The following is a 72089-nucleotide window of genomic DNA, read 5'->3' as shown; positions in this document are numbered from 1 at the left end:
CTCCTCTCTTCTCTCTCTCTTTCTCAACTAGTTGTAGACAGTGGTAAGGAATCTAGGAACCATGTTACAGAGGGAACATGTAGAGGAATTTGAGTTTCTAGCTTGGATAGGACTTTCCTTGTCCAAGTAACTAACAGGAAATACAACCAAAGTGCTAACAGGAAACTAGATCAATGAGCTCAGGTTACAAATAGATAGATTGCCGACAACTATAAAAATTTTTCTTGATAATTGGAATTTGTTCAAAACATACCAATACGCCTAAGAAACTTGTCCCTGGAGGAATTCAAGCAGAGCCTATATGCCTTCCTCTTACAGTTGTTATGGGCGATGCATTTATTACCCCTCTGTATCTAGGTTCGGTTGCAGAGGACAGAATTCACTCTGGCTACTTTAAGCAGAAAAGAATTTACTATGTGTTGTTAGGTGGCTAGTAGAAATACCTGGAGGGCAGGCTCAAGGCTGAGATTTTAGGAGCAACTCGAAGAACAACAGAGCAGAACTCACCCTCTGAGGGAGCCTCTGCCATGCCAGAAAGAAAGCTGAGGAAACAGGAAGCTGCCATCACATCTCCTGGCTCCAGGACCACACTGCCTCTAACCTGATAAGCACGTCCAGAATGGAAGCATCTGCCTCTCTATGTCCACTCTGTCTTCCAAGTCTCATGAGGGTGTGTGCTGCTTGGTGGAAGATAGGACATTTGCAGAGCCCAAGATAAAGGAAGGCTGGGAAATGTAGGCTCTGGGTGCAAGAGAAGCTCTGTAGTATTTGGAAGTTCTCTCTTGGTTCTCTGAATCGTTAAAATCCCCCCAAATGTGGTCATTCCCAATTTTAAGTTCCTACTTCTTCCCACAAATGCTCCAACTTTTGCATGTGATCTAGTGAGGCTATGAGCTCAACCTGTGTTGTAAGCCCACATCAGAATCTGGAGCTGACTTTGATTATATCAACTCTTGGCAACAAGCGATAAGAGATTCTCTCAGGGCAGAAGAAACTCACTAGTTCTCTGACTGAGGCTTGAAATGAAATATTAGAAGTTCAAGGTGTTATTTTTGTTTGTTTTTAAATACTATTGGAAGAAGAAAGCCCATCCCCATAGTCCTTCTATTGCTATCCCAGTAGCCACGGTTCTAGTAGGCACTTTCTTCCGGATGAGCCTGGAATTTAGGTAACTTAAGTAACTTTTGTCTCTCCCTGTTATGTCTGGTTTCAGTGCCCATGTTTCCAAACTATACATCCCTTAAAATTACAAATCAAGAGAAGATTGCCTTCCTAACTTTTAATAACTTTCCATAATACTTAACTAAAGTTAAGGAGTTTCTGTTCCTTGCAACCACCGATCTCTGATTAGAGATCATAATATAGCAAATAGCCATTGAATATAAGAAGGATAGCGGTTGAGTGAAGGGTAAAGTTAGAAAAGAGTGTTTTCATGAAATCAGGAAACATGAGTTCTAATCCTAGCTCTGACTCTATCTCCTTGTGTAATTAAACAACTCACTTTACCTCTTGGTGACTACACTTTCTTATCTTTAGAATGAGAATAATATCATCTGTCCCACCTGATTTCCTAAAGAGTTATATGAGATATTGGATGGGAAAAGATTTTTTAAATCTACTGAAATAAAATTACAGGCCAAAGCACACATCAAGAGCCCTAGTTGGTCCTGTGCTTGAATTTAATAACCAGGGAAGGCTGGTCCAAGAAAGCAACTTTTGAGTTGGTAGATGCAACTGGTGGAGAGGATAAAGCAAAGCAGAGAGAGCAGGATTCATCCTGCTCATCCTGTTCACCTGCCCTATCCTCTGAGAAATACATTCAAATGATGCTTCAGTTACCCTGAAATGATCAGTCATTGGGAAGCCAAAGACAGAATGATCCTAGGATAATAAGCCAGTGGTTTCCAGATGTGAATACCAGATCAGTGCATCAACGTCATCTAAGAACTTGTTAAAAATGCAATTCTTGGGCTTCACTCTAGATCTACTATATTAGTTACCTGTTGCTTTGTACAAATTACCCCAAATTTTGGTGGCTTAAAACAGCAAATATCTATTATCTCACGGTTTCTATGGGTCAGGAATCTGGGCGTGGCTTAGCCAGGTGCCTTTGCCTCAGGGTCTCTCACAGGCAGTCAAAATGCTGACCAGGCCTGCAGTCATCCCACAGCTCGACATAGGGAGGATGTGTTTCCAAGTTCACTCACATGGCTAGTGGCTGGCCTCTTGTCCTCATTGGCTGTTAGAGATGTCAGTTTCTTGCCACCTGAGTCCTCTCCACTGGGCAGTTCACAACAGGTAGAGCATCATGGAAACCACAGTCTCTTAATCACAGAAGTGATATTAGACCACTTTTGCTGTATTCTGTTCATTAGAAGTGAGTCTTAAGCCCAGTCCACACTCAAGGGGAAGGGATCGCACAAAGGTATGAACACCAGGAGGGGGAATCTTTAGGCAGGTATCTCAGAGGTTACCCACCAGACCCACTGAATCAGCAAGTCTGAGGTGGGGTCCAGACATCTGTTATAACAGCTCTGCTGGTGATTCAGACACACACTGAAGTTGAAGATCACTGGTCTAGGCTAGAAACAGGTCTCTGCTCAGCGGGATCTTCCTAAAGAGCCTCACTTCTCACTTCCTCCCCAGCCTCACTCCAAGCAGAACTGCAACCCACTCCTTTCAGTTCCACACGCATGATTAGGACTCACAATCGGAGCTGGAGAGAGAAACACCAGTGAAATAATTCCTACTGTCAAGGACCTTACTAAGCCTGGCCACATAGAGTTCAGAGAGCTTGCATCTGCTTTTACATTTACCAACAGGTACCATTTGCTGGGTATATTCCAGGCATCTGCTGCTATGCTAAGTATTTTACAAATAGTATCTGTTTAATCCTCACAAGAACCCAGTGAGATATGTATCATTATCCCCATTTAGTAAAGGAGGATTTTGAGGCTCAGGCCGTTGAGTGACTTGCCCAGAATCACACACAGTAAGTAGCCAAGTTGAGAAGCAAACCCAGGCCTCCTGACTGCAAATTGAATGAGCACCTAAAATCCTAACATCTCTGTCTGTTTCTCCCAGTGACATGTCTCTCTTGAATATCCTGACACCCCACATAATCAAGTCTCAAAGCACCACGGCTCTGCTGCCTACAGATCTCATAAATCCTGCTTGCCCCACCAAGAGGAGGAGTTGAGGGAATCAAATGAGAAACTCCAGCTCCCAAAGCCCTATTTCTCTTCCGAAGCTTTCCAGGTCACAAGGGTTCTTTAGGGTCATTCCTTCCATACTTGTGTGAAGAAAGAAATGGATCATAGCCTGGGAGCAAAGTTTCTCTCCTTGTTTGTCAGAAAACTTAAAGTGGTCATCGCTATAGTTGACTGTGTATATTTAAAATGTACAATGTGACGACTTGATACACATATACATTGTAAAATACTTCCCACAGTCAGGTTAATTCACACATCCATCACCTTGCATAATTTACCTTTGGATATGTGTGTGTATGGGTGTGTGTTGTGAGAACACTTAAGATCTACTCTCTTCGTAAATTTCAAGTATACGATACAGTACATTAACTACAGTCACCATGTTGTATGTTAGATCCTCAGAAATTACTCATCTTCTAACTGTAAGTTTATACCCCTTGACCACCATCTCCCCTTCCTCACCCCTAGCCCCTGGCAACCACCATTCTCCTCTCTGTTTCTGAGTTCGACTTTGTTTTTAGATTCCACGTGTTAGTGATATCGTGCAGTATTTGTCTTTCTCTCTCACCTGGGAGTTTTTGAAACATCTCAGTGGTGGGCCCCACCTCAGAGTTTCTGCTGTAATTGATCTGGTGCGAGATGCAAGCAGCAGTGCTATTTCAAAGCTTCCCCAGAAATCCTCCTGTGCCCAATTTGAGCATCGCTGCTCCAGTATTTCAGACGCTCTTTAGAGCTGCCAACAAAGGGAACAGGATTTCTTGCCTCCTACTTCTAAAGCCCATCACCCATAAGGACAGGAGCAGAAAGCAGGAGAGCACGGGCTCCGAGTCTCTCCCCTGCTCGCTGTTTCTTCTCCAGCAGAAATCAAACCAAGCACACTGTGGAGGCTCCAGATAGCTCAGAACAAACAGTCACTACATATGGACTGCGTGGCCTGCGCTAGTTTTTAAAATTGTTACGTTTTTAAGCACTTATCTATGCGCCTGAGACAAATGATAAAAATACGTGGTCTCTGTTCTCTAAGAGCAGGAATGTGCAGTGAAATCATAATGTAACAAACAAAATAAACAAATAAAAATTAAGCCAGACACATGAAAAGATGCTCAACATCGCTAAATTATTAGAGAAACGCAAATCAAAACTACAACAAGGTATCACCTCACACTGGTCAGAAGGGCCATCATTAAAAAATCTACAAATAACAAATGCTAGAGAGGGTGTGGGAATGTAAATAGGTGCAGCCACTATGGAAAACAGTATTAGAGGTTCCTCAGAAAACTAAAAATAGAGTTGCCATGTGATCCAGCAATCCCACTCCTGGGCATATATTCGGACAAAACTATAATACAAAAAGACACATGCACCCCTATGTTCACAGCAGCACTATTCACAATAGCTCAGACATGGAAACAACCTAAATGTCCATCAACAGAAGAATGGATAAAGGATATGTGGTATATATATACAATGGAATGCTACTCAGCCATAAAAAAGAATGAAATAGTGCCATTTGCAGCAACATGGATGGACATAGAGACTATCATACTAAGGGAAGTAAGTCAAAAGGAGAAAGACAAATACCATATGATATCACTTATATGTGGAATCTAAAAAATGACACAAATGAACTTATCTCGGAAACAGAAACAGACTCACAGACATAGAGAACAGACTTGTGGTTGCCAAGGGGGAGGAGGTAGGGGAGGGGTGGATTGGGAGTTTGGGATTAGCAGATGAAAAGTATTATATAGAGGATGGATAAACAACAAGGTCTTATTGTATAGCACAAAACACTAGAATCAATATCCTGTGGTAAATCATAATGGAAAAGAATACGGAAAAGAATGTATATATATGTATAACTGAATCACTTTGCTGTACAGCAAAAATTAACACAACATTGCAAATCAACTATATGTCAATAAAATAAATATTTTTAAAAATTAATCCATAACATAGTGTGATTTTTACTCACAGATGGGAGCACCTGTTCATTTATTCATCAAATATTCAATGTGGGCACCTTGTGTGCCAGACACCAGGTCTAAAATGGCAAATGTGGGTGAACAAAGAAAGTTATCTCTACTTTCATCAACCTTGCCGTCTATAGGGAAGATGGACATTAACAGAGCAGCATGCAAATAACTCTAAGCCGAATGTGTGTGCTCATTTCAAGGGTGGAAACAAGCAGACCGCTTCTCTGAAAGAATTAACAAGGGCAAGGAGGGGTTGAAACCTACCTTAAGAGATCCGAGAAGATAGACCTAAAGAATAGCCGGGAAAGACCACGTCAGGCTACGAATGTGCCTGTGGGCCAGAGGTGCAGAGAGAATAAGATGGGGGTGTCCCAGAGCTGGGAAAGAGGTTGGTGTGTTACAAAACACAGGGGAAGGAGGGCATGGTGGCTGTGAGTGAGGTGGGTGGAGGTGGGAGAGGGAGTAGGTAGACGAGTCCAGGAAATGGTCACACATGTAGGGTCTTTTGAACGGAGGCTTGAAATACATGTTGATCAAAACAGATGTGGTGGAAATCAAAGAGGTTTGCTAATGAGAAGCTCCCCGGGCAGGACCAAGTTTGGTGGGAACTGAAGTTTATGAAAAGAATGCAGGATGGGGAACATAAACTTGCCAGGGGCCCTGGAAGAGCCTTGGAAGGGCAGGGGCAAATAAGAGACGTGAGGCTTAAGCTTGGCTGGTTTTGTGGTAAATCTGTCCACAACCTTGATCCAATTCTGCTTGTCCTGTTGCCTGAAGTCGAAAGGGGGTGTGGGGTGCAGCACGGTGCAGGGGGAGCCTGCCGTGCAGCTCCCTAATTAAGACTTACACCCCTTTCTAACCATATGCATTCCCATTCAAGCCAGCATCCCAAAGAAAGCACTAATATCAGGATTCGTTTGCCCATTGAACAAATATGCATGTATTTGCTAGGTTAAGTCTAAAATGTATTAGTTTTCATTGAAAATTATAGAGTACTTAATAGGCTATGAGCATGACCCAAAGAGACATATGTATTTCACATCTAGTGTGTACCAGGTACTATACTAGACTCCAGGGCTACAGCTGTGAATTAGATAGATACACTTGTTCACCTCATGGATTGAGCATCTTAAATTTGCCTTAGCAATTTTCGAGTACGAGAAGGTTTTAGGTACCCTTAGTAAGTCTAGGCCAGTGACCTGGTCACCACAATTAATGACCTCCCAGAGAGGATGAAGTCCTATAAAAGTAGAACAATCTTGGGCTTCCCTGTTGACACAGTGGTTGAGAGTCCGCCTGCTGATGCAGGGGACACGGGTTCGTGCCCCGGTCCGGGAAGATCCCACATGCTGCGGAGCAGCTGGGCCCGTGAGCCATGGCCGCTGAGCCTGCGCATCCGGAGCCTGTGCTCCGCAATGGGAGAGGCTACAACAGTGAGAAGCCCGCGTACCGCCAAAAAAAAAAAAGTAGAACAATCTTGAAGACTGCTCAAGAATCCTATAAAAGCAGAACAGTCTCAAAGACTGTTCAGCAATCTCATAGAAAGACTGCCTTGTGAGAGAAATGGTGTGATCTCTAGCATTCTGCTACTTGCTGCATTTTGCAGATAATATATATACACATATTATATAGTTTATTATATATTATAGTTTATTATGTAGTATGTATTATGCATATATATATATTGCTCCTCTGTGTAAGACATCTTAGTACTTAGCAACTATTTAGATTTTGAAGGCAGATAAAGCCTGGTGAGAAAAGAGGGGCAGAATTTCTGCACGTGGGTTTCCAGGTGTGTGATGTTTGCCTTTTCCAGCAGAAGACTAAGAGCAGGATTCGGCTGTGGCATTGAAGGCTGGATTCCCATGGGGTGATCCTGAGTAAGCCACTGCCCTGAAGTAACTCAGGCAATAATGACTCTGAGAGAAAAGGGAAAATATTGGGTCAACACTCATTTTTTTAAAAAATGCTTTTAGAGAGAGACACATCCTCAACTAGTATTATTATCTACTGTGCAAAAATAGTGCTTAGGCTAAATCGAGTTCAAGTTGAAGTTTCAACAGATTGACTTTGGATGTCTCTGACGTGGATGTGGGGTGGAGAGGTTATAGGTTTAAATACCTCCGGCACAGAATTTAGAACATTCAAAATCATCTGCTATTTTCTCTCTTTCCTCCATTTCCTTCCTTCCCAGAGTACAACAGTATCTCAAATAACATCTGTTCAATGACCTCCAAACAGTGCCTGGATCAGAATAACATACTGTAGTTTCACCCACAGTAGTCCTAATCACCACTGTCCCAGTTGGCTGAATTACATTCAACACACTCAAAATTCCTGTTGCTTCCTTCCGGTGTGAATTAACTTTATGGTGCATACTTGTCTAGTACAAGGTAAAAGCCTTTAATAAAATGTCTGGCATGGTCTCTTTTGGAGATCACTCAGACAGGTTTCGGTGTATGAGTCTAGGTGACTGGGGGTCTTGTACCCTTACATGTCACCTCCTTTCTATCAGATACAAGAGAAATGTAAGGTAATTCGGAGTATATTGGGAGCATAAAGAATACAGAAAACCACACCTTAGAGACATCATCAAAATGCAGAAGGAAGCAGTTTTGCTGGGGTTTGGCTTTTTTATTTCTGAACTTTGCACATAAAATAATCCCTTTGAGCCTTGCAGAATAGGGTCTTAGAAGTACTTTTTTTTCTCTTGAATATTTATTGAGCACCAAGTAAGTGTGGGGCATGACTGCAGGAGACACACAGAGACATAAAATGCAAGCTCTGCTCTTCAGAATAGACAGTCTGCTCAGGAGGCACAAGATAGAAAAGACTGAAAAAAAAAAAAAAAAAAAAGAAGAGGCCCAGCTGAACAGAAAGAGAAGCACAGACAATTTGGGCTCCAGGAAGTCAAATGCCAGCATAGAACCCATGAGATTTGGGGCAGATGGGGGATTGAGAATATTGATGAGAAGGAGGAGCAAGCATTTAGGTTAAAGTGCAGGACAGATTTAACTTACAAGAAGATGGATCTTAGGCAGGCAGGGTGGTCAGAGTGAAACACATGTGGTTTGTCTCAGGGTTCAGACAACGATGGCTCAAGGGCCGCATCCAGCCTGCCATGTGTTTGTAACGCCTGCAAGCTCAGAATGGTTTCTACATTTTTTCATGGTTGAAAACCATCAAAAAATATTTTGTGACACGTGAAAATTATAGGACGTTCAAACTTCTGAGCAGACCAAGTTTGACGGGAGCACAGCCATGCCTACTTGTTTAAAATTGTCCCTGGCAGCTTTCTCACTACAGCACCAGAATTAAGTGGTCACCACAGAGAGTTACAACTGGCAAAGCCTAAAATATTTATTATCTGGTTCTTTATGGAGAAAATTGCCACCCCTTGTTTCTCTGACGAGCAATCCCTTGAACAGACCAAAAGGCAGGGGAACTATCGGGGCCCAGATCCTGGTGAGTCTTATTAGGCTTTGGAGTGTCAACGTCACTCTCTTTTTTTTTTTTTCTTTAAATAAATTTTATTTATTTTATTTTTGGCTGTGTTGGGTCTTCGTTGCTACGTGCGGGCTTTTCTCTGGTTGTGGTGAGCAGGGGCTACTCTTCATTGCGGTGTGCTGGCTTCTCATTGCTCTGGCTTCTCTTGTGGAGCACGGGCTCTAGGTTCATGAGCTTCAGTAGTTGTGGCATGCAGGCTCAGTAGTTATGGCTCACGGGCTCTAGAGTGCAGGCTCGGTAGTTGTGGTGCATGGGCTTAGTTGCTCCACGGCATGTGGGATCTTCCGGGACCAGGGCTCGAACCCATGTCCCCTGCACTGGCAGAAGGATTCTTAACCACTGAGCCACCAGGGAAGCCCTTCATTCTCTTAATAGGGACTCATTGAAGGTTCTTGAGCAAGAACAGAGAATGGGGAGAGGTGTGAAGATCAAGACAGGGAAACAATTGTGAGTACTTAGTGGAGGTGTGACCAATACAGACATGACCTGGTTCCCTTCTCTGTTCTCCTAAGGACATTTTCACATTCTCCTTCCTCTTAACCCTCCCCCACTTTCACTTTCAGCTGATGACCTTATCTACATTTCACTGAGAAATATTAAAAAGGAAGATGGAGCAAACAAACAACAACTCCCTCAACCTCCCCCGTGGAGTCCATTGACCCAGAGTTTTGTCCCCCTTCTGCTACACTGAAAAGATACCTGACCTGCAGTGCCTCCCTGAGGCTTTCAGAATAAGGTGCAAACCCAGACCTTGTAAGCAAGCAGGAACCTATGGGGCCTTCCTGGGACAGAGCCCTCCACCTGCCTCTTATTTGTAGAAAAAATTTAGCCTCCTAGGCCTTCCCCAATTTCCAAAAAATAAATCAGAGAAATTTAATCAGAGAAGTGAGAACATGCAGAAATAAAGGAGAACAGTCCAGCAAGAGAAAATAATAATAGTTTAGCCATTAAACAAAGTCAAGGACCTTTAGTTCCTCCTCAAGGACCATAGATAATATTCTGAGCCGTGTTCTTTGAGTTGTTTTGCAGATACTGAAACCCCCACCAGGTGGAAGAAGTTAACTGTATGCTGCCCACAAGCATGTAGACCCCAGATGGAAGGAGCCAGAGGTTGACGATCTTGACTCCCAATTATCTCACCACCAATCAATCAGAAGAATGTCCATGAGTTGGTCATGCACCCCACAACCTCCCTCCCTTACCCTATCTTTAAAAACCTTTCCCTGAAAGCCATAGGGGAATTTGGGTCTTTTGAACACTAGCTACCTGGACTCCTTGCTTGGTGCCTGCAATAAAGGCTGCACTTTCCTTCACCACAACTCAGTATCAGTAGATTGGCTCTACTGTATGCAGGCGAGGGGACCCAAGTTTGGTCTGGGAACAACATCAGGCCCTGCTCCTCTATCTATTCCCAAGTCTCATTGGATTGAATAAGCATGGCTCACAGGATGCACTCCCAAGATGACTTTAGGAAGTGTCATGGACTGAATGGTACCCCCCCCCAAAAAAAAAACAAAGAGCTCAGCAGCCTAGTTCCAGGAATATGTGAATGCTATTTAGAAAAAGGGTCTTGCAGATGTAATTAAGTCTCTTGAGATGAAGAGATCAACCTGGATTATCCGGGGGCCTAAGTCCAATGATAAGTATGTTTATAAGAGACTCAGGGGACACGAGACAGAAGAGGAGAAGATGTGAAGACAGAGGCAGAGATCAGAGTATGCAGCTACAAGCCTAGGAACTCCAAGGAATTCCAACGGTGCCAGAAGCTGGCGACCTTCCCCCAGAGCCTCCAGAGGGAGAGAAGATATGCCGACCTCTTGATTTCAGACTCTGGCCTCCAGACCCATGAAAGAAGAAACTCCTGTTGTTTTATTACCCAGTCTGTGGTAGTTGGTTATGGCAGAAAACTAACAGGGGGCTATTTTTTTTATCCTGCCCCAATGACTTTTTGGTTCCTAATTAAAAGATTCAGAACCCTAATACTAATTTAAATCACGGAATTGCTTCAGAATTTACTAATTCCAAGTAATAATCAATCATTTCCACTCAGAGGTAAGGCAGCTGACCACTCTGATCTTCACCATCCCCACCCCCTCCCCCACCAGGCCCAGGGCCTGCTCCAGGCAGGAAGTCCGCTGTCCCGGAGGAGGCGGAGTTGGCCTCACCATCCCCATTTTCCTCACTTAACAGCTGCTGTTATAACCCTTCTGGGGTTGGAACAGGAGAGCAGAAAACTTCTTACTTGGCCAACACCATCATACACTGACTGTGCACTGTCCAGTCTGGGATGATGTTTGAGGATGACTCTTGTTCCCCAGGGGACTTTTCTGGGCTCAGCATCTCCTCCTCTTCACCCCAACCCTGGAAACCTGTCACCTGCAGGTGCCTTGCTGAAGTGACACAGTCTTCTCTGGATTACTGCTTATTCTTTCTCCAGTTGCTGGGACTCACCAAAGACCAACCAGATCACACAGCAGAGGCCTCCCTACCCACGACAGTGTCAAAATTAAAGTTCTCGCATAGTGAATCATCATTAACTCAGCAGCTGAGATGTTTTCCTTTCCAGATCAGAATCCTAATGAGCTAAAAAGTTATTCAAAGATAGAACGCATTTATTGGAGTAAAAGCCAGGAATGCTGACCTCCACACTGTCAGATCAAATTTCTCTCGAATTACAGCATACCTAACCAGGCTTTTGATCTTGAGCAATTCCAGATCTGACAGAGCTGATAACAGATGCCCAGCCTGATAGGGCTTTGATGGAATTCCTGGTAAAGAAAATGATAAGGAACCACAGTTCCTTTTCCAGGCTGCAGAGACCACCTTGAACCATCCATCTCAACTGTCGGTAGTCAGCGCATGAGTGAGAAGAGTCAAGCTCTGTGCCACAGAAGCCAAAAACAAGGTTCTAACTGGTGCCCGGCCCTCCAACTTTCCTCTGTCTCATGGCCATAGATCTTACTCTAACCATGCCCCCTGCCAGGGCAAGCCTATCCCTCTTGTTTGTAAAATTCAGGGGGTGGGCAGTGGATCACAGTGGTAATTGTTTGAATAACTGTTTTCTGTACCTTCAATATCCCTGAAAAAGCTATCTATTCCAAGCACCTCCCATCACCTCTAAACTGCTTGGTGATGACGAGCTCCCATGCCCTCCTTACAACACTCAAGTGAAAAAGGGGTGACTGATTCTTACTCCTGGGCTGACAGTACCCTGCTCTTCCTCTCAGAAAGAGCCTATCCCTCACCACAGCTTCCTGAAGGGGGTGTGAAGCGTTCAAGAAGAAACCTGTTAAGTCTAAGGAAGAAAAAATAGCAATCTTACACCAACTCTTTCAGAAAATTGAGGAAAAAGGAAAACTTCCCAATTACTGTATAAAGCCGGTATTATCCTGATACCAAACCTGGCAAAGACATTACAAGGAAATAAAGGTTTGACAAATATCCTTAACAAAATACCAGCAAAATATTCCAGCAACATGTGGCAAGGGTAAGATCATAACCAAGCGGCATTTGTGAACAGAAATACAAGTTAATGTTTAAAAATCAAACATTTAAATTGACCAAATAAAGGGGGAAAAAATCATATAGACATTTCAATAGATTCAGAAGAATCAGTGGACAAAATTCATCACCTATTCACAATTAAAAAACAAACAACAAAATCATTCAGCTAACTTAGAATAAAGGGAAATTTTCCCCTATGTGATAAAGGAAGGACATCTATGAACATCCTTGAGCTAGCATCATCTTTAATGGTAAAACACAAGAAAAATCCTCAAGATTGAAAACTAGGCAAAGGTATCTGTTCTCACACCTATTCAACACTGTAGCTGAGTAAGTACAATACAGCAAGGAAAAGAGAAAAAGGGCATGAAGACTGGAACAGAAGTAAATCTCTATTCATAGTTAACATAAATTTTATATTAAAAAATCTAAGAAATCTATTTTTAAAAAATACTAGGTCTAATAAATTCCTTTGGCAGGGTCTTAGGGTAGAGGGTCAATGTACAAAACTCAATTTATGCTTACACATTTTCGCAAGAAAAAACTTGGAATATGAAAGACTCAATACTGTTAACCAGCAACCATTTTCAAAATACGCTATAAAACTTAATCTCAATCATCATCCTATAGAAATGAACAAGTTTATTCTAAAATTTATACGGTGTTACAGAAGGCCTAGTAGAGAGTCTAGAAATAGACCTATATGTTTATAGGCCAATTGATCTTCTACACAGGCATGAAAGTAAGTTAATAGGAAAAAAAAAGAAAAAAAGGATTTTTCAACAATATTGATAGACCCACTTGAATATCCATAAGGAAAAAAATTCAGTCTTGACTCTACCTCCCCCACACCATGAACAAAAATTGATTCGAGGTTGATATATGAACTAAATGTATAACCTGATACAATAAAGCTTTTATAGGAAAACAGAATATCATCATGAATTTGAGGTAGACAAACATGTCTTAGGATCAGAATGTAGTAAACAGAAAAGAAAAACAGGTATGTTGCTCATTATCAAAATTAAAAATTTTTCATCAAGACACCAATAAGAAAACGAGTGAGCAAGACAGAGAGTGTGAGAAAATATTCATAAACTATCTATCGGAAAAAGGTCTTGTATCTAGAATATATAAAGAATTGTCAGAACTCAGAAACAAAAACCCAAAGAAATAGAAGGTAGACAGAAGACTTGAAAAGACACTTCACAAGGGAAGAAATACCAAAAACATAAACACATTGAAAAATGTTCAACATCATTTTTCTCCAGGGAAATGTTAATTAATACCCCTCACACCCCTTACTAGAATGGCTAAAATTTAAAAGATAAAAAACACCAAATGTTGATGAGAACACCAGACTCTCATATTTTGCTGGGGAGAAATTTTCATCCAGCAATTGCACTCCTAGTATCTAAGAAAAAACAGTTTATGTTCACAAAAGACTTGCACATAAAAGATCATAGCACCGTAATCTACCACAGCCAAAAGCTGGAAACCACTCAAAAGGGCCAACAACCAGAGAATCGGTAAACACATTGTGCTATGTCCACACAACAGACTAGATAGAACTCAGCAATAAAAAGAAATGAACTACCGATGCAAGCACTGACTTGTTTGAACATCACAGAAATCATGCTGAGTGGAAGAAGCCAAACATAAAAGACTACATACTGTCTCATTACCTTCACATAAATTTCTAAAACAGACAAAAACTCGTCTAAGATGAATAAAAATACAGGTTACCTATTGGGGGGATAAGACGGAACTTCCTGAGATGAAGGAAATGTTCTATATCCTCAAGAGGGTGTGGTTACATACCTTCCTCCATTTGTCAGATATGCACAGTTAAGACATGCATTTCAGCGTATGTAAATTTTACCTCGACAAAATAGCTATCACAACAAAAACACTGGGGGGAATGGATGGAGGTACAGATCATACAATGATAGCAAAATGTGGATAATTATCAAAGCTGGGTGATGGGTACATGGGAGTTTATTATAATATCATAACCATTTTGTAAATGTTTGAAAGTTTCTGTAATAAAAGCTTTTAAAATGCACTGGGGTCGTGAGCTGAACTTTCACCTTTCATTTGTAGAAATGAAATCAGAAAAATCAGAACTGAATACCCTGCTCAGATATGTTTGAGCTGCTCAGACCAGAGGCGGCAGCGGTTGCAGGAAGGGAGAGAAGTGAGATGAGAGAGTGGCTTCTCAAGACGCTGGGACGGGTGGAGAGGGAAGGTGGGGGAGGGAAGATGAAAGGGGATGGGAAAGGGAAGATGGCAAGTGGGAGAAAGAATCAAGAGGGTGCTGAGCTTCCTAGTTAGGACCTGAGGCATGAGGAGGGAGGGGTTGTCTTGGGATGGGCATTTAGGGGACAGAACTGGGGGCTGAGCCAGGCCTGGAGCAGCCTGGAATCAGGGGTGGACCCTCAAAAGGATGTTAGGGTCACTGCCCCTCATCTGGATTGTGTCCCTGTCACAAAGCCTGTTAGACAAAAGAAGGATATGTTTGCCCTGGAGGAACCTTGGGTTGGAGGTGCCAACCAGAGAGACCGGAAGTGCCTTCCTCCTCAGCCATCATGTCACCTGGGTCGCCCTGAGCACAAGCAGGAGGCAAGTTCAAGACTTTATGGAGTGACACCAAGCCCTGGCTGAGTCCACTGTCACACACGCATCATGTATATTCTACCCAGGTACCCTGTGGGATGGGGGGTCATGATCCCCACTTTCAAGACAAGGAAACAGCTACGAGCAGGAACTAAAGTCTACTTGACCCAAAGCCAATCACGACGTGGCCCTTGGCCCAGGCAGAATCCTTGGGCTGTGAAATACATCTCCCGACACCTGCTCTTTGTGTCTCAGCAGCCTGTGCATGGTTATGGGAGCTCCCAAGACACCTGTTTCCCAGCCCCCCAAGACCTCCTCCAGCCCCTCCCAGGGTCACTGTCCCCAGGCACCTCCTCAAAACGAGCTCTTCCTGGCTCCCTGCCTTTGCCTGGGTGTGAGTCCTCCTTTTTGCATGGCTGGTACCTCCCCAGCCCCTCAGGTACCTACTCATCTCCCTTCCCCAGGAAGGGCTCCCCAAACAGCCTTCTTGAGGTGCTCCTCCTAATATTTTTTGAAGCTCTTGTTTCTTCCAGGGCAGTTACACAATGTGAGAATATTTTGTCTCTCCACTGGAATTGTTTCCTGTTAACAAGCTCCCTTTTAAACAAAAGGATGGATAATAGGTCTCCTGCTTTCTTGCAGTGAATGGCTTAAACCTCAAACAAAGAAATGGAGGCTCTGGGTGGGGAAGGGCAGAGCCCTCCGCAGAACCACAGAAAAATAAAGCGTCGTTGAAGACCTTCCATTTCCCAATTAGGCAAAAACTGAAACATGGATGAGCTCCTGCCTAAATCCTAGTGATGGTGATGATGATGATAATGGTGGCACTGACAACAATTAGTTTGCCTTATCACTTGCCAAGGACTTAATATATTTATCTCGAATCTTCAAAACTATCCTACAAGATGGGGACGATTCTATGTATACATGAGAAAAATGTAACTCAAAGAGATGTAAAATCACTCTGATAAAAGCCCAACTGAAATGTTTACACCCATTCTCTCAAAAGTTTTAGTTACAATGTCCCCTACAGAGCCCACTGAAACACACATATATGCACACGCATGTGCACACACGCTCGTGCACACACACACACTTGTGCACAAACACACACACACACCCTCCATTTCTCCCACTCCCCCCAGCCCCACGGTGGAATAATAAAAAGCCTCCAAAACCATTTTCAAATCAAGTGGTAGATTTATTGGCTGTCTCTGTTATTCAGTGAGGTTAAAACGTCTCAGCGTAGGACACTCTAAACCTCGCTTTGGCTTCCCGTTGTGCTGCAAGACCAGCAACAGGAGCGCGGGTGGACAGTCAGTGGATGACAGAAGCAAACGGCCGCCGGCTCACATTGCTACAGTGATTCGTCCATAGGTTTAGGGAACATTTCGTTTGTTTTTCTTTCATAGCATCTTCCTCTTTTCAAACTCCTTCAGGAACAGGAGAGAGGGAGAAGAGAGAGGGGATTAAAGATTAAAAATCCAAATTACATTCACGGTCAAAATGATTCTTAAAACGTCTTGTTTTTAGGATCCAATGAGCAACCAAAAATTATAGAAGTAAAATACCAGGATGAGGTTACTGAACACAAAATGACAGTTTTCAAATGAGCGCGTGTCAGTCTGAATTTCACTAAGCTAGATGCGGAGCTTCAACTTTGTCTCCTAAACGCGGGGGCTGCGAGGCTTTGAATTACTCTTGTTTTCTATGGCAGTGTTATCATTAGGAGCTGACAGACCTGACTGTGCTTATCCAAACCTTTAACGCTACACGTGACACACACCAGCCCTTTTAATAAAACAATGGATTTGTTTAGTTTTTCAGAGAATAAAACTGAACACAGATTCAGTTCAGATTTAAACCAAACGTCAAGAACCTCAGAAATATATGAAAAGGAAACAATACTGAAAACCACATTTCTCTAGATTGTAACCATTAGAATGCAGCAAAATGTGTAGGTGCCTGCTGCCACCTACTGGAGTAAAATGGTAACACATGTCTCTGATGTGAATTCAAACATTTATTTGCTTTTTCTCTTCCTTCCCCTCTTTTAAACAAAATTCTTCACACACTCCCTAACCACCCAGATTTCTTTTAAACACTATGGCACACTGTGTCACATTCCACAAGACACGATCATGCAGGGAGTCAATAAAACAAGGAGTTAATTTTATTATCCCTAAGACAATGCCAAAGAAGATTATGCCAAAACATTGTTCCCTCCTGGGAAGACAATCGGGGCCTGTTTTCAGCATGTGCAAAAAGTTTTGTTTTTTGTGGGGTTTTTTTGTAAAGTCCATAATCATCAAAAAAGTAAAGAGAGAGAGAGAGAGAGAGAGAGCCTTAAATGATCACTCAAAGAGATAGGCCAAAAATCACTGCAAAGAGATTATGGAAGACACCAACTAAAATCTGAAAACCCCCAGCCTCTTTAGATCTCCCTCCATCCTGACTCCCAGTTTTCATTTCTTCTTAGTCGGTCTTTAACCTCTCTCCTTGGGAAAAAAACCTATGGAGTTAGCATAGCTACATCCCAAAGGCCCTCGATGGAAAAAAACAAAACACAAGGCAATTCTCTGCACAACCCCCAAAATGGAATTCAGGACACTTACGGACTCTGAAACACTTTTTTGTATATCATACCTTACTACCCACAAAAGAGCAAATCTAGATGTTTGAAGAATAAAGTTTTTGAATCAGAACACTATTCCTTGTCATGCCCGATTAGAACATTAGGACCAAAAGGTGGAGTTGCTAGAGACTGTTAAGCTGCACACCGGAAAGAAAGAAACAGGAGAGACCCAGAAGAAAACACCATGGTTTCCAGGCACCCTGTGTGGCCTCCCACTTTAAGGCCAGTAACTTCCGAGCACTCAGGCCACTGTTCCAGCTCACCTTGTATATGGTGGTTCCCAGCTGTGCAGGGGACATGCTGACCACAACTCCCGCACTCTGCAGGGCTGCGATCTTCTCTTTAGCTCCACCTTTTCCTCCAGCAATAATTGCCCCCGCGTGACCCATTCTTCTGCCGGGAGGAGCAGTTAAACCAGCAATGAAGGACACCACAGGCTTGGCCTTGGGACCCTGGAAAATGGGATTTTAGACACTCTGATGAAGAAGTTGATCGAAACTGGACCTCCGACTCATGACTCTGCCAGAAAATGGCAAATGGCTGGGGCCCTTCACTCATCTTCAATAAGAAAACAACACGGGCTTCCCCGGTGGCGCAGTGGTTGAGAGTCCGCCTGCCGATGCAGGGGACGCGGGTTTGTGCCTCGGTCCGGGAAGATCCCACATGCCGTGGAGCGGCTGGGCCCATGAGCCATGGCCGCTGAGCCTGCGCGTCCAGAGCCTGTGCTCCGCAACGGGAGAGGCCACAGCAGTGAGAGGCCCGTGTACAGAAAATAATAAATAAATAAAATAAAAAAAGAAAACAACACAAATATTGAGCTATGACTGAAACCACTGCATTCTCCTTTGAGATGACTTGACTCTTCCTACAAACTCAAAAAAACAATCCTGAAGCAAAACTGTTACCTGTTAAGATATTAAACTTCAAATTCACCCCCACAAGCTGTTTTACAAATACATATGTCACTCTTTCGTTTGAAAAACAAAAAAGCACACTTGAAAATACATAAGTTATGTGATTTGTGATAACGAATTAAGACACAGATCAGGTTGTTTTAGTTCAACATAACTCTGTCTTAATGCTTTTGCATTAAATCTACTGCAAATATGTTAGTTTGGCTGAAGTACAAGAGAAAATCTGGCCTCACACACATATGTACTTGGAAAAGGGAGAAGTATTTTAATATCTGTCAGATAACAGGATATTCCTTGGCACTACACAAACCTCTTCAAATGGTAACCTGAAACCACAGTCCTTTGTTACCTCAAAATTCATTCATCATTCTGGATCTTTTGCCTACAATGATTTTGTAACATCCATTGGTCAGAAGGAAAATACAGATTCACTGAGTTATGTAGCTCTTCCAAGTGCTAATACACTTCCTCATTCAACATCATCAAATCACTCTTCAGTATCACCGCCAATCTCCTTAGAAAAGTCTTTAGTAGGGTGAAGTTCATGGTGGCAGAAACAAGTTTTCCAAAAATATACATTTGCAAGTTCAAACTTTATCACTGTCAACGAATACGAGGAGTTGTTTTCCTTGACACAGCAGGATTGCTTTGTTCATTTTTGAGAAAAGATCCGCCAAATAAATACCAAGGTCTGAACCACTAAACACCACTCCTGCAAATAATTACTGTCATCGTGATGATAATAATAGTAGTTGTAGCAGGAGGCGACATTACTGAGTGTTCGCTCTGCGTCAGTTACTGTGCTAAGTGCTGAATATGTCACCTGAAATGTTCAAGCTAGAATCTCGTACACAGTAGGCCCTCAATAAAACTTAGTTCCATGAGACCAACCAGGAATAGGAATACATGTGCCAAATGAAACAAAATGTAAAGCTTAGTTTTTCCCACTAAATTCTAAGCTACTCAAGGTATTCATGTATTCTATATACATTTTTAAATTACGGTGTACAGTTGGCCCTCCATACCCACAGGGTCTGCATCAGAGAATAGAAAATGTATGTGGGAAAAAGATTCCAGAAAGTTCCAAAAAGTAAAACTTAAACCTACCATGCTAGCAACTATTAACAAAGCATTTACACTCTATTAGGTATTATAAGTAATCTAGAGACAAAGTATATGAGAGGATGTACGTAGGTTACATGCAAACACTATGCCATTTTATATAAGGCACTTGAGCATGCATGGATTTCTGCAGGGGTACTGGAACCAAACCCATGCAGATACCAAGGGATGACTGTAATGTCATATAACCTAAACTTTTTTTTGTAAAAAGAAGTCAGTTTTTACCTAAATTTTAAACTTCACAACCTTTCTGAGCTCAAGAGACTCTAATAACATTTTACTCCAATCTAACAATTTACTTTATTCTTTCACTATTTGCCATTTACTGGTTCCTAACATGCCAGAGGACTGCGCTGGGCACCAAGTACACCAGCTCCTTGCTCTCCATAATACAGTCTAGAGTGACAGTCAGGTGTTAACTAAGCACGCCTTGCAGAAGGAACAAGCAAAGGCAAGTGAGGATGAAAACCACCGGCACATCAGATGGTACACGGATCTGAAAAGGAGGGTCAGGGTGGTGTGTGAGGGGCTGGAATACCATGCTAAGTCTGCCCTTTGTCCTACATGGATGGCAATAAGCAGGCTGGCGGGGGGGTGGGGGTGGGGGGTGGGGAGGTGGAGGGAAAGTGGAGCAGAGATATCAGGAAAAAAATTACCGAAGTGGTCCAGGTGAGATAAGATGAGAGCCTGCACCAGAGCAGAGGGACTAATTACAGATGACAATGCTCTCAATCTCCACAAACTGCTAAGATCTCAGAGACAGATCTCGGTAACTGAGTGGAAGCAAGAGCTGAGGGAGAAATAAAAGACGGTTCTGGGGTTTCCCTGGTGGCGCAGTGGTTAAGAATCCGCCTGCCAATGCAGGGGACACGGGTTCGAGCCCTGGTCCAGGAAGATCCCACATGCCGCGGAGCAACTAAGCCCGTGCACCACAACTACCGAGCCTGCACTCTAGAGCCCGCGAGCCACAACTACTGAGGCCGTGTGCCGCAACTATTTAGCCTGCGCTCTAGAGCCCGTGCTCCCAACAAGAGAAGCCACCGCAATGAGAAGCCTGCGCACCGCAACGAAGAGTAGCCCCCGCTCGCCACAACCAGAGAAAAGCCCGCGTGCAGCAACGAAGACCCAACCAGCCAAAAATAAAATAAAATAAATAAATTTATTAAAAAAAAAAAAAAACACGATGGTTCTGAGGTTTCTGCCTTGGGAACTGCATGAAGTGTGATGCTGATTATACGCAACGACCATTCGCACTTAGGGAACAGGCACTATCTGGGGAAGAATAAAGATGAGAACAGCCAGGAGGATGAATGGAGGCCCTGGTGACTAGCGCGAGAGCAACGCCAGGGTGGACAGCAGATCCGACAGCAGCAGCGAACAGCTGCTTACTAAGAGTGCTTACCACGTGTCCAGGGCAGCTCTCCTCTATGTTACTGAGCCATAACATAGAGTCCTACAAGGATGCTGGGAGCAAGACACTACTGTATCCCTATTTTGCCAATGAGGAAACTGAGGCACAGTGAAGTTAAGGAACATGCCCAAGGTCACACAGTTTCTAAGTGGCAGACAGAAGCCAAACGGCTGAGGATCAGGGAGTGAATAAAAAGGAAAAAAGAAAAAGTAAGAGATCCAGAGAGTAACGGGAACTTTTAAAATTACCACAGAAGAAAATCAAGTAGACTCAAAATAGCCCTTGAAAATTCCTTCAATTACATATGCATCACTCTGTATACACTACCCTGCAGGTGATATTATCGGTTCTTTAACTCTCCGTTACTCATTATTTTTCAGCGGCATTTAATTTTGATGCATTCACTCTCAATCTCTTTTACAAGCGTAGACACAAGTTATCTCCCGCCCTCCTGCGCGGCCTCCTGAAGATGCATCTTCACTCATTCGTCAGTGTCAGGGACATCCTGGAAACCATGTGAATGCTCTCCCCAGGTCTTTGCCGCAGTGGTCCAGTGCACACGTTCACTGACTGGGGGCTGGCAGGCACCAGGCTGCTTCCGTCGTTACTGTGCCCTCTCTCTTTCTCTTCCCACCACCCTCCTTCACCCCAGGCACAGAGCTTAATTCCCTTAAGTTACGTAAAATTATGATACAACGCCACACTATTCTTTTTCATTCGAAGGGAGAGGCAACAAGGAAAGCCTTCATAGGACATAGTTAATAAAGCTTTTCTACTTGACCTTTGAAGCGAAGTGCTACTCTACAAGGATAGACTGAAGCTAGAGGGAGGCAAGCTCCTGGAAAAGGGTATAAAGGACAGGTTCTTTAGAAGGTCAGCCTTGACAGAGAAAGAACACACATCCCCTGAGATGAGGAGAAAAGACACCAATGACAGATGAAAATGGAAATACGCAGGTCAAATGACAGCTTTCAGGCTGATGGCCTGGAAGTTCTCCCTTCAGCAGGAGGCCAAGTGACCTACAATGAAGTGTGAGGAGATGCCTGGGGGGAGGATTCATTCGAGAAGCAGAGAACAGGCCCCAGGGGAAACGGGGAGGAGAATCCACCCAGAAAGGGTCCCAAGTTCCCTGAGTGGCCAGTACTCCAGGTGCAGCTCAACAAGGTTTAACTTTATCTTTCACGTTTGCTTAAAAAATTTATCTTTGAAAAAAAACAAAATAACTTCTAAAACAAACCGGTGATATTATTCAAGGGCAAAGAGCTATATATATTTTTTTCCAAACCCAAACTTACTGAATTATGCTGCCTCAAAAATTCTGCAGCATTTTCTTCTGCATTACCACCAATTTCGCCAATCAATATGATACCTTCTGTGGCTGGATCGTTCAGAAAGATTTCAAGGCAGTCAGTAAAATCTGTTCCATTGAAAGGATCACCTCCAATACCTGGAAAAGTCAAAGAATATCACCAGCTGAAAACTGGATGAATCATAAAATTCAGGTCAGGAAATGCTGTTTTACCTGGTTTCTTATTTTGCCCACCCCCTTCTTACCAATATTTTTAAATGTGTCATCACTCTTGCATTTAACATTTAAAAATCACAAATGCTACATTTATTTCTGCTTATAATATCACATGAATGCTAAATGGTGGTGGTGGGTTCCTGTTAGTCACAAAAACAGCCCTCTTTTTGTTTAACTCCTTATCAAGACTCCTCCCTCCCACAAAATTATTCCTAGATAGTTCTTTAAAAATGAGCATTCTATATAGTTTCCCTAATTAGGAGAACTTTACTTCTGAAAACACATTAGCTTTTTCAGGGACATGAATTACTGTTTTCTATGTTATAACTTTTAACTTTGTTGGCTTCTGGTGAGTAGTTCATTATCAGTACCTTGTATATAATAGACGATAAATTCTGAAATTAAAAACAATCTGGATTAGCTAATCTGGCGTGTGTGTCTGTCTGTGTGTGTCTGCGTGTTAACATTACCTTCACTGTGGTAGTTCGTTGTGATTTGTTATTTTCACATGAACCGCAAACTATTACCCTATTGGAGACTTAATACCACATTGGAAATAAATATTGGACATTTGTATTTCTTCTACAGTAAAAAAAAAAAATGAACATTTTAAGAAAATGTGTATTGGTGAGAATATCTTCTCTGATTAAACATTTAACCCATTTCTTTGCACAAAGTAACTATTTCATGAGGGACATTGCAGAGGAACCACTTGCAAGTTAAGACACAAGTCCCAGTGAGGGGAGGGGGGGTGTCTTGATCCCTCTTACCTCTGACCCAAAGTGAGAGATGACAAGAGACCACACACAGGGGCTCCACTATAGGCACTTGGCTTTTTAGCACAAGTACTTGGATAGGACTCAAGGCAATATTCCCTACAGACTGGCTGACACTCTTAAATCTTTAAGTTATGAACATGTATTTTATAATAGATAAATACGCAGGACTGGCTCCCTACTCTTCAACACACCACTCAAGAATGAAACTGAGGAAGAGAAGCGGCATCCACTGAGTGCCAGCCACGTGTCACGTCCTGTGCCTTAGCACACGTCGGCCCGCCATTTCCTCATCCCTCCAAACTCTCTGTGACATGGCAATTATTACTCTTCGTTCACAAATTAAAAACAGAGGCTACAGAAGACAGAACTGCCAACTCTATTTCAAAATCTTTTCTTATTTTCCATCACGCTATCTTGTATCATAGATTGTGCTTCTGCGCATAGAAAAGCTAAATTAATGTTTCATAGTGATTTTACGAATTTGAGTCTTTTTTTTTTTTTGCGGTACGCGGGCCTCTCACTGCTGTGGCCTCTCCCGTTGCGGAGCACAGGCTCCGGACGCGCAGGCTCAGCGGCCATGGCTCACGGGCCCAGCCGCTCCGTGGCATGTGGGACCCTCCCGGACCAGGGCACAAACCCGTGTCCCCTGCATCGGCAGGCGGACTCTGAATCACTGCGCCACCAGGGAAGCCCACGAATTTGAGTCTTAATAAAAATACTACCGGGTTATATTTTATAATTTTTTATCATAAAATGCTGCCTTTGATAAGCCTCTAAAAGATATTCTAAAAGTTTGAAGGAATATTTATAAAATGAGAACTCTGCCTGGCTTTTGGCAACAAATACCAAGATTATTTCAAAATGTAAAAATTTTTTTATATTTGTAAGTGGGAGGCAGTATGATGTGGCAAAGAGAGAGGTTCCAGGGAGCTCAACCCTCCTCCACCAATAACGCTGCCACAGGACGACACGCCAGCTCAGCGGTGCCTCGGGGGGTTGCCTTAAGAGTGAGATAATGATTGGCAAAGAATTCAGTGACTGTGAAGCACTGAGTGACAGCTGGTAATGATAACAAAATGCGAATTACAGTAATGAAAGTCCTATTTTTGAAGGACCATCTCTTCCCAGCAAGCTAAGTAACAGCTGTTTTCAAGGCCCAAGGCTCTCCAGGAGACACATGTCCCAGGATGTTTGTTCTGAAGCTCGGAAGTCAAATCCCAGACCATGAATCTTGAAAATATAACAGTCAGCTTCACGTATAAGCAAATGAAATTCAAGATCACAACATCTTTTTAATAAAATGGCATCAAAATCTCTCACAAATAATCAAATCAATAATTATCATTATACTTATTCAGGGAAGATACTGAACTCCAATAAAATGAGTTTAGCAAAAAAATCCCTCACCAATGCACAAAGACTGCCCCAACCCAACTTGTGTTGTTTGATGAACTGCTTCATAAGTCAGGGTGCCAGATCTGGACACGATACCTTAAAGAAAGAGAATTCAATAATATTAGGTTGTGTTCATACGACTATCATACAGTAAAATAAATTACAAACACAGGTATCTATAAAACCCATTTCACAATTTGTCAACCAAATAAACGATAACATCAGGTCATGAAATAAGAAGAAAAGGCCTAAATTATAGCAGGGAGATTTTAAAAGTTATATAGAGAAGAAAGTGTGTTATTAGTTAGGGTTGTTTTATGACCATAAAAGCAGTTAAGAGAGACCTAAAGTCTTCCACGTAAAACGACTGCAGACATGCAGTAAAATGGAACAATAAACCTATAAAAAGGTCCATAAAGAAAAAAAAAGAAGGCATAAGTTTCAAGTATTAATCTTTGGCTAATAACCCTGATTTAGGAAAATAAATTCATAGTTAGGCTTGCTGTCTCCTGACCACACAGATTCCTCAAGACAGAGCCCTGTTCTCCTACGCTGGTTCGGTAAGAGACTGCCAATGCTGTTGGAGATTCTGCAGTGACTGTCTTTCTTGCTGGACTGGAACCTCCAGGGGGTCAGTAAACAAGACTGTTTTCCCTACACCTGCGTTCCCAGTATCAAGCACAGTTCAGGCACAGAAGGAGCTCAGTAAATACGTACCAAATGGGTCAATACTGAAAATCAATGGAGAACAACCACCCTCTCAAACAAAATCTAATTCCAAGAGTTTTAAGACCATTCACTAACTGGATCCTATTTCACGACAAATGACAACCACTAACACCAACCCCCATCTGTCTCATCCGTCAGTTTTTCCCTATTCTTAGAGCTTTCTTTCTATCTACATTCTCTCTTCTTAACACAGTCCCTCCTCTGTGGGACCTTTCATAACTGAGAAGGTTAGGTAGGTCATGCCTACGTACATATGCATTTGATGCATTTAGCTTTTAAGTAAAGTACAATCAGTAACTAAATTGTATATCTTTGTGTGAATTACCTAGTCTCCTTTCCACTCCTGATTCTTATGAATAGAATTATGATTGATTAATTGATTTTTATGATAGAATTATGTTCTTGTTCAGGCAACACCCTAGATTACTGGGCAGTACAACTGTTCTATTTATTCTAGTCTTTTAATGGATCAGTATAATAGTGAACAGTAGCACAAGGATTTTGTAATTCTTTTAAGGGGCTTTCATCTAATTATATAAATGATACATAATTTATATAAATGCAAACTGCATACATTTAAGGTAATGAAAGCAATGTTTTTAGGGTAAATTACTCCTGCCATCCTTAAAATATATATATAGTAAAAGAGACTATCACTTAAAAATATCTATCATAGGGCTTCCCTGGTGGCGCAGTTGTTGAGAGTCCGCCTGCCAATGCAGGGGACACGGGTTCGTGCCCCGGTCCGGGAAGATCCCACATGCCGCGGAGTGGCTGGGCCCGTGAGCCATGGCCGCTGGGCCTGCGCGTCCGGAGCCTGTGCTCTGCAACGGGAGAGGCCACAACAGTGAGAGGCCCATGTACCGCAAAAAAAAAAAAATCTATCATAAGGATACTTCTGCTTCCAAAAACAGGGGTATTTTCCTGTATTTTTCCTGTTAAGTACAAGTAAAAACCCTGGACATCATATATAAAACAAATATAAGAAATCTCTGAGGGGTTTCCCTGGTGGCGCAGTGGTTGAGAGTCTGCCTGCCGATGCAGGGGACGCGGGTTTGTGCCTCGGTCCGGGAAGATCCCACGTGCCGCAGAGTGGCTGGGCCCGTGAGCCATGGCTGCTGAGCCTGCACGTCCGGAGCCTGTGCTCCGCAAAGGGATAGGCCACAATGGTGAGAGGCCCGCGTACCACAAAAAAAAAAAAAAAACAAAAAAAAAGAAATCTCTGAAAGATGGAGAGAAGACAGAGTCACTAGGGACCTCAAGACTCAAGCAGTGACACAATGGTGAACAAACCACAAAGAGGATAAATCCAAAGAAATTCCCACCAAAACTCCTAATAAATAAACTTCAGAAAACACAAAGACAAAAAAAAAAAAAATCTTGAAAGCAGCAAGAGAAAAGTAACACCTTACCTAAACAGGAAAAACAACTCAAATGACATCAGCTTTCTCATCAGAACCCATGGAAGCAAGAAGTGGAACAACATTTTTTAAGTGCTAAAAGAACTGTCAACCCTAAATCCTATACCCAGTGAAATTATCCTTTAAGGATGAAGGGGAAATAAAGACATCCTCAGATGAGGGAAAAATAAATAATCTGTCCCCAACAGTTCCATCATAAAAGAAAGGCTAATGGAAATTCTCTAGAAAGAAGGTAAATGATACCAAGAAGGAAGAACGCAGCAATAAGCAAAACATGGATAGATAGAAAGACTTTCTCTTGAGTGTCCTAAAAGGAAGAAATAAAACTGTCCCTATTTGTAGATAACATGTTTGTCTACAAAGAAAATGCTAAGGAATCTACCAAGAAACCCCATTAGATTACAGCAACGTTGCAAGATACAAGATAAACAAAAATCAATTGTATTTCTATACATTAGCCATGAGCACATGGACACCAAAATTAAAATACAATAAAATTTACAATTGCTTTCTTAAAAAAAGAAATACTTAGGTGTAAATCTAACAAAACATATACAGGACTTATATGCTAAAAACTACAAAATGCTTGTGAAAGAAATCAAAGACAATCTAAATAAATGAAAATATACTGCATTCATGGATTGGAATAGTCAACATGTCTATTCCCCCCAGATTGACATAAAGATTTAACACAATTCCCATCAAAATCCCAGCAAGAGTTTCTGTAGATAGAGACAAGATCATCTTAAAAATTATATGAAGTAAAGGAACTAGAAGAACTAAAATAATTTTAAAAAGAATAAAGTGCAAGGAAGCGATCTACCTAAAATTTCAAGACTTATCACTTAGCTATAGTATCAAGATTGTGTGGTACTGGTGAAATCCAGAAATAGACCAACACAAATATGCCAACTGTTTTTCTGACAAAAATGCAAAAGCAACTCAATGGAAGAAAGATGATCTTTTCAATAAATGGTGCTGAAGCAACTGAACACAAGTAGACGAAAAAGAACTTTGATCTACGTCTCACACCTAGAAAAATTAACTGAAATTGGATCATGGGATTTAAATGTAAAACTACAAAACTTTCAGGAAAAAGAAAGATATTTAAGGCTAGGCAAAGACTTATTAGACTTGAGGTCCAAAGCATACCTCACAGGAGAAAAAAATTAGTAAGTTAGACTTCATCAAAATGAAAAACTCTTGCTCTCTGAAAGATCCTGTTAAGAGCATGAAAACACAGCTACAGAGCGCGAGAAAATATTTGTAAGTTGTTGTATCCAACAACGTACTAGTATCTAGAATATATAAAGAACTCTCAAAACTCAACAGTAAAAAAGCAAACAACCCAATTAGACCATGGGCAAAAAATCATGAAGAAACACTTCACTGAAGAAGATATACAAATGACGGACAAGCACCTGAAAAGACGTTCAATATCATTAGCCATCAGGGGAATGTAAATTAAAACTATTACAATGAGATATCAGTGTACACTTATCAGAATGGCTAACATAAAAAACTGTGATACTACCAATGCTGGCAAGGATGAAGAAAAACCGGATCACACATACGTTGGTGACGGAAATGTAAAATGGATAACAATTTGGCAATTTCTTTAAAAACATGCAACTATCATCCAACCTAGCAACTGCCCTCCTGGGCATTCATCCCAAAGAAACGAAGACTTGGATTATATAAAAACGAGTACACAAATGTTTATAGCAGCCTTACTTGTAACAGCCCCAAACTGGAAACAATCCCAATATCTTTCAACAGATGAATCATTAAACACACTATGGCATATTCGTACCCTGGAATACTACTCAGTAATAAAAATGAATGAACTACTGACACAACAATCTGGTGAATCTGCAGAGAATTGTACCGAGTGTAAACAGCCAATCCCAAAACGCTACATACTACATGATATTATTTATACAGCACTCCTGAAATTTAAAATTTTAGAAATGGAGAATTATTAGTTTCCAAGGATTAAGAAGGGAGTGGGAGTAGGAAGGAAGTGGGTGTATCTATAAAAGGGCAAGATGAGGGATCCCTGGAGTGATGGAAAAATTCTTTATGTCTGTATCCATGTCAATATACTAGATGTGACATTGCATTATAGTTTTGCAAGATGTTACCATTGGGGGACACTGGATAAAGGGTACACAGAAATCTGTCTGTATTATTTCTTACAATTACATGTGAATTTACAATTATCTGAATATAAAAAGTTTAATTAAAATAAATTTTTTAAAAAGGATGTAGAAGTCAAGCATGTCACGTGTGGTTGAGAGTAAAAAAACGTCTAACGTAAGTGAAAAAAATATTGTATAGTTAAATATCAATTTGGAATTCAATCTCTCTTCAATAACATTCAATTAGCTGTTATACAGTTTCATTAGCTATCATTAACACAAACTAGAAAGCCACTATACTATTGTACTGCTGTCATATTACATTACGTCCCATTCAGAAATACCCAAGGGACTGAAAAATCCTTCCTTTCCCTAAACTCTTAGCTTAAGGACTGGAAGTCAATGAGGCTTTTGAGAACATTAGTACTAGTATCAAAATAGGAATAGTTAGTACAAAAAATCATCTTTTCTCCTTCACCTCCTTGAAAATCTTGTAGTGTCATATATTTTCTTTTAGGTGAATTTTTTTCTAAATCCTCTGAATTAAAGGCAGTCTCCCAGAGGACTTCCTCATCAATGTGCTATGGCCATCTGGAGAACCAAGGTCTAAAGGACTTCCCTGAACTTTTCTTACTTGTTTTTGAGGTTCATGGGCACCTTAGAAAGCAGGGTAGTGATCAGAAAGGCAACTCAGTACAGGACACACCTTATTCCATGCTCACCTAAGTCTACAGTAGTAGCCATTCCAAGCAGACTGCAGAGTGTAAAGAGTATTCAAATATGTGCAAAAGCATCAGTGGCTATGTGGATCAGGCCCCGACTAGAAATCAGATGGCCTATGGAACTCCCTGCATCCTCCCTCGTAAGAGAACTTGGTAAGTTCTCGACTGGCAGCACGGCTGACAGCTCTAAGAGCCATTAGTAATAAAGAAAAATCATGACCTTTAACCCAGTCCTGTAAACTACACAACTGACATTTACTGACTATGTTTAGCTATTCTTACTTAGTATTTACAGTCACGGTTTACAGATGAAGTACTGTAAACTCTATTACGGTGGAGAAACAGTATAGCTTAGTGAGAGTTAGGTGTGAAGAGTCTAAAAACCACCATAATGGGCTAATTCTGAAACGTTAATTTGGTTATTTCCTTGAGGAACTAAACAAGTAGCAGTGCAATTTTCCCAAAACATTTTGAGAAAGCCCATAATATCCACTGAGGCAAAGTAATTCTGAAAGGACACAGAAAGACGAACAATAAAAATATTCACAGCATGTGTATCTGACAAAGAACTTAAGAGCCGGAATATTTACAGCACCCCCTATAATCAACAATTATATAAAAATTATATAAAAAAGACTACCCAAAAAAAAATAATGTGTAAAACACTTGAACAGATATTTCACAACAGAAGATTTATAAATGGCCAATAAGGACATGACATCATTAGTCATGGGGGAAACTCAAAACCATAATGAGACATCATTTTACTCCCGGTAGAATGGCTAAAATTACAGACTAACAGTACTAAATGTCTGTGAAGATGTGGAATGACTGGAACATTCATACACCGAGGGTGAGGGTAAAGAACGCACAGTCACTTTACAGAACTATTTGGCAACTTCTTAAAAAGTTGAACATGCTTTCACTCTATGACTTAGCAATTCCATTCGTAGGCATTTAACCCAAGAGAAATACCCACAAAAAGACCTGTACACAAAAGTTCACCTTAACCTTATTCATAATGAATCAAACCTGAAAACAACAGAAACATTTGTCAGTGGGAGAATGGACAAATTGTGGTATTCAATAAACTATTACTTACCGATAAAATAAACTATTGATACACACAAACACATGGAAGAATCCATAGTGTGCTGAGCAGGAAAAGAATCTTTAAAAAAACCCCAAAAACATCTTCACTGATTCTAGAGAATTAGCGTTTCTCAAGCATCAATTCAGGACATAGAATCAATTCACTATAAAACTTCCCTGGTAAATTCTCTTAAAGTTGAATTAATTAAAATGAATTTGATTTGCAGAGTCAAATTTTCTTTGTGAGTTTTGAGCTCAGGGCAAGGAATTTTGTTTTTAATCTATAAGAAATATATACTCACCAATTCTTCCTTTCTTGTGAATATGGCCAGGCATGATGCCAATTTTGCATTCTCCAGGCTGAAGGAAAGTAATTCATGGTTTCAGAAAAGTGAAAAAAAAATTGTAACTTCCTAGGTCATACACACAAATATACTTGGACTGATTCAAAGCTAGTTAGCCTTCAGAGGGCTTATTTTTGTTTTGTACACTCACATTGATGACTCCAGGGCAGTTTGGACCAATCAGCCTGGTCTTTTCCTGGCGCAGCAGTTTGTGCTTGACCCGCACCATGTCCTGCTGTGGGATACCTTCAGTGATGCACACGACCAAGGACACTTCCGCCTCTATAGCTTCATTAATGGCAGCAGCAGCAAAAGGAGGAGGGACATAAATGACAGACGCTGTTGCTCCGGTCTGTTCTTTGGCCTGAAACATTAACCACGAAGCACTTTATTATTGGTTAAGTCAGAAACATTGTAAAAGAAATTCAATACCATGATTTTAATGATGTCTTGGGGTCAGGAAAGGACATCACCAGGAGACATCGGATGTCTTCATTCTTCCCATTAACAAGTTCACTTTGCTGTCAGAAAAAAGCAGAGTAAGCACGGCCTCCTTTCTGCCCCCTTGGGACACCCTTCTGCATTGAAAGTTTCTGTGACCTCCCATTCCCTCAGGTGACAGCATGTCAGTACACCTGCAAGCACTGCCTGATTTGCATCTGTGTCCCCTCATTCCTGGGCCATGTTTATTTCTGTTGTTCTACAAGGCACTTACCACCTGTTCAGTACCAAAGACCCTGCACCTCCCCAGGAGAAAAGGACTGGTGAGCCCCAAGCTCCAGAACCCAGCTCTCAACCATCTGTTTAAAAATACATCCCACTTAATAAATAATATCAAGAGGCAGCAAAATGAAGTGGTTTTCTTCCTAGCTGTCAATTTTTACTCTAAATGCATGCTGATTAGAAATAAACTAAAATACACACGCATAAATGGCCACGGAATAAGAATGGGTCAAATAAGGTTAGTCTACTCTACATCACCCCTCACGATGCAAAGCACTGAAAGACCATCAATTTGACCACGCTTCTCTCTCAGTGGTTTCTACATACTCTCTACATGTATCAATACACATGTAGCCTTCTACCCACCTCCACGGTAGCCACGTCTCTTCTCCTGAAAGGAAGCTCCTTGAAGACAGAGACTGTCAGTGATCTCTGGCTCTCCAAGAGTGGCAGCATCTATTCCGTGAGAGGCCCTGAGAGAGACTCTATACAGGCCTCGGATAAGGCTTCACCACAACCCTGCATGCTTAGCATCCCCAGCTACGAATCAAGATGCTGAGGCTAAGAAATATTAAATAACTTGCACAAGGTCACATAGCTAGGAAGTGGTACAGGCAAGATTCAACAAGGCAAAAGTATATCTGATTCCAAAGCGTCAGTTCCTTTCAGCTACAGCAGGCTGCCTCCCTATAAATGTTAAAATGTAACTTAACCAAGATGTAAATCAAAACTTTTTAGAAGGCTGTGCCATGGGATTCATAATGGATGCAAAAACCAAGTTACGGAACACACAGGTACAACCAGAAGGGACAGAAGTAAAAGACAGTGTCTTTGAGAATCATCCCCAAATGACTCCCCACGTTCCCAGCAACTTAGGGGCTTTCTCTACGGCACCCCGAATAAAAAGAGGTATCTTGACAGCGAGAGAAGAACAAGTCAAAGGATGCTGACTTGCCAGGGGTTAAAAATAATTCAAAACAATGTTTTTAAAAACTATGTTCAAGATGATAACAGAGAAGTGGGAACCAAAGGAAAAGAGCTAGGTTGGAACCAAGTGTAGGTATTTTATGGAAAATATCAATATATCCCATGGGTGCCTACCCCTTAAGGCTACAAACACTTTCAGCAGCTGGACTGTGACAACAGGGTCTGTGCTGGCAAATAATACTGTATGAAAGGTGTCCATCCTACTCACTCAGAAAGCTCTTTGAAAGAGCAGAATGGGTGAGAGACAGTATCTGTCAAAGAACTTACATTATATTCCAAATGTCATATCTATTTGTATCAAAATTAATAATAAATGAATTGCTTAGCAATGAAAACTGTTTTCAAAGGAAAGCAAAAACAGCTCATGACAAAAGAAATCTGCCTAGAGAGATTTTTTCTAAAAATGCAAATCAAAAAAAAAAAAACTAAATGATTATTCTACAGAATATATGATTTTTTTTACTCTTTAAAATACAATACACTCAAAACACACATACACGTATACAGTACACCCTATTTTCAAGTTTAAAGTAAAGTGAAAATTCCAAATTTGAATATTTGTTTTTTTCTACATTTTAGGATTAAGAATACAAATTAACTTCAATTAGAAGTTAGGGGCTTCCCTGGTGGCGCAGTGGTTGAGAGTCCACCTGCCGATGCAGGGGACACGGGTTCGTGCCCCGGTCCGGGAAGATCCCACATGCCACGGAGCGGCTGGGCCCGTGAGCCATGGCCGCTGAGCCTGTGCGTCTGGAGCCTGTGCTCCGCAACGGGAGAGGCCACAACAGTGAGAGGCCCGCGTACCGCAAAAAAAAAAAAAGAAGTTAGTATTCCATAAAGAGAGTACATCTATAAATGTGTACTGTAAAAAGTGCAATTCTTTAAAACATGCCTTAGAAGTATGTTTATAAAGAGGAGGGGTACATTTTTTAACATCAATACATCAGTCCCAAGTACTAAGTTTATTTCCTTGATTTTTTAAATTAAACAGCCAAGAATTTGTACTATGGTTTCTTTTCTAATACTACTAGTATTGTATATATTCATTTCAGTGTAGAAAGAGAATGAAAGAATACACATTGAGCTTAAATTAGCTCTCTATAAAAGCAAAATCTGAGAAATGGAAAACACTATATAAAACTTTACATACTTTTATATCATCTGAACTTTTACAATAAGCAATTAGCTTTGTAGCGAAGAATTAAAGTTTAGTTTAAAATCATTTTAAAAAGTATTAAGAAATCAGCAAATTGGGGAAGAGACTAGAACTCTGTGATTTGTCCATCAGACTCCACAGCTAGGTTTCTCCACACAGGAATACCACATACTACTTACTTACTCTGAGCCAGGCTAAGTCTGCCACTTATCAGCCATGACACCACATGCAGGACCCTCAACCTCTCTGCTCCTGTCAGAAGCTGGCCTGTGACAACAGGGTCTGTGCTGGCAAGTAATACTGCATGAAAGGCATCCATCCTACTCGCTCAGAAAGCTCTTTGTAAGAGCATCCTTGTCTTTAAAATGGGGATGATAACAGCACCTACCTCGGGCTTGTGGTTCGGCCTGAATGAGGCCATGAATATGAAGCACCTGGCACAGTGCCTGGCAAAGCACCCACTCGAAGTATTAGGGTAGGGGGTGGATGCTGACATGTGCACTTCTAACACCCCAGAAGAAGAAATGGGAAGGAAGGAAAATAAGCCAAACAGAAGCCAAGCCACAGCACTTCTTCCCTAAAGAGCTGATGTATACCTACAGACAAAAATGACCCGGGGGGCTTCCCTGGTGGCACAGTGGTTGAGAGTCCGCCTGCCGGTGCAGGGGATGCGGGTTCGTGCCCCGGTCCAGGAAGATCCCACATGCCGCGGAGCAACTAGGCCCGTGAGCCATGGCCGCTGAGCCTGCGCATCCGGAGCCTGTGCTCCACAGCGGGAGAGGCCACAGCAGTGAGAGGCCCGCGTACCGCAAAAAAAATAAATAAATAAAAATGACCCAGGCTGCAGAGAAAACATCCTAAGCCTACCTGACTAAAGTGAACACACTGGTTTTTACCGCAATTCAAATTTCTCTAGGTTACTAGAATTTTAAGAAGCAACTGACTCTCCCCAAAGGGGCACAATTAAGATCTTAAGCCAAGGCATACTAGCTCTTCCCCTGCTTTTCTTTTCTTGCCAAACTCAGGTGCCATTAGTTACCTCCTTCACAGTACTGAAGACCGGTAAGCCCAGATGCGTCTTGCCTCCTTTCCCTGGAGTGGTTCCTCCAACTAATTTGGTGCCGTATTCCAATGCCTGCTGACTATGAAAGGTGCCCTGAGGGGAAAAAGCGAAAGACTAATGAGAAAAGGCAGGCTGGGGAGCCTAAAGGCAATCTTCAGCAACTTGGAAAAGAAAAATAGGTTAAGTATTTCCCAGCAAACAGCCGTAACACATATCCAAGCATTCTCATCACCTTATTGAACACAGCTTTCACCCTTGAAGCAAAGCGGGCCTCTGCGGGGCCAAAATCACTGTTTTTTTTAAGTGGGGGGTGCAGCCTCTTTTCACTCTGCTTTCAAATTCGGTTGACGATCAGAAACCCCCTGGTGTTTACCTGAAAAGAACACCTCTTTTTCACTGTTCCTCGACTCCTGGTGTCCTCACATCCCTCTTCTACTCAGTGTAAAATCCATGGCCAGTCACTACAGTCACACACCACCTTGGCTCTCTCACTTCAACTTACACATCTGGCAAAATCACAATCTTGGTTAAATCCAATTCTCCACCTACTCTGAGACTGCACGTGCGCCACTGGACAGTAGCTGGAGGAAAAATAAAATAAAACCATGCTAACTGGTCTCACTTTAAATTAATGATCCCAAACCTTAAGTGAGCCTTTAACGCTGCCCAGCCAGCATCCTGGATGTCCCTATCCATTTACTCTCCCACCTCCACCTCGGCACTACTGACACTCTGGACACACTGATCCCTGTTATGAGAGGCTGTCCTGTGATTTGTACAATGTTTACCTCTACTCAGTAGATGCCAGTACAATGCCCTCCTCCCTACCCCACTCAGCTGTGATGACCAAAAACACCTCCAGGGATTGAAAGATTCTTTTTCACTAAGCTTCTGGGGCTCCGCCTCCCTGTTTTTCCTCTTCTCTTTCTTCCTCTTCCTAGACTTCTCTTTTTCATTTAAATGTGTGCCCTTGGTGAGTTCACCCCTTATCATGGCAATAAGTATCACCCATATGGTGACCTCTCCCAAACACACAGACACACACACCTCCCAGATACCTAGCCGAGACCTTTGCCTTGAACTCCATGCTCACACTGCCAACTGCCTACCTGACATCTCCACTTGGAGAACCAGTAGGCATCCCAAACTTAATGTGCCCAAAACCGAGTTCCTGATCACTCCCCACCATGGTTTACCCCATCTCAATTAATGAGAACTCCACTCCTAACAGATGTTCAGACCAAAACTACTGACGTCATTCTTGATTTCTCTCTTCCTCTTATATCTCAAATCAGGATACATTAGTCAATCTTATTGCCCAGCCCTCAGAACGTAACTGACAACATCTCACCCCTTCTACTGCTACCGTCTTGGTCTAAGTCACCATCAACTCTTGACAGAGTACTGCCCTTGCTCCCTTTCAACCTATTCTCAACACGGCAGCCAGACTGATCCTGTTACATGTCACTTCTCTGATCAAACTCTGCAATAGTTTTCCGTCTCATTCACAGCAAAAGCCAAAGCAAAAGCATCACACTGGCCACCAAGTCAGTATTCAAGCTGCCTCCTCACATCAGAACCCCTCAACTGCCCAACCTCGCTTCACCCACTGTTCTCCCATCACTCATTCTACTCCAGTCCTGCCTGGCCTCACTGTCCCCTCTGGCTGGAACACCCTTCCCCTAGACATCCACTTGACTCACCCCCAAAGCTCCTTTAGAACTTGACTCAGAGGTCAGGCTTCCCCTGAGCACCCACCCCAACTGCCACCACAACCCCACACACATACAGACACCTCCTTTCTCTGGTTTAGTTTTTCCACAGCACTTATACTTTCTAACGTACCACATAATTTACTCATTGATTTTGTTTCTCTCCCCCGCCACTCCATGAAGGCAATGATTTCTATCTACTTTGTTCACTGAGAGATGGCACCTACAGCAACACATTCCATACAGTAGGCACTCAATAAGTAGTTGTTGAAAACTGAGTGGATCTATGCAGTCATTCTACAGGGACCAGAAAATGATGACTCACTACTCAAGTTCTATTTCTTAATTCAACGTCTTCATTTTTCAAAACAGGAAACTTAGTCCCGAGCATGTTAACTGACTTATCTTAAGTCAGTGATGGAGTTTTGGAAAGGACCTCAGACCAGTGCTCTCTCTTTAGAGAAATGCCATTCAAAGTGTCATCTGTATATGCTAACGGTCTACAGTGAGATAAACACAAAACAAAAAAAGAATGACAAAAATAATAAAGAAAAATCTAATAAAGAAAACAAAAATAAGTGAGAATGTTTGCAGACTTTTATAGCAATATAATATTGCTATGACTTTTACAGTATTTTGTAAAAAATATTCATCTGCATTAGATTAGTGATAAAACAAAGACACACCCAAACTGGTCTTTCATTCCAGATAGTTAGAGAAGCACTACCCTAGACTACCACACTGTTACATAAATTCCAATGGACAAATTTTTAGTCCTAATGTAGTGCTAAACAGGGATAACATTTCCCGTTAATAAGCTTTCCCGTAATTTTCCCATTATCACCATCCAGTGCAGAGTTAAGAATAGTAATAGCTTTTAGCAGCTCATAACAGCCAGTTCAAGAAATACCACCCACTGGAAATCTGCATTTTGGGGATTTGCTCTGAAATACAAATATTCCTCACTCAAAAAAAAGAACTAATGAGACAAAACGCAGATTCTCTACAGAGATAAACTCTAAATTTCAGACCTCATCGTTACGTCTATAAACAGAAACTTAAAACCAACAAATCTTAAGGCTCCCAATTACCCTAAAAAAAAAAGTGAATAAGAAACAATGTATTTGCCGGTAACCCAGAGACACTGAAACCAACCCTGGATTTCAATATGTAGGCAAATCATCATCTAATTTATGAATCAAAGACAGTTCCAAATAGTGCTTATAGCATGGACAATGGTTCTTAAAAAAAAAGGTCAGAGGTTAAAATGTTGCAGGATTGTATAAAGCTTAGTAAACAGAAAAACAAAATCATACATGATAAACTTAGGTGGAGAATTTGGGTTAATCAAACATTTGATTATATGCTAATAAAATTAACATCTACCCAAAAAGGGACTAAATATGATTTTAATTGGCAGAGGAATGATAAAATGTACTTCATATCTTAGATGAGCATCAACTTTCTTTAGAATGTATATATGTGGAAATGATATTCATAAAACATACGGCTATCAGAATAAGTAAACCAATTTTACCTATGAACAAAATTTCTAAGTCTGGGGTGTTTCTTTTTTCATTGACAGTGGATTGTTTTTTTTTAAGACAGTAGAGGAATGGGAGAAAAAGAAGCAAGGTCCGCTGCAATTCACATTTTTGTGCCCAATTATTTCAAAAAAAAGTCAGAAAGCAAAGGGACATTTCACATGAACAACCTTCTAATCTAATTCATTTTTAAAACAAGAACTACAAAATTTTAAAGCAATTCCTAAGTACTTTAAAAACAAAAGTTATAGAATTCTGGATATTTAGGTATCATCCTCTAGATCAGGGGTTAGTAAAATATGGCCTGAAGGACTTGACTTGCCACTGGTTTCGTGAATTAAGTTTTACTGGCATACCCATTCACTGACATATTACCTATGGCTGCTTTTGCTGTTCCAATACTACCAAGTAGCTGTAACAGAGACTGCATGGCCTATTAAGCCTAAAATGCTTACAATCTTGTCTTTACAGAATACGCTTGCCAACTCTTGCTCTAGATCACCAAAACCCTGCAGAATGGACGTGATAATTCTTTTAATCATAGAAAAATCATTAACTTTTAAATTACACAAAAATCATTAATCGCTTTTATTTTGCCATATCTCCTTTAATAATGAAGGAAGGGATACTTTGGGTTAAGGCTGATGGCTATCTTGCAATTGATTTGGTAGTATTCCCTCGTTTAAAACAAAAAAATCTGTGCATCTACTATGGTGAAACCATAAATGTGTACAAATGTTTTAAAGGGCAACTTGGCAATAGCTGTTAAAATTTTAAATACACAGAACCTTTGACACCCATTTTTACTTTCAGGAATCAATTTAACAGACATATATATATGATATATATTATATACTGTATAATTTGTTTAGATATGTGTGTGTGTGTGTGTGTGTGTGTGTGTATATATATATATATATATATATATATACACACACACACACACACACACAGAGAATGAAAGAGAGAGTGTTCTGTAGAACAAACTCTGTAGAATGCCCATTATATAAGTGTACATATGTTTGTATGAGCAAGAAAAATACCTGGAAGGATACATGTCAGCTTGTTATCAGAAGGAATTCCAGAGCAGTAGAATGGTAGGAAGGAAGGAAAGGAGATTCTTACGTTGCATTTTTTTGTGGAATCACGTCACAGTTATATTTAAACTTACATAAGTTCTATGATGTAGGCAGAGGATAGGGACAGAGAATGAATATAAATGAAATACTTCAGGCTATTTTGCCCGCTATTCCCCTGAAGACCATTTGCCCAGAGAGTACAAGACGGGAAAAATCAATGTACTACTTCCTCTTCCCATCACAGTTCCCATGAGCCTCTCTGGGTTTGAGCATTTCCCCACACTGATCTGTGCTTAGCTGAGAATTTTTTTTGTACAAGGCCTAAACGCAAGCCATCTGCCTTACCTAGAGCTTAATTAGAGAAACAGTGATCTGTTCCAATGCTGGAGAAAAACCTGTTGTGTTATACTTGCTGAAAGAAAATATGTGGGTTTCCAACATAATACTGTACTCCTAGGGGGGGATTTTCAAGGTAACATTAAATACAATTTTCATCTTAGAGGCTGACTATAGCAACCTAACCCCCTCCTGAGATACAACTCCACTGCTGTACTGTATACTCTTGTGCTACAAACTGTATTATAACTTTTGTGACTTTAAAACAATAGAAAATAATTCAATGTTTTTGTATCTCTAATATACATCTTTTAAAAAGCCTTGAAACACATACCTGCTTACCAGTGAAACCCTGGCAAATAACCTTCGTATCTTTATCCACATAGAGATGCTTCCTGGAAGCTGTATAGGAGCAATGCCGAATTCCATTCTGTTGCACTGAAAAGTAAAGAAAATATGACACATTATAATTTTTCCAAACTTTTGGACTATGAATTTAACCTGGTGACAAAAAAAAAAAAATCCTCTAATTCAGGAGCTATCTTGTGATAATGGCAACTTTAAATGTCACTTTTTAAATAAGATGTATTAAATACAAATACTAATTAAAGAAACAAACAAGAAAAGACACTGTTCTATTCTCCAGAATCCCCTCTTTACTGAGAACCACAATTTTGTTGCTTTTTCTGAACTGAGAAAGAAGAGGTTACGTTTATAATTTTTATTCCTCAGCAAGAAACCAGGGGCTCACATAAACAGCTCAAATTAAATCCAGGAACTAAAAACTAGGTATCACTCTTACTAATAATGTTTACTAAACAGCCACATGCTTTCCCCATTTGACCCAACATTTTTAAGCCCAACATCAATAAGCAAAAGACGAGCTAAGAGGCAAACTTTGTCACAATTACTAAGAACTACTTTGCAACTCATTCTCCAGTAATAATATTAACATTAAATGTTAAGTCATAGAATAAAACTTATCTAAAGTATAATCCAAAATTACTTAATTTGGTCTCTTCTGATGTAAGTCTCAAGACCTCACATATAAAGGAAGTAGGGAAAATAAAATAAATAGGGAAAGTAGATGAGGGAGAAACGTGTAAACAATATCTAAGTTACTGTCAGCAAACTACCTCAGTGGAAACTGAGAAATCTTAAGTAGCTCCTAAAGCCAGCTCCCCATATTTCAAAAATCAGTAGAAAGAGCACAGATGATTTACGTGGGCTGCCTTCTAAACCCCCATTAGAACCCTAACCTGCTGTCTCTGTGGTCCATTCCTGGCCCTTTCAAAATGCCAGCATCTATCACTAAGGTAGCCCATGAAAGCTAATAGGCCCAGAAAAGGACATCTCATCATAAACTTGTCCAGGGTCCACTCAATGCTGTTTCTCCTGAATCACTGCTCATACCCTCCTAAATCCTCAGATCTCAGATTCCGTAACTGATCTGCCTCTGGCCCTTTGAACATCCCTTGATTCATCTTCAACTCACGTACTGACCTCAGCTTCCAACAACTTTGAATTCTGTAGTCCCCTGTACCTCTAAGGAAGAGACAGGCCCGGAATCTGCCCTGACCAACCAGGAGAGGAGTATTCTGTGTGCACACAGATCAGATGCATTCTTGGCCTAGACTATGCTGAACAAGGGACCCTGAGGGGGCACTGAGGGTCCAGTCCTGGCCCAGTGTACACAGCCTAAGCACCTTAACCTGGGCCAGTGAACACTACGACAGGAATTGTGGCCTGAGAGCCCACCCTAGCCAGGGCTTGCCCTTGGCTCCCAGTTCTCCCAGCTGGAGACACAGAACCACGATACCTATGGAAGAGCTTTACTCCCCTCTGCTATTCTTGGCAGGACTTGCCCAACAGTCCCTCCCACTCCTGGAATATTCAGTAAATAGCCCATCTATCAGGAGTTTCCAGACAGGAAAGGTACAAGATATGATTACAAGAGCAAATAAGATCAGGACATCTGGAGCCCATACTTGATAAAAGGAAATACTTGCTTTTTGAAGGTAAAGTTTAGTCCTCCACAAGTACTCTTACACTCTACCTTAACAAAGGAGACATCAGACAGTTCAAGTCTCCTTCCATGGGGCAGAAGTGGCCCTGTCGCCCTGAGAAAGCACAGGTCTGTCTACATTCATAAAGCATGGTCTCAATACCCAAACAACTCCTATCACTACCTTCTCCTATTCCTTCCCCTACTCCAGACCTCCTGGATCAACTCTATGGAGCTCAAGACTTCACAGCACCAGAATTCTGGTGCTCACAAAAACTACATCCACCAAGTACGATGAAGAGCAGCTCACCTACCAGACAGCCTTGTGGCCCAAGTTGACAAAGGGCCACACCCTTGTGGCCCTTTGTCAACTTGTGCAATGACCCTGCCGTTCTACAGCATCTAGTGAAATGGATCTTGGGAGATTTATCGTGCATATGTGTGTGCATGTGCTCTTCCCATCTACGGTATGAGCCCATACCTAGGCTTCAGGTAAGCTAGAACTAAGAGACTATCATCACCTTTGAGCCAACCCCAAAATACATGTTCAAAGATAAGGAAATGAAATTCCTGACCACATTCTGTCCCAACAAGAAACCTGTACAATGCCGGACAAGGTAACACTGGTACCGAAATGAGAGGATGCTAGAATCAAGCACTTACGAAACCCAGAGAAAAACCTGAGGCACCCAGCAAGCCACGGTGCTCCATAATCACCATAAATGCCTTTTTAATTCCAGACACCGGAAGACGAATCTGCCCGATCTCTGGCCCTTTACACCATGCACACTCTCCCAGTTGCCATGGCTGTGAGGAGGACCCCAGACACCTGCCACTGCATGCCACCATGACACAGGTAACAACTGGTGGCCCTATTTAAGGTAATACTGTTATCAAATCAATGATAAGCCTACCACTGGTGACGGTCAGAGAATCAAGGAAATTCTTTCCCTTTTGCCATTTGTTTCCATTCAGACAGAAATAATGCAAAATATGTTTATACTCCAAGTAAAACTCACCAAATTTTAAGTCACTTATGTCATTTTCCTTATTCTTCCCCACCACAGACAATCCAAGCCCAGAATCACAGGTTGGAGGCTCCCCAGCGAAAGCAGCCTCTCCTCATCTCCACCTCTGCAATGCTTCACCTTCCCTCCCACAATCCCACCACTCTCTAATCTAGCAAACTACCAGCTGCTATAAATATTAAATCTGTCAGACTGGTCACTTTCTTTCCCTGTTTGATTTCTTCTCCATCCAAATTATCAATCAAATGCCTTAATTTAAAAAAAACAAAAAAAACAAAAAGCCTATTCTACCTCTGCTGAAGAATGTAAAGAGGTTTAAGTACAAATCTTCAATTGTCCGTCCACTGCTTAAAGAAGCCCAATCATATTTTGGTTTTAAACACAAACCTGATCTCTATGACAAAACCACCACGTAACTACAGTAAGCTATTTCCTAAAAAAAAACCTTGAACACAGGACATACGTTAGTGGCCAAACCATCTTATAAATATTTCTCACCTTTCAATCAGAGTCAATGTACTCAATCTCCTGAGAATTTCTCTTGCATTAATTCATATAAGTTCACATTTAAATAAAACATTGCACAGTGAGGAATCTTTAAATCTCCACATCACATTCATGACTTGTGAATATAATGGGGGGTTTGTAGGGGATCTGAGATTAAGAAGAATGGAAACTGTGACCACTTTCATGCGGCATCTAATCATAAGCACCACACCTGCCCACTGGAGAGCGCACACATTCTGTTACATTCTTTACTGCGTTATTTCTAAGTAAAATTATTTCAGGCTAAGTTTTCTTTCAAGATTATTTTAAGTCTCATTTAAATACTTTCAGAACTTCTAACTATAAATTCCATGAGTGTAAGGACCATGTCTTGTACACCTTGGTGCCTCCCATGGCATACGGTACAGTGCCTTACGGAGTACGTGCACAGGAAATGTTTGACTGAATTTCAGGACAAGAGATAGGATCTATGAGAAGAAACACATATAAATATCAGAAGTTCCATCTCTTTCTGTGTGAACTGGAAAAATGTCCATCTTGAACTCCCATTACCAGGAAAGGGGAAAAAAACCTACGTCTATTTTTGTACATGCAGAGATTCTTGGTTTCCCAAAAATTCATACAAAGAGTCCAGCCCTAAATGCTACTAGCAATCCTCAAAGCTGTATCAATGTAGTACAAATTCCATGCTAAGCTTTTTTTTTTTAACAAATGAAATCCAGGAAGCAGTAATGTAATACGAATGGACTATTTCACTACAGAAGAAAAGAACCTAAAGCAAAACACAGCATAGTCAGAGGTAAAGGCAGTGACAGACCAGGAGAGTGGTTTCATAACACCTAACAGGCAAGGAGGACAACCTTAGCAACCTGAGCAACACCAGGGGCCAACAGGATGGAGGGGACCAAAGCCGAACAGAAAAATGGACAAAGGCCATAAACAAGAAACATAATTGGTGACAGATAAATGGTAAATCGACATATGATGTGATCTCTGACTTCACTAATATTAAGAAAATGAGTATTGTTAATTAAATATTAGGGCAGCAGAGAGGCCTGAAGTCGGCCACCAGGCAGAATTTCCCAGTGCTGAAGGCCTTGGGTCATCTCCAGAGAATGTGGGTGGAGTCGCTTTCTCTTCAGGTTCTTAGGAATAAGCTAGCCTAACCTTGGGACTGCATCCCAAGCAGCTGAAAGCATAGCCCAGGAACCAGACAGGCCTGGGCTCGAGTTTACGGGGCAGGTCTTGTGATCTCCCTTGGCCTTAGTCTTCCCTTCTGTAAGTGGAATAACAGCTGCTCACGAGGCGGCTGTGATGTTGATATGAGATGACACCTGTCAATTGGGTAACAAAGGGTCTGGTACACTCCCTAAACTAGGTTCACATCCTACCTAAGCACAAAAGTCAATCATTTCTAAAAAGAGAGAATATATAATTCATATTTTAAAATCACATAAGTCCAATCAGAAGTGTTTTATGTCTCATGCATATCCTATACATGTTTATGTATAAATATACTAATCCATGTCTACATATAACATATAGTAGGTACACGTATATTAGTAAATTTTTACCATCTAAAACATTTTTAAAGGCGCATCCTCACTGTAAAAATGGGGATAATAATATTATGTACCTCACAGGCAATATGAGAATTAGATGAGTTAATAATATATAGAGCATGCAGAATAATAATTAGCTATTTCACTATTAGCTATTTATTACTGACACAGAATGAAAAGACCAAACTGCTTTGAGATGTTCACTGTGCCAGGATGTCTGCCAGACACAAGGGGTTCAGGGGTAAACAAGATGGACTGAGGACCACGTGAAGCTTCCTGCCCTGTAAGACAACTAAACATTAAACAAAGAAACACAAAACCACAAAAGTGCCCACTGTAATAAAGGCTGTGAAGTAAAGGGACTGAGTAATCTGAGAGAGAAATTTGTATCGGTCAGCCACATGCAGAGTCCTCTCCCTGCAGAGAGCAACCACATCATTTACAAGATGGCTGCAGGGTGGATGCAAGCTGCGGCCAAAAAGCACCTGCCCAGATGGGACTCAAACCACAGATGGCATTGTGTGACCAGTACTGTGCTCCTAACCAGTAACCCGAGACTGCTGATGAAAATACTCCTCCAACTCCCCTCTCAAACTATGTCCTTGTTACTCATTTATTCCTGCATGTATTCCTGATTTTAACAAATGTATTATTAATCATATGTATTATGCATATATAATCTGCAGGCTATTGAGGTCCCTACCTACAGGACCTTAAAGTATAGCAGAGTAGCTCAGCAGCCGCTTACTTCCAAACCCCAAACAATCCACCGTTCAGATGCGAAATTATATATTCATTCAGTATTTACTTACAAATGAAGTGTAATTGGCTCTAAGTATCATATTTCATCAAATCTAAAACACCACTTATTTTAAGAAGCACTATTAAGCACCAGTATGAAAAAAATGCTGCCAATTTACTGTAAGATACCATCAATTATAAGATACATCCCAATTTTAGAAATGTTATAATGTACAAAAATGTGGGTCTATGGCAACAAAATGCCTGTCCTTTGGTGAAATGAGATTCTTCCCCTATACTTAGAGAAATTATTTTTAACATCCTCAATTAAGTTTTTATGGAAAAACAAGTTTGAGGTCAGAAAATCAAGTCACTTTCTCATGGCTACATTGATACATTTAGATCGAGGCCATTTTGTACTTCTGGAATAAAGATTTGGTTCTTGGATGCAATGACAAGAGACACTAGGTATCAGAAACATGACTATTGAGGGTCCCCTTTTCCAAGCTACACTTCTAAATGTCTTCCAGATTCCAAAAACAGTCTTACACAACTTGGCAAACACATGGAAAAGGCAGGTGACACCTTTGAGCGGAGTAGTAACCTTCTCAACGAACCAGTGAGGTTGCCAAAGAAAAAGAAAAATCAGAGCTTCAAAAAAAGAAGGCTCAGGGCTTCCCTGGTGGCGCAGTGGTTGAGAGTCCGCCTGCCGATGCAGGGGACACGGGTTCATGCCCCGGTCCGGGAGGATCCCACATGCCGTGGAGCGGCTGGGCTCGTGAGCCATGGCCGCTGAGCCTGCACGTCTGGAGCCTGTGCTCCGCAACGGGAGAGGCCACAACAGTGGGAGGCCCGTGTACCGCAAAAAAAAAAAAAAAGAGAGAAAGCTCAGAGTATCACCCAGCATGTATTTAGTAGAAAGGACACTGCAGTCAGAAGACCTGAGCTCTAGTACCCATTCTGATATTGCCTAGGAAACTTTTGGGGCTTATTTTTGCCAAACAAAGGTATGGGACCTTTTGCCACTTTTGCCAAACGAAGGTATGGGACCAATTGGCATGCAAGGTTCACTTTTTGGCATCAAAATACCGTAATTCTGAAGTTCAAAAATACTGGCTCTTGGGCTTCCCTGGTGGCGCAGTGGTTGAGAGTCCGCCTGTCGATGCAGGGGACACGGGGTCGTGCCCTGGTTCGGGAAGATCCCACATGCCGCGGAGCGGCTAGGCCCGGGAGCCATGGCCGCTGAGCCTGCGCGTCCGGAGCCTGTGCTCCGCGACGGGAGAGGCCACAACAGTGAGAGGCCCGCGTACCACAAAAAAAAAAAAAAAAAAAAATACTGGCTCTTGAATAGACATTTTTCCAAAGAATACATACAGATGGCCAACAGGTACATGAAGAGGTGCTCAACATCACTAATCATCAGGGAAACACAAATCAAAACCACACTGAGATTTCACTTCACACCTGTTAGAATAGCTATTACCAAAAAGACAAGAAATAATAAGTGTTGGTGAGGATATGGAGAAAGGAAACCCCTGTGCGCCTTTAGTAGGAATGTTATTGGTGCAGTCACTATGGAAAACAGTACTGAGGTTCCTCAAAATACTAAAAATAAAACTGTCATATGATCCAGCAATTCCACTTCCAAGTATTTATCTGAAGGAAATGAAAACCCTAACTTGAAAAGAAGCCACGTTCATTGCAGCACTATTTACCATAGCCAAGATATGGAAACAACCTAAGTGTCCATCGATAGAAGAATGGATAAAGAAAACGTGGTATATTTATTAATATGCACACACGGACACACAATATGGAATATTATTCAGCCATAAAAAGAGAAAATCTTGCCATTTGTGACAACACACATGGACCTTGGGGGCATTACCCAAAGTAAAATAAGTCAGGCAGAGAAAGACAAATACTGTATGATCTCACTTATATGTGGAATCTAAAAAAAAAAAAAAGAAAGAAAGAAAGAAAGAAAAACAGAAACCTGAGCTCACATGTAAAGAAAACAGATTGGTGGTGCCAAAGTTGAGGGGGAGGGGACAAGTGGCTAAAGGGGGTCAAAAGGTACAAACTTCCACTTATAAAATAAGTCATAAGGATGTAATGTACAGCATGGAGACTATAGTTAATAATACTATATTGCACATTTGAACGTAGCTGAAAGAGAGCAGATCTTAAAAGTTCTCATCACAAGAAGTAAAAATGTATAATTATGTATGGTGATAGATATCACAATAGACAGAGAGACGTTACAATATATACAAATATCAAAATATTAGGTTGTACACCTAAAACTAATATAATGTTTTACATCAATTATACCTCAATAAAAATAAAAAATACTAGCTCTTGTTCCCTATTCTCAAAGATCCAACCTACAGGAACTACTGGCTTATGTTTAAAGCAACCTTGCACCACCTCATACTTCTTGAAAAGTTTCACTATTTCAGTTTCAAAGGTGCTTATAAAATCCTTAAGCTTTCTCATGGAAGAAATCTTTCTTATTTTTCTTTTTTTTTTCCTCTCCCCACTTCAACTGTGTTCTTTCTCTTTTTTCCTAAGAACTGTTTTTTTTTTGGCTCAGTAATTTCTATTGATAAATATTCTAAGCTGCCCCCAACAGGTCTCTGGAAGGCATCTACAAGTGTTTGGGGTTTTTTCCTAACTCAAATCAACATTGCAACACTCAAGACCTTCAGCACTCCCTAGCAACTCTAGTTCTATTACTAACCTCAGAGCCTAAATAATTTGTGACCGCCTTTAAAAGAAGTTTGCAATGTGATACTGTCGTGGCTGTGGTTTTTCTAGTGTGAGTGGAAACGGGCTTAGAAATGTGGCATGGGAAAAAGATTTGGGAGATTAAAGGTTTTTAAACATTAACCCTAGAGTTTGTAACCTCTCTAATATAAGAGATACCTTGGTTTAGATCTCAGACCTCTCAAACCATTAGTGACAGAGTAATCACGTGACTAGGATAAGTCAAGGCCACTCCAGCAAGAGAAGCTAAACTAGATAACCTCTTAAGCCCTCAGGATCCTGAGAGTCTAGGAATAAAGAAGTTCCAGCTATGTGAGAACAGGACTGTTAAGTATCGCTAAGGGTGGATTCAAGATCCTGATCTTTTAGACACTCTTTCTTCTCTAGACTCTGCTCCTAAGACAGCAAAGGATTTTTCAGAAATTCAGACAAGCAAGACCCCAGAAGAAAAAGACATGGGTATAACAAATCCCTTTTCTCCTTCTGCCTACTAAATTATCCTTTAAATTATATAATAAAAATCTCCAGAAAACATTCCCAAATAAACCCAACTTCTTCCTACTTGCTAAGGTTTGTCCTCAAGTGATCTGGTAACTAAGTGTAGCTACAGAGTGTACAGTCATCATTGTACACTTTTAAAATGTAATCTTCTCAAGAAACGAACTAAGTCTCATCCAATATTCAGTAGCAGCAGTAGAATTAGAAGCAAAGCAGAAGAAAGGGAGAGAGAAGAAAACTAACTTCGGTTGAGTGTCTATCGCATTCCAGGTGCTTTATATAAATTGTTTCACTTATTCTGCATGGTGAACCCAGATCATCCTGTACTTCATCATTTCTAGGATGCACATTTGTTTCATTTTTTTAAACATTTCTTAAATCTGGATGCAACTGATAACCAATGGTGTGTCATAATTTTAATTAGCAATCATTTCCCACTTTTAGTGGTAGACCAAACAGCAGTGCATCTTACAAGTGATGGTGTCTCAGATTCATTAAAATATGGTAATGTTTTCAAGGTACGTGAAACAGAAATTGAGAAATAGATTTAGAAACATCCCCCAGAGTTATTACATAGACTGTACAGGACTAGCCAGACTTCAAACCCTGATGTGGCTGGTTCCAAAGTCTTTTCCTACACCACCTACCTAACAAACACAGAGACTTTGAACACAGCAAGAATTTTCAGCAGTCAGCGTTACTAGCAACCTTGGGTGTTAAGTTTTCAGGAACTGAAGAATTCACACCGCCTGATGGAGATATTACAAATAAGTTGGTTAAGGTCCCAGCCAACCCTAAGCTTCTAGGAGTTTTCTGGGCTGTGCACCCTTCTGCAGAATCACCCTACAGTCTACGGAAAAGACAATTAAAAGTGTACGACAGTCCTGTTCAAGGCTCAGCCTCAGCCTCCAATTTCCTACTGATATCCTCCCCCTACCTCTCAACCCACTCACCCTCCCAGCTTAGTTCATCCTGGACCACCTCACCTCTCACGCCCCAAAAGAGCCTGTTTAGATGCCGCCCCCATCCCGCCGCCACTCATCACCGTGGGATCAAAGGTGTGCCCCCGGATCTGCAGGACTCCAGACCCGAATCCTGGTTCAGCCACTCAAGGTCCCTGCCCGCCAGCTGCCTAAGCCAGGCCCCCGCCCCCCATATCCAGCAAAGCTCCCTCCATCCCAGAGGGTCCCCGACTTGGGACCCCCGCCGAGGTCCGGCCCCGGAGGGCCCAGCCGCGTCCTAGAGTAGGACGCCGGGCCCGGGGGGCCGGGAACTCGCGGAGGCTTGGAGGAGAGAGCCCCGGCCGGACTCACGGAGGAAAGCGCGGGACAGGAGGCGGGCGGCGGCGAGGCCGCTGCTGCCAGAAGTCATGATCGCAGCAGCAGGGGCAGCAGCTAGGGCTGCGGTCATCCACCAATGACACTCCCAGGCCCCCTGGAAACCAGACAAGAGCCGGCGCGCGAGGAGGAAGTGGGTAGCCAGAGCGTTCGCCGGAACGAATGTCCCTCCGCAGAGACGTCTCCACCCAACACTGGTTCTTGCAGGTGGAGGAGAAAAAGGGCATCTTAACGAAGAAGTAGACAATAGCTCGTCTCTTCCCCGGAAACGTGGGTTTGATTCAACATTAATAACAACGGCAGCTCAAGGGAAACCCCACTGAGGCCGGCCGGCGCGGGGTATTGTGGGAAATGTAGTTCGATGGCCTCCACTTGTTAGTAGTTTAAACGGCGGCCTGCGGGAAGGGAATAGAAGGAGAAAAGGGAGAGTCAAACCCGGGGGATGCGGTGTCAAAAGGAGTGAGGAAACAGTGAGGCGAGGTGCAAAGAGCAATGCAGAACTTTCCAAGGCCCTTCCAAAGCCAAGGTGCCGACCTTTCTTCATTTCCCCGTCTACCATATAGAGAGGATCATACTCCTCACCCCCTACCCTTGCGAGGACCGGGAAGAATTACCAAAGGGAACAGTGACTCTGAACTCGCGCAGTGAAGATGAGGATGTGAAGAGAAAGACCAAAAGCTACTTTCCTGGCACCTAACTTCTTGGAATATGGATCTTTTGGTTAAACAAGCTGTCCTGCAGCCTTCGGCCAGCACTAAGTGAGTGAGTGCCTCTTCCCTGGAGATCCTGGAGGACTGAAGTTACAGGTCAAGCGTGACCGCTCCTTGTTTGAACAAAACGTTCACTCCTAAGAGCTTTAGAAGGAACCTCCGAGAGTTCTAGAGTCAAAGGGTTAACAAGAGACAAAGGAATCCAACTCCCTGCCTCCAACCACGCTTCTGAGAGTCCTCATCATTATCATCCATGAAGTTATGATTCTAACTCACTTTAGTCATGATAATTTACACGGAGATACGTGGTGTAGGAGTGGGATTACCCAGGGAGATTGCCCAGTATTTCCTCTATGACCCAGATATTGCCATCCCTGCTTGGACTTGACTGCGCACAAAATCCCTCCCTCATCTGAGGGATCATGTCCTTGCTATCATTTAAATACTCTCAGTGGTTTCCAGATATGTCCAGTATGAAGAATTATTTTAAATAGCAACGTTCTTCTGAGCTTTCACATGATAATAGTCATATTTTTTATTTCATTTCATTAATTAAATGCATGATGACAAAAAATATATAATTTTGGCATGATTTTAATGAATTTTTACTTCCGCAAGGACCAGGAGTTTAGTTTGTTTTGTACACTGACGGTATCATCAGCACCTAGAACAATGCCTGGTACAAAGAGAGAACTCAGTATTTATTGAATTGAACTGAATTGACATATAAAAGAAATACCATATACATTACGTGTAGAATCTACACACAATGTTTGATGGACCTAAGGATATTTCAATCCCTTGTAATAACTACACCTCCACCCCAATTCCATAGCTCATTGGTGGGAGGCTATTGCACTAGACACTAACTATACCATTTATCTTTATATGCAGATTGATTTTGGAGTCAGACAGGTCTGGATTCAAATTCCAGCTCTGCCACTGTCTATGTGACCTCTGGGTCTCAGGTTTTCTCACTGAGATGGGGATGAAACTCTCTAACTCATAATAGGATTATGACCAGTTAATGCATTAATATGTAAAGTTTTTAGTACCTTGTAAGCATTCAATAAATAGTAGCTATTAAAGATAAGAACTTTCTTCTTCACATGACAGGATGATATTTTGAAGTTTTTACTGATGTCAGTAACCAGATGTGGAATAGGATATTTCCATTTGGCAACAAGCCATAATTACCTCCACATCCTATGAAAAGGAGCCTAGAAGCTACCTCTCTCCAAATTTCCTTAAGAGGTGCCCAGACTTCTCTTTGGATTCTCATTCTCACTCCTTGGCACCTCTAATAAGAAAAAGACTGGAATTCATTGAATAAGAGACTTCTTTTTTTTTTTTAACATCTTTATTGGAGTATAATTGCTTTACAATGGTGTCTTAGTTTCTGCTTTATAACGAAGTGAATCAGCTATACATATACATATATCCCCATATCTCCTCCCTCTTGCATCTCCCTCCCACCCTCCCTATCCCACCACTCTAGGTGGTCACAAAGCACCGAGCTGATCTCCCTGTGCTATGCGGCTGCTTCCCACTAGCTATCTATTTTATGTTTGGTACTGTATATATGTCCATGCCACGCTCTCACTTTCTCCCAGCTTACACTTCCCCCTCCCCATATCCTCAAGTCCATTCTCTAGTAGGTCTGCATCTGTATTCCCCTCTTGCCCCTAGGTTCTTCTGACATTTTTTTTTCTTTTTTTTTTCTTTTAGATTCCATATATATGTTAGCATACGGTATTTGTTTTTCCCTTTCTGACTTACTTCACTCTGTATGACAATCTCTAGGTCCATCCACCTCACGACAAATAACTCAGTTTTGTTCCTTTTATGGCTGAGTAATATTCCATTGTATATATGTGCCACATCTTCTTTATCCATTCATCTGTTGATGGACACCTAGGTTGTTTCCATGTCCTGGCTATTGTAAATAGAGCTGCAATGAATATTTTGGTACATGACTCTTTTTGAATTATGGTTTTCTCAGGGTATATGCCCTGTAGTGGGATTGCTGGGTTGTATTGTAGTTCTATTTTTAGTTTGTTAAGGAACCTCCATACTGTTCTCCATAGTGGCTGTATCAATTTACATTCCCACCAACAGTGCAAGAGGGTTCCCTTTTCTCCACACCCTCTCCAGCATTTATTGCTTGTAGATTTTTCGATGATGGCCATTCTAACCGGTGTGAGATGATATCTCATTGGAGTTTTGATTTGAATTTCTGTAATGATTAATGATGTTGAGCATTCTTTCATGTGTTTGTTAGCAATCTGTATATCTTCCTTGGAGAGATGTCTGTTGAGGTCTTCTGCCCATTTTTGGATTGGGTTGTTTGTTTTTGTGATATTGAGCTGCATGAGTTGCTTGTATGTTTTGGAGATTAATCATTTGTTATTTGTTTCATTTACCAATATTTTCTCCCATTCTGAGTGTTGTCTTTTCATCTGGTTTATATGGTTTCCTTTGCTGTGCAAAAGCTTTTATGTTTCATTTGGTCCCATTTGTTTATTTTTGTTTTTATTTCCATTTCTCCAGGAGGTGGGTCAAAAAGGATCTTGCTGTGATTTATGTCATACAGTGTTCTGCCTATATTTTCCTCTAAGAGTTTGATGGTGTCTGACCTTACATTTAGGTCTTTAACCCATTTTGAGTTTAGTTTTTAGTATGGTGTTAGGGAGTGTTCTAATTTCATACTTTTACATGTAGCTGTCCAGTTTTCCCAACACCAGTTATTGAAGAGGCTGTCTTTTCTCCACTGTATATTTTTGCCTCCTTTATCAAAGATAAGGTGACCATATGTGTGTGGGTTTATCTCTGGGCTTTATATCCTGTTCCATTGATCTATATTTCTGTTTTTGTGCCAGTACCATACTGTCTTGTTTACTGTAGCTTTGTAGTATAGTCTGAAGTCAGGGAGCCTGATTCCTCTAGCTCCGTTTTTCTTTCTCAAGATTGCTTTGGCTATTTGGGATCCTTTGTGTTTCCATACAAATTGTGAAATTTTTTGCTCTAGTTCTGTGAAAAATTCCAGTAGGTAGTTTGATAGGGATTGCATTGAATCTGTAGATTGTTTTGGGTAGTAGAGTCATTTTCACAATGTTGATTCTTCCAGTCCAAGAACATGGTATATCTCTCCATCTATTTGTGTCATCTTTAATTTCTTTCATCAGTGTCTTATAATTTTCTGTATAGAGGTCTTTTGTCTTCTTAGGTAGGTTTATTCCTAGATATTTTAATCTTTTTGTTGCAATGGTAAATGGGAGTGTTTTCTTAATTTCACTTTCAGATTTTTCATCATTAGTGTATAGGAATGCAAGAAATTTCTGTGCATTAATTTGGTATCCTGCTACTTTACCAAATTCATTGATTAGCTCTAGTAGTCTTCTGGTAGAATCTTTAGGATTCTCTATGTATAGTATCATTTCATCTGCAAACAGTGACTGCTTTACTTCTTTTTTTCCTATTGGATTCCTTTTATTTCTTTTTCTTCTCTGATTGCTGTGGCTAGGACTTCCAAAACTATGTTGAATAATAATGGCAACAGTGGACACCCTTCTCTTGTTCCTGATCTTAGAGGAAATGCTTTTAGTTTTTCACCGTTGAGAATAATGTTTGCTGTGGGTTTCTCATTTATGGCCAAATGTTGTATATATTGAGGTGGTTCCCTCTATACCCACTTCTGGAGAGTTTTTTCATAAATGGGTCTTAAATTTTGTCAAAAGCTTTTTCTGCATCTATTGAGATCATCTTGTGCTTTTTATTCTTCAGTCTGTTGATATGGTGTATCACGTTGATTGATTTACATATATTGAAGAATCATTGCATCCCTGGGATAAACCCCACTTGATCATAGTGTATGATCCGTTTTAATGTGCTGTTGGATTCTTTTTGCTAGTATTTTGTTGAGGATTTTTGCATCTATGTTCATCAGTGTTATTGGCCTGTAGTTTTCTTTCTTAGTGACACCTTTGTGTCACAAAGTGATGGTGGCCTCATAGAATGAGTTTGGGAGTGTTCCTCCCTCTGCTATATTTTGGAAGAGTTTGAGAAGGATAGCTGTCAGCTCTTCTGTAAATGTTTGATAGAATTCGCCTGTGAAGCCATCTGGTCCTGGGCTTTTGTTTGTTGGAAGATTTTTAATCACAGTTTCAATTTCAGTGTTTGTGATTGGCTTGTTCATATTTTCTATTTCTTCGTGGTTCAGTCTTGGAAGGTTGTGCATTTCTAAGAATTTGTCCATTTCTTCCAGGTTGTCCATTTTAGTGGCATATAGTTGCTTGTAGTAAATTTTCATGATCCTTTGTATTTCTGCTGTGTCCGTTGTTACTTCTCCTTTTTCATTTCTAATTCTATTGATTTGAGTCTTCTCCCTTTTTTTCTTGATAATTCTGGCTAATGGTTTATCAATTTTGTTTATCTTCTCAAAGAACCAGCTTTTAGTTTTATTGATCTTTGCTATCGTTGCCTTCATTTCTTTTTCATTTATTTCTGATCTGATCTTTATCATTTCTTTCCTTCTGCTAACTTTGGGGTATTTTTGTTCTTCTTTCTCTAATTGCTTTAGGTGTAAGGTTAGGTTGTTTATTTGAGATGTTTCTTGTTCTTTAAGGTAGGATTGTATTGCTATAAACTTCCCTCTTAGAACGGCTTTTGCTGCATCCCATAGGTTTTGGGTAGTCGTGTTTTCATTGTCATTTGTTTCTAGGTATTTTTTGATTTCCTCTTTGATTTCTTCAGTGATCTCTTGGTTATTAAGTAGTGTGTTGTTTAGCCTCCATGTGTTTGTATTTCTTACATATTTTTTCCTGTAATTGATATCTAGTCTCATAGCGTTGTGGTCAGAAAAGATACTTCATATGATTTCAATTTTCTTAAGTTTACCAAGTCTTGATTTGTGACCCAAGATATGATCTATCCTAGAGAATGTTCCATGAGTACTTGAGAAGAATGTGTATTCTCTTGTTTTTGCATGGAATGTCCTATAAATATCAATTAAGTCTATCTTGTTTAATGTATCATTTAAAGCTTGTGTTTCCTTATTTATTTTCATTTTGAATGATCTGTCCATTGGTGAAAGTGCGGTGTTAAAATCCCCTACTATGACTGTGTTACTGTCGATTTTTCCTTTTATGGCTGTGGGATCTTCCCGGACCGGGGCACGAACCCATGTCCCCTGCATCAGCAGGCAGACTCTCAACCACTGTGCCACCAGGGAAGCCCCCCCACTATTATTGTGTTACTGTCGATTTCCTCTTTTATAGCTGTTAGCAGTTATGTATTGAGGTGCTCATATGTTGGGTGCATAAATATTTACAATTGTTATATCTTCTTCTTGGATTGATCGCTTGATCATTATATAGTGTCCTTCTTTGTCTCTTGTAACAGTCTTTGTTTTAAAGTCTATTTTGTCTGATATGAGAATTGCTACCCCAGCTTTCTTTTGATTTCCATTTGCATGGAACATGTTTTTCCATCCCCTCACTGTCAGTCTGTACGTGTCCCTAGGTCTGAAGTGGGTCTCTTGTAGACAGCATATATATACGTCTTGATTTTTTATCCATTCAGATAGTCTATGTCTTTTTGTTGGAGCATTTAATCCATTTACATTTAAGGTAGTTATCAAAAGGGAGTTCTTCTGAGTCATGAGTTGTCAGTTTAATATTCTTTTTTTCCACTTCCAGGCAAGTTGGTGGGAAAGGGTTCCTAACAACAACAACAACAAAAAAAAAAATAACAGACATTAAATCCCAGGCTAACTCCTTGAAGAAATTTATGAGCCCACCGTTGTGCCCTAGAGTAGATCAGGTCAAAGAATGCTCAAAAAACTTGAGTTTGGATGGCCGACCTAACCCAGAGATTATTGTCTCCTTCCTGCCTGGAGAACTCTAGGCAGGAGGCTGGTGGAGCAGCCTTCATTGACAGGCAGGGCAGTATTTGGTGTGGCAAGGTGTGTAATATTCCTGTGGCTGAAATGAATGTTAGGAAAGAAAGCTGAGCTTCCCCCTAAGAAGATCATCTGCTGAGACAATGAACTCTAGAATAAAAGACCATGGAAGACCCTCACCACCTGGAGCAGGAGGGCACAGAGGGAGTTACAAGAGGTCAGCCAATGAGCACACAACTCACATCAGGATACTATGCAGATGGAGTTCCCTAGTCAGGGAAGGAGGAGAGGAGCTATTGAAAAATCCACAAAGAGCCAGAAACCTAGAGCATGTGGACCCTCAGGATAGAACCACAAATAGTACCATCAAAGAGATTTTATCCAAACATCACCCCACCCCTGCAGGCCAAGAGCAAGGGAGTAAAGGGGAGGAGGAGTAAAAAGAGAAGAAAAGAGACCTTACTCCTTTTAGCTGCAGATTGGGGAGCCATAGATCATGCCAGACCTGTAAGGGGGGAAGGAGCTTTGAATTAGGTATACTATTGAAGTTTAAAATTGGATTGAATGGGACTTATCATTATTCATTTTTAAAATAGGTTATTTATCCCCATGGATCAAAATTCAAAAGGTACAAAAATTTATATAGTGATAAATCTTCCTTCCACTTGTCTCCCCACCACCCAGTTCTTATAGCCTCACATGGCAGTAAGAGGATGCGAGAGCTCTCTGGAGTCCCCTCTATGAGGGCACTAATCCCATTCATGAGAGTATCATCCTTGTGACCTAATCACTTCCCAAAGGGCCCCACCTCCTAATACCATCACACTGGAGTTTAAGGTTTCAACATATGAATTTTGGGGAGACACAAACATTCAAAACATTGCATCTAGTCCCAATTCTGCCAACTTCTTTCTGGAAAGAAAACTACCCTCTAAAGGGAAAAATGACCGCTTTATCTCTAGTGATAAATGTACACTTAGAACTGTATTGTAGCCAAGAGAAGCTAGTGCCTCTGGGGCTGATGAGCCAGCCTAAACCCTCAGGTCCCATTGTAAGTATCACTAATCCTTTCATAAAACAATGTTGAGAATAGGGAGCTTGTATCCCTGGTCTTGTTTATGGGAGACACAAATCAGAAACCCTTAGCCTCAGAGAAAGCTTCAGCTTTTGGAAAATTGGGAGAAGGGCTGGGGATTATTTTTCTCTCAAGTACAGCTTCAAAAAGGGACATAATCACACAGCACAATTTTAAGAAATAACCAGCTAACATCACTGGCTGATGTGAGCAGAGGCAGACTCTTTCCCCTCTCTCCTTGCAGGGACTGGTACAGCTAGCTCAGCTGCCTTTGCCTAAGAATGAGGACAAAGAACTTTCTGACATGCACTCACAGGACCCTCCTCAAAGCCTGTTATAGTTCTTTGAAGGGTTATAGCACCTCTGAAGGGGAGGTTTCATCTGCATTGTACACTTACAGAAATGTCAAGAGCTTTGACCTCTTCTTTAGAAGCAATGGTTTCCAAATATAATTTCTTTTCCCCGTACTTGAGCCCTGTTGCAAATTTGGTCCCCTAGGAAGGAGACCCTGAATACCCTGTGCAAGAGTACCCTGGGGACCAGATCTTATGGAAGGGAAGAGAAGAGAGAAAGACTGGGCAGAGAGGGAGAGGTCCAGCTGCAGTGCAGGCCCAATGCCAGTCTTGACCAGTGCACTTCAGAACTGCCCTGAACCGGGCAAGATGGTCAGGCCTCTATACCCACCACATGCGTCATCACCACGTGTGAGCAGCACTGGGAGGGGCATGATCGTGGATCCAGGAAATTCTCAAAAGGGCGGTGGTGGCCGGGGAGACAGCTGAAGTCTCTCTACCGACAGCACTCCCAGTAGGAGGGGCTCAGCATGTCCTCCAGTGAAGGGGCATCTGGGTGGCCCAACACGGTATCGACCAGATGTCCCTTCCAGGAGAAAGCCCAGTGAAAAAGCAAGGATCCTCAGCACAACCATAAAGAAGACAACTTGGTTTGGGTGTCACTCCTTTGCCCACTCTGTGACCATCTCCTACTGAAGGGGGACTCCTTTCCTTTTCCCAAGATAACCAGCACTCTAGTGTACTATCCAGCACTGGGCCAGCCATTCCATCACAAGGTTTCTCATCGCCTTGAGAAGCGGAGCAATGCTGTCTCCTAGGGATTAGATACTCTAGGACTATGGCCTAGTTTAATAGATAGTCCCTCCCAAATTATACATTCGCATTTTAACAAAGATCGCCAATGTCTTCACACAAATGAGTGATTCATGTTGAGAATTTCTGGAATTATAGCTGGGAAAGCTGTTTTCTCACAACTCTCTGATTCTTCTAGGATAACTTTCTGTCTTCATCAAGAAAACATCTTTAAAAGTTTTCTCTCTCTCTCTTTCTCCATATGTATGTGTATGTGTGTATGCATATATATGTGTATATATATATATATATATATGTGTGTGTATGTCTGCACATGTGTGTCTGTGTTTACTTTCTTATTTATTTATTTATTTTTTTGTAGTAGATGAAAATCCAAGACACAAGGAAAGAGCAAGTTTCCTTGAGAATCTAGGATGTAGCTCAAGACGTAACATTGTGTCCTACTCTGCAGCCTAGTGGAGGGGCAAGAAGAGCCTGCAAGAATTAGTACTAAAAGGAGAGAAAAGCAAGGCCCTGAGGCCTTGCAGAGGGAAGAAGAGAGTTCTTGGGAAGCTGGTTATAGCCTGAGAGAGGACCCCAACCTGGAGGAGAATGACCCATATTCTTGGAAGACAAAGGATTCCACAGAAAACGACTCCAAAGGCTACTAGGTCATGGAGGCTCTGGCTCAGGCTCATCACTCATCTGGATGCAGCATTTTCATAGCCCAGGGCTCTGAAAATGGCCTTTTCACTGAGGCTTTATATATTTGTGAAATGAATGAGAGTGTTGGGCTTTGAAGAATGATATCACCTGACAGAAGTTGAAAGGCTCTGCATGCACGCCCTTCCAATTCCATTCTGGAACATTGTCTAACATGCCCCCCAGATTGTTACTTCATTCTCTAGAAGGATGAACCTATATTTAGCTTTGCTTCATGTTTCATACAAAGGTAATATACTTATTCATTATATTACATTTCACAGACAATTTCTACTTTTGGATTTATTCTTTTCAATATCTTCCAAATACCTTCCAAGGTTAACACATTACTTTTCTAACCAGAAAGAATAATCAATAGTTTGGGTTTTTATGGATGAAATGATGTGGTTAGGACCCAGACTCTGTGACACTCTATGTTAGCTTATAGATTTTTGTCTGGCAGAGATGCAAATTGTTTCTATCCAGCAGAAAAAGTAACTCCAAAGTTTTGAACCCCCTCCCCCTCAAGTTTTATTGCCCTGCTGGATAATCCCCAGTTTTATATGTCACTTGGAAATATCTGTGCCTCAGTCTCCTCACTTATAAGTAGGGTTGTCGTGTGGATGAAATGAGATAGTCCATGTAAAACACTAAGAAAAGAGAATAGTAGATAGTAAACACTCAGTAAATGTTACCCATTATTATCACAGGCTCATTTAACTGAAAAATCCAGGGCATATCCTTCAGGCATAACTCAAATAAGTCGTGAGGACTTGTCTCACTCCAAACTTACCTCCTCACAACTCCAATAAAATCCTTCACTGAGAGAATGCTTCCATCTTGGTTCCTCTAGCAAGCGCATTGGGACTAACTGATTGGAAAGACTTGCATGCACTTGTAGGTGCAGGTGTCAGTGGGGTGGGCAGAGATGGGCAGCAGGCATCCCTGGCAGAGGCAAGGCCACAGAAATGACTCTGTGCCCTGGAATCTGTGTCCTGCTATCATGGCTCAAGGCCCTAAAGTCATGCACCAACCCCAATATCTCTGCTTATGCCTACTTTGTAATTTTAGCCTGTGACTTTCAAATGCTTAACTAGTAACAATTAACATGGTATCTTTCCTTAAAAATGATTCCCTATGAATTTAGCCCTAAGAGACACAGGATGAAATGGTAAATAGGAAAGAGACAATATTTAAATTGAAAAACAAATGAAAATATCCTCTGCTTGTCCACCTAGTGCTGGTGAAAGGGACACAGCTCACAAATATATGGAACAGAATATACATGGATTTCACCATCAGAAAACCCATGTTACCAAACAGGGTTCTTGGTCTCCTTAATCAATAGAAATTTATCAGAGGCCAGACCAGAAATTCAGGCAAGTCTTTATTGGGGGCCCTCCTGCAGCAGGGGGTAATGAGAACGAATAACATGTTCGCTTGCTTTCTGGCTCACTGAGGAAGGGGGAGCTGGTTCCTTATATGGGTGAGGGTAGGGGCGGGTCCAGGGGTCAGGCCGAGGGGTGGCTTAGGTGATTTGCCCACCCCTTTGATGGTGTTGTGTGCAGGGGGCATGCACAGTACCCTGCTTTTGCTCCCAGCTCTTCAGAAGTGTCAGTTGGGGGTTTTTTTTGGTCTTTTTGTATCTTATTGTCCATATTTGCCCCAACTGCGTATGCACACAGTTATTTTTAGTCCCTTATAGTTTCTTTGTATTTTGTTGCTTATGGAGACATTTGTCCAGGTGCAAACACTGTAGCAAAGGGTCCCAGGTCCCAGACTGTCTCACCTGGAGCTCAGATCTCTGTCCCAGCTGTTTTCAAAGGATCCCAGGGGATTTCTTGTGCTGTGACATAGGTGGCAATTTCTTTTCCTAAAGAAAAGGGAACCCCCCTCCAACACACAGACACATACACCTTCACAAATTTAATCTCCAGAGAGTATCCCTCTTGTATGGCTTTCACGAACCACATACTTTTTATAGCTATATATAAAATATGGATCATAACACCTACCTCACAGGGTTATTATAAGGAATAGAAAGAACAACTGCACACAAAAAGTACATTGCATACTTCCTGGCACGTGGAAGGTCCTTGGTCAATGTTAGTCCAATACCTATTGGTATTGGAACTGACATTTAAGGAATGTCTCCAAGTAAAATAGATGGCCAAAAGTTTTGAATCTTCCTGAAAGTGAAATAGAACCAGACAGGCACTTAATGTATCAAGCTACTGAATAGCATCACCTCAAGTGAGGAGTTGAGAGCAGGTTGTTTTCCCAGACCTGTAAACCAACCTGGGCTCTGTCAAGCCCAGTACTCACCATCTCACTCATGAGAGGCAGCAACCCCAGATTCACGGCTCTGTTTTCACCACCACCACTATTCAGGAGATAGCTCCTTGAGGCAGACTTGAACCTCACTTATCAGGGCCTGGCAGACGTGGCTCTGAATGACACTCCAGGTTTTGCAATCAGTTTGTTCTCATTGTCAGAGGCAATCGTAATGTTCTGAGCACAGTTTCTGTAGAGGGGGCCTGGGAGACTTTCCAAGCCTCCCGGGCTTGCTTTCCTGCCAGGAGGACTCAGGCCCCCAGAAGGAGGCAGTTAAAAACCCAGGTGTCACACAAGTGGGAGATGGCAATGAGGGCAGCACGTTTTATTTAACTCCAGGTTTTTCTTGCATTTTATTTTACTCCGATAATTAATCCCCAAACTGGGGAAGCAAAACCCCTCTGTCATCCAAACCAATATACTAATGAGAGAAAAGAAAACTGACACGCCCTAGGTCATATATTTAGAATGAAACAGATCAAAGATTATCACCCACATCCCTTGACACCTAGGCTCAGCGCTGAGTCAGAGCAACAGTTGGAGCCAGTAGGAACCACTGCAGCATTGGCTCAGTGATGCTTCTGCAGGATCTAAGCAATCAGAACCTCCCAAGGGAAGCATCTCAGGAATTTGTATTTTTAAAAAGCTCCGCAGCTGATCCTCATGTAGCCCTGGCATTTGGCGACTCCCTGCCTTTGGCCAGTAGTACTTAGGAGTTCACAATTGCTTATCCTCTGAATGCCTGTTACATACATGCCAGCCCTGCCAGCAGGTATTGACAGAATGTTGCAAAGAGACAGTGTTTCACACTATTTACCAATTGGGAAACAATTAGAAATGAGCTCAGTTCTCTCTGTTTTTATCCGCCCCCTCCACCTTGCCCCCCAGGTTGAGAATATACAATCACCTAGCATAACCATGAGAAGATGAGGAAGAAAACAAAGTTTTTAGTTTTGGGGTTTTTTTTAAGAATGATAGATTTATAGGAAATGCAATGATCATTCAGGAGGTGGAGGATGCCTTGTTACATTGAATGATGGTGAAAGTTTTGCTTCCCATTTGGCCAACTCTGACACCACCCAGGAAGAAAGGAGGAAGGGTGCCTCATTACTGCTGGGTGGGGGTGGAAGTTCAGCATCCCACGTGGCCTCCACTGATACCCTTGCGGGAGGGCTTTATTATTAATGAGTAGGGATGGAAATGCCAACTCCCCACAGGTCTTCTTTGAGGATAGGGGGCACCTTGAGCAAGGATGGAAATTTAGGCTACCCACTTGACCTTTTTTGACAGGCGTGGGGCTGGGGTCATGTTTTTTCCATGGTGTTTGACTGGAGTAGGGTGGTGTCTTAGTCCATTCAGGCTGCTATAAAAGAATACCATAGACAGCGTGGCTTATAAACAAGAGAAATTTACTTCTCACAGTTCTGGAGGCTGGGAAGTCCGAGATCAAGGCACTAACAGATTCAGTATTTGATGAGGGGTCACTTCCTGGTTCACATCCTCATGTGTCTCCATGTTCAAAAATGCTCCATCACCATAGGATAAATATTTGTGAGATACTAAGTTTTAAAAAAGAGGTTAAAACTGTGACTTTATACAATGATATTAACTTTGTGAGATAAGGTGAAAAACATTTTATTTTAATGGCTACTAATACTTATCTCTGAAGTCTTCTGTGATATTAGTTTATCTTACACTACTTCTTTCTCAAACATAGCTTAACATTTTCCACCATTTTGTACCTCTGCTTTAATCATAAAATATAAGGATCCCAATGCCTTGAGGGGCCACCAGTGGGGAACAAGACTTAAATGGTGCCAAAGTAAATTCGAAGTTCCGGGAAAATATAAAAAGCCCATCCCCATCATCAACTCCTGAGTCTGTCTGCCCCTTTCCAGCTTCACTCACCCTTCAGCCCGCAGACTTCCTGCCAATCTGTGCCGTCCTCCATCCACCTCAAGCTGCCTGCTGTTTATTCTGACCTGCTGCCACCTGGATATAGCTGGGGGAGGGGTGGGAGAGCAAATGGACACTGTGATTGCCCAAGGCCCTAATCTGCTTTTCCACCTGGGGCTGGAAAAAGTCAGGAAACTGCCTCCAAAGGGAGGTGCCTAGAGCTTGATAAGGAGCTGAATTATCTTGTCTGCTGGTTAATAGCTAACTGGCCTGCCTCCTTTATTACCGGTACAGACTCAGCTATCTTCCAGGTTTGCCTGACTGTTAGCCTTTCCCATGTCAAGAAAGGAGGAGTTTCCTTTCACTGCAAAGGCAGTAGAAGAACAAAATATTGAACAGACAGGAGACAAAGATACTAAAGGAAATCTGCTCTACAAAACTATCTGCAGTGTTCCCTGGACCCAGTGGTTAAGAAGGAATTTAATGATTAGAACCAATGAATCACTTGTTCACTCAACAAATATTGATTCAGGATCACCTGTGGGTCTGGACCAGCCCATGATGGTGAGCAAACGAGGCTTCCTGATACTGAGAGGCCTCCAGCTGGGGGCACCAGAGAACAGCCAGGCCACAGGTCTGACGTTTAGTGTCACCCAGGTATTTACTTCTCTTTATTACTTGATCACCATGGACAGAAGTGGTGGATATGGTCTGGAAGTCAGGAGGCCCGGGATTTTGGTCGTGGTACTGATTAAGACTTTTAAAGGTACAACTACTTTATGTATTAAATTTCCCTGTCTCTCAAATGGCAACATGCATTCCTGCCCCTCCTGTTGTCCAGAACTATTTTGAGGATCAAATATGGACAATAATAGAAGGTGCTCTGTAAATGTAGGTTATGATCATATTATCTGAATGCCTCAAATTCCAGCATCCAAATTATAAGTGGCAAGGGCTGGGCTGGAAAATGAATGAATGAAAACCCAGCTTATCCCTGACAGCTTGAGAAACTGCAGTGTTGTTCAGTGCCCCGTAGCCACACAGCGTCTGGCTCAGATTGTATCCCTGGATGACAAAAAGTAATTCCCGCAACACCAACGAGCCGTCGCCTCTGTTCTTGAAATGAAGGAGACAGAACCAAAGTTTATTTCATGCATTACAGCCATAGACAACATAGGAAAGATTTGTTGCTAAATCCCAAGCTCTTGCCAACACTCACCACATGATGGTAAAGATGCTGGGTATGGATTAGAGGCCTTCAGGGTCTGCCCTTGGTGAATTCCTGCTAGACTTTCACAAACGTGATTTGGGTCCCACTGAAAGAAGCAGCCAGAGGGCAAGGACTGGACCCCTTTCCCAGGTCAGCAAGGGAACAAAGTCAGCGCTGCCAGCCTGTTGCTGACAACACTCTTTGGACCTGGTACCCAGTCCCTGTCTATAAGGAAAGCTGTAAAGACAGGAAAGTACATCTCTGGAGACAGACACCCTACTCTAGGACATCATGATCCCGTGGGATATTTGTATGGGTCAAAGCTGTCTTTTTAAAGGGTTCTGTCTCTTGTGTTCTATGTTCATTGACATACTCTAAAGACACCAGCCCACTTTTATACTCAGATTCGGGAATATAAATTGGGTACTTCGTTCTTAGACATGAAAAGAAACTTGTCCTAAGAAAATAATTCAGATGATTACAATTAGTTATTTAAATAGTTCTTAAAAGCTTAGTCTGCCTTCCCCAACTAGTCATAGGACAGGAGCTACTTTTTATATTTACATGGTTGACTCTTGAACTACATGGTCAGAAGTCTAACAGCAAGGTGTTGGTACCGCTGCATCCCTACTAGAGGCTCTAGAAGAGAATCATTTTCTTTTCCAACTTCTAGAGGCCGCCCACGTTCCTGGGCTCATGGACCCTTCCCTCATCTTCAAAGTGCATCACTCCAACCTCTGCCTCCTTCATCTCACTTCTTTTTCTTTAATTCTCCTGCCTCCCTCTTATAAGGCTGCCTACGATTACATCAGGCCCATCTGGATAATCCAGGATAATCTCCCCCCATCTCAAGATCCTTAATCACATCTGTGAAATCCATTTAGACGTGTAAAAAACTGCCAAACTATTTTTCAAAGTGACTGTACCTTTTTGGAGTCCCATCAGCAATGTGTGAGAGTTCCAGTTTTAGCTGTATTTTTAACATCGTAACCTGCTTACTTTGGTTCCTGTGCCAGGCATACTTTCCCACACAGCATCTTTTTGCCTATCCCTCTTGGTCAATAGAGCCTTAATTTGGCGGGGATGGGGGTAGGCATATGTGTCTAACCCTAGGTAATGGGTCATGATGGTTCCTAGTCATTTATGACAATCCTGTTCCCTACCTCTTCAGCCTTCCTTTCAGCTAAATGTAACCTTTGGACCCTATTCTGGCTAATGAGACATAAGGAGAAATCTAATCTGTTGTAGAGGCTTCTGGGAGAGCTTTTGCTTTTCTGCTATAAAGAGGCAAATATATCCTTTGACCTTATTCCCTTATTTCTCGCTTGAATGACATGATGGCTGGGACTGCAACAACCCTATTGCCATCATAATGAAAAGGCCAAGAGAATCATAAAAACACCAACAACCCTGTTTAATTAAGCCACTGTTAATTGGGTGTTCTGTTACTTGATATCGAACACAACGCTAACGGATACAGTCTTTTTCCTCCCTACTGCATGGAAGGCTACTGCTGTTAGTTAATGCACAGGATTTTTCTTTCTTTTCTTCATCTTTGCTTTATGCCCAGATACTTGTATTTCAGACATATTCGTCTAGATTTTATTTTGGGGAGGATGCCATTGTGAGAGGCCAAGAAAAGTTAGTGTGTGTTGGGTCTGCTGAAAGCACCCAATGCTCATTGAAATCTCATGTATTTTTACCTCCATGAGTTGGGCAATCCCTATATTAAACAGGGGAAAAAGCTGACTTAAAAACTTTCTGGATATAGAGTATGGATTTAAAAGGCAGACATGTAGAAGAGGCAATGTCATTCATGAGGCATACCAGGACAAGTTGATTTCAAATGACAAAAATCTGTTCAAACTTATGCCTTTTTGAAAAAGTGTTGGCATTTTTTGGCTCATACAACCAAACTTTGGAAAACACAAATAGCTTTAGAGGTAATGCATCTTGGCATGAAAAGCCATGGGGACCCTAGACTAAGTCCATTTCCCATTAATGCATCTCTATGTGGCCAACTGTGGTCTTCTCTTTACAGAAGAGAACAGGTCTTCCAGGAGCTCCAGACACATTCTAAAACCACCATGACTAGTGAGGAAGAGAGGATTCTCCCTCCCAGATCCACTTTTTGAAATCTAAGAGAAAGTCTCTGATCATCGCAACTTGAATCACATTCTTACCTCTCAAGTTGTTTATCCTGTTTGAATGTTTTAGTATCTGTCTTTCGTGTGAGTCTTTCCTTGAATTGCCTAGTAATTCTTAGTTGTCTGCTTATTTTTGAGAGAGAGGATCTAAAAACTCTACTGGAACCTCCACGCACCCAGATGGAGCTTCTTCAATGAGAATCTCTACAAGGTTGATATGGCTGAACCACTTAGTTTTAGAACCTCTGTCATCCATACATTCAGATTGTTCCCCTTGGGCTGGTCAGATTCCCCAAGAGAAGATTCTCCCAGTGTCCTGCACAGAAGGGTCTAACTGCCAATGTTTTGAGACTAGGGCGACTAACTCATCCTCGTTTGATCAAGACTGTCCCAGTTTTAAAACTGTCAGTCTCCATCCTGGGAACACCTACAGTTCCAGGAAAATTGAGACAGTAGGACACCCTATGCTACTATTCTGGAAGCTAAGTAGGGAAAGATGGTTAGGTGATCTCATTATCTTTTATGCACACATTCAGGTCATCCCACTGTTTTCAGTATGGTGATCCACCCTCAAATGCGCTTAGCATCCATCAGTCTAGAGACTGATTAATCACACCAGAGTATAAGTTTCCAGTCTTCTACTACGACTGGGGAGGATGGACCAGATGTGAAGACCTGACCACTTCTTGGACAGAGAGCCACGCTCCTTATCTAAACCCCTATTCAAGAGATGTCTGATACCACTGACACCAGAGTCTTTGGGGATTCTGTAGTGTATATCAGGTTGGATATTATCCTTCCCCACCATTGCTTAGACTCTTTTTTGTGTCTGTTTAATCACTTACCACTTATATTTCTGCCTTCCTGAATCCACATTTTTATAGCTATTGTCTCTTCTCCCATTCTCCTAATGTCTCTGAGTTTATAACTTAAAAAGAAAATCCCTTCTGTAGGGTTGTAGGGAGGAATAAAAGTAGTTTGGCATATTAAAAATGCCACACTTGCCCAAGAGTCTACAGAAATAATCTATTCAAACACTTTTTATTCAAATACCTCAGTGCTTTGGGCAATGTAAGTTTCAGAACTTCCTGCTGTTGTCCACTGTGTGGCACTATCTTCTTACCATTTGAAAACAATTTCTACATTCTGGTATTAGTTTATTGATTTACAACATGTCTTAAGACAACAAAAAATAATGACATAGACTACAAAATCTCGACAGAGGCAAAAATTGACAGCAGTAAGAAATTTCCTAGGAGACAATCTACTGAAGTTAGAATTTTAATTTATCTTGACTTGGTGACTACACTTTTTTTTACATCTTTATTAGAGTATAATTACTTTACAATGATGTGTACGTTTCAGCTGTATAACAAAGTGAATCGGCTATACATATACATATATCCCCACATCTCCTCCCTCTTGCATCTCCCTCCCACCCTCCCTATCCCACCCCTCTAGGTGGTCACTAAACACTGAGCTGATTTCCCTGTGTGATGCAGCAGCTTCCCACTAGCTATCTATTTTATATTTGGTAATGTATATATGTCAATGCCACTCTCTCACTTCGTCCCATCTTACCCTTCCCCCTCCCCGTGTCCTCAAGTCCATTCTCTACATCTGTGTCTTTATTCCTGTCCTGCCCCTAGGTTCTTCAAAACCATTTTGTTTTATTCCATATATATGTGTTAGCATACGGTGTTTGTTTTTCTCTTTCTGACTTACTTCACTCTGTAGGACAGACTCTAGGTCCATCCACCTCCCTACAAATAACTCAATTTTCTTTCTTTTATGGCTAATATTCCATTGTATATATGTGCCACATCTTCTTTATCCATTCATCTGTTGATGGACACTTAGGTTGCTTCCATGTCCTGGCTATTGTAAATAGAACATTGAACACTGAACATTGAAATGCATTGAACATTGTGGTACCTGACTCTTTTTGAATTATGGTTTTCTCAGGGTATATGCCCAGTAGTGGGATTGCTGGGTCATATGGTAGTTCTATTTTTAGTTTTTTGAGGAATCTCCGTACTGTTCTCCATAGTGGCTGTGTCAATTTATATTCCCACCAACAGTGCAAGAGGGTTCCCTTTCTTCCACACCCTCTCCAGCATTTACTGTTTGTAGATTTTTTGATGATGGCCATTCTGACTGCTGTGAGGTGATACTTCATTGTAGTTTTGATTTGCCTTTCTCTAATAATTAGTGATGTTGAGCATTCTTTCATGTGTTTGTTGGCAATCTGTATATCTTCTTTGGAGAAATGTCTATTTAGGTCTTCTGCCCATTTTTGGATTGGGTTGTTTTTGTGATATTGAGCTGCATGAGCTGCTTGGAGATATTTTGGAGATTAACCCTTTGTCAGTTGCTTCATTTGCAAATATTTTCTCCCACTGAGGGTTGTCTTTTTGTCTTTATGGTTTCTTTTGCTGTGCAAAAGCTTTTAAGTTTCCTTAGGTTCCATTTGTTTATTTTTGGTTTTATTTCCATTCCTCTAGGAGGTGGGTCAAAAAGAATCTTGCTGTGATTTATGTCATAGAGTGTTCTCCCTATGTTTCCTCTAAGAGTTTTATACTGTCTAGCCTTACATTTAGGTTTTAAATCTATTTTGAGTTTATTTTTGTGCATGGTGTTAGTGAATGTTCTAATTTCATCCTTTTATCTGTAGCTGTCCAGTTTTCCAGGCACCACTTATTGAAGAAGCTGTCTTTCTCTCCTCTTTATCAAAGATAAGGTGACCATATGTGCGTGGGTTTATCTCTGGGCTTTCTATCCTGTTCCATTGATCTATATTTCTGTTTTTGTGCCAGTACCATACTGTCCTGATTACTGTAGCTTTGTAGTATAGTCTGAAGTCAAGGAGCCTGATTCCTCCAGCTCCACTTTTCTTTCTCAAGATTGATTTGGCTATTCATGGTCTTTTGTGTTTCCATACAAATTGTGAAATTTTTTGTTCTAGGTCTGTGAACAATTCCGTTGGTAGTTTGATAGGGATTGCATTGAATCTGTAGATCGCTTTGGGTAGTATAATCATTTTCACAATGTTGATTCTTCCAATCCAAGAACATGGTATATCTCTCCATCTGTCTGTAAAGACTTTAATTTCTCCGTCGAATCTGAATGAGATCCTTGCTGGGTAGAGTAATCTTCTTTTTAGGTTTTTCCCTTTCATCACTTTAAATATGTCCTTCCACTCCCTTCTAGCTTGCAGATTTTCTGCTGAAAGATCATCTGTTAACCTAATGGGCATTCCCTTTTATGTTATTTGTTGCTTTTTGCTTGCTGCTTTTAATATTTTTTCTTTGTATTTAATTTTTGACAGTTTGATTAATATGTGTCTTGAAGTGTTTCTCCTTGGATTTGTCCTGTATGGGACTCTCTGCACTTCCTGGACTTGATTGACTATTTTCTTTCCCATATTAGGGAAGTTTTCAACTATAATCTCTTCAAATATTTTCTCATTCCTTTTCTTTTTCTCTTCTTCTTCTGAGACCCCTATAATTCGAATGTTGATGCATTTAGTGTTGTCCCAGAAGTCTCTGAGACTCTCCTCAATTCTTTTCATCCTTTTTTCTTTATTCTGCTCTACAGTAGTTATTTCCACTATTTTATCTTCCAGGTCATTTTTCCGTTCTTCTGCCTTAATTATTCTGCTATTGATCCCTTTTAGAGAATTTTAAATTTCATTTATTGTGTTGTTCATCTCTGTTTGTTTTCTTTATAGTTCTTCTAGGTCCTTGTTAAACGTTTCTTGTTTTTTCTCCATTCTATTTCCAAGATTTTGGATCATCTTTACTATCATTACTCCGAATTATTTTTCAGGTAGACTGCCTCTTTCCTCTTCATTTTTTTGGTCTCGTGCGTTTTTACTTTGCTCCTTATTTGGCTGTGTATTTCTCTGTCTTCTCATTTTGCCTAACTTGCTGTGTTTGGGGTCTCCTTTTCACAGGCTGCAGGTTCGTAGTTGCCATTGTTTTTGGTGTGTGCCCCCATTGGGTAAGGTTGGTTCAGTGGGTTGTGTAGGCTTCCTGGTGGAGGGTACTGGTGCCTGTGTTCTGGTGGATGAGGCTGTATCTTGTCTTTCTGGTGGGCAGGACTGCATCCAGTGTTGTGTTTTTTGGTGTCTGTGAACTTAAAATGATTTTAAGCACCCTCTCTGCTTGTGGGTTGGGTTGTGTTCCTATCTTGCTTGTTGTCTGGCATGGGATGTCCAGCACTGGAGCTTGCTGGTCATTTATTGGTGCTGGGTCTTAGCATTGACATGGAGATCTCTGGGAGAGCTCTTGCTGCTTGATATTACATGGGTCCAGGAGGTCTCTGGCGGTCCAGTGTCCTGAACTCGGCTCTCCCACCTCAGAGGCTCAGGCCTTACACCAAGTTGGAGCACAAAGACCCTGTCAGCCACACTGTTCAGAAGAAAAGGGAGAAAAGAAAGAAAATAGTAATAAAGTAAAATAAAGTTATTAAAATAAAAAATTATTAAAATAAATAATTTAAAAGTAATAAAATAAAAGAAGAGAGCGACCAAACCAATAAACAAATCCATCAATGATAACAAGCACTAAAAAGTATACTAAGATACACATAAGAATCAGAAAGTATTCAGTCACATAGAGCAAACCCCAAGTCTACTGTTGCTCCCACCATCCACAGCCTCAGTTTTGGGATGATTTGTTGTCTATTCATGTATTCCAAAGATGCAGGGTACATCAGGTTGATTGTGGAGATTTAATCTGCTGCTCCTGAGGCTGCTGGGAGAGATTTCCCTTTCTCTTCTTTGTTCGCACAGCTCCTGGGGTTCAGCTTTGGATTTGGCACCGCCTCTGCATGTAGGTCGCCTGAGGGCGTCTGTTCCTGCTCAGATAGGATGGGGTTAAAGTAGCAGCTGATTAGGGGGCTCTGGCTCACTCAGGCTCAGGGGAGGGTCGGGTAC

At 41.4% G+C, this 72089-nt stretch overlaps 1 protein-coding gene across 1 annotated transcript; it reads right to left on the bottom strand.

The window, feature by feature from the left end:
- Positions 1 to 15998: 15998 nt before the first annotated feature.
- SUCLG1 (succinate-CoA ligase GDP/ADP-forming subunit alpha) lies at positions 15999 to 50219 on the bottom strand. Its single transcript, XM_060027444.1, has 9 exons — positions 50069 to 50219; positions 39980 to 40083; positions 34951 to 35067; positions 31197 to 31409; positions 31004 to 31061; positions 24609 to 24692; positions 22193 to 22344; positions 17714 to 17902; positions 15999 to 16248 (listed from the first exon to the last, which is right to left on the bottom strand). Exons 1-9 carry the CDS (start codon positions 50163 to 50165, stop codon positions 16222 to 16224), a joined length of 1041 nt encoding a protein of 346 aa, XP_059883427.1. The 5' UTR covers positions 50166 to 50219; the 3' UTR covers positions 15999 to 16221.
- Positions 50220 to 72089: the final 21870 nt, after the last annotated feature.

Source organism: Delphinus delphis, chromosome 12 (genome assembly GCF_949987515.2).
Source record: "Delphinus delphis chromosome 12, mDelDel1.2, whole genome shotgun sequence".
Classification (NCBI taxonomy): domain Eukaryota; kingdom Metazoa; phylum Chordata; class Mammalia; order Artiodactyla; family Delphinidae; genus Delphinus; species Delphinus delphis.
Note: the sequence above shows the minus strand (reverse complement) of the source record. Positions and strands in the feature narration are given on the sequence as shown.

Coding starts and splice junctions, on each gene's coding strand:
- SUCLG1 (XM_060027444.1), bottom strand. CDS start 50,165: ATGACCGCAGCCCTAGCTGCTGCCCCTGCTGCTGCGATCATGACTTCT. Junction 17,903..22,192: donor TTTTGAGGCAGCATAATTCA/GTAAGTTTGGGT, acceptor CCCATTTTCCAG/GGTCCCAAGGCCAAGCCTGT. Junction 16,249..17,713: donor TGGGAACCACCATATACAAG/GTGAGCTGGAAC, acceptor CTGTTCCTGAAG/GAGTTTGAAAAGAGGAAGAT.